Source organism: Humulus lupulus, chromosome 3, assembly GCF_963169125.1.
Source record: "Humulus lupulus chromosome 3, drHumLupu1.1, whole genome shotgun sequence".
NCBI classification, from domain to species: Eukaryota; Viridiplantae; Streptophyta; class Magnoliopsida; order Rosales; family Cannabaceae; genus Humulus; species Humulus lupulus.
The window spans coordinates 157,736,577-157,808,665 of record NC_084795.1 but is presented as its reverse complement, the minus strand read 5'-3'; the positions used below and the strand labels follow the sequence as shown (position 1 = coordinate 157,808,665).

The window sequence follows — 72,089 nt, the reverse complement described above, 5'->3', positions numbered from 1 at the left end:
GATTAATCTAAGTCAGAAAGGGATACAGGAGGAGCTAAACGATACTTAACTCACGAGCTAAGGTTGAAAAGCACTTACGAGGACGATTGAAGTAGTGGAGCTCGCAGTTTCTGAACCCCGTCAACATAAAGAATTGATCTTTGAAGTCATTGGGGTGGCTGGGCAGCTCGATGACCGCAGCCATGTTGGGGAATCGGGTTAAGTAATAAAACCCGTCGCCTCGCCCCCGCTGCTCCGGGCTGGCCTTGAGGTAGAAAAAGTACAAAATATCCGCAGGAGTGGGGACCTCCCACTCGTGTTTCAAGAATAAATATCTTAACCCCGCCAACAACCGATAAGAGTTGGGGGGGAGCTGGAATGGGGCCAACCTCACGAAATTGAGGAAGTCAGCGAAATACTGATCCAGCGGGAGGAAGGCCCCCGCCTTGAAGTGCTCGTCGCTCCAGACCGCGAATGCCTCGTCGAGCGACGCGCAGCTCCGCTCGCCCTCTACGGGAGGTCAGGCAATCACTGATGCTCTCCCCAGCCCGATGTTGTGGGAGAGGAATATTTTGTTGACCTTCATCTGGTCGGTAATCTTTGAGACGATCCTCTCCGCCTCAAAGAACGCGTCAGGAGCCACCTCGAGCTCCTGTTCCACCACAGGCCCAAAGTTGGGGATCGGGGATTCGAGCATCACCACTTTTCCTTTGTCTTGCTGGGAGGCCGAGCTTCCTGCGGTCTTCTTTGGAGCATTCTTCTTCGGTGCCATCTGGTCGCCTAGCGAACAAAAGAAAAAATTTCAGAAAAGGCGACCCAAGCATAAGGAAGAGTAAAAAAGAGTGTTCTTTGCACGAGCTGAGGTAAGCCCAGCCCGTGGAGAGTGAGACCACGCAGTTCTGTGAACACGCGCCTGTGCTCCTAACAGATCCCCGATTACTCGGAATTTGTGTGTCAGGAGGGTCAGGTTAAAATGTTGCCTTGGAGGGAAAGTTCCAATGGGCATGAAAGGCAAAACCGCCTGTGAAGCGTGTTCCCTAAGCTACCCGGTTTTGCACCCAAAATACTGAATATTTTGAACTAATATCCCAAGAATCATACCCAAAAATTTTCCCCAGAAAATGCATCCTGTAAACCATGCTCCTAAACGGCTTCCTACTACAAACAATACCCTAACCTAAAAGGCTTTCACCCTTCATTCCCACAAAACCCAGCAAACCCTTGCATGTAGCTACAGTAAATATTTACCTAAGCTACAGTAAAAAAATAATTTCGAGACGTGCATAGTCAGGAGACTTACAGAGTGTTTGGCTGGGAAGTGGATGAGAGTATCGCCTGGGTTGGAGCTTCGTCAGAGCAGTTGATTCCAAGGCTTCGAAGGAGTCTCTGCGCCTGACCTTCTTGAGCGTTAGGAATGGCGGTCGGGAAGAAAAGGGTTTTTTCTCTTGAAGATGAAGAGAGAAGAAGGGAAAAATTTCTGAAAAATTGCAAATGAACGGGTGGCCCGTGCGTAAGGTGGCCACCCCTTTTTATATGCATGAAGGGTCACATGAAGAGGGCCATTGGATTGCCCTGATGTGGGATCCAAGGCCCTCCACTCGAAAGATGAAATGACGGCTGGGCATAGGCTAGGCCATTTAATGCGGTTCTCGGAAGACGTACCGTCACCAACCACGATGTTCCACGTATTCGGCGCCTGCGTAGAACGTGGAATATGAAGAGTTCATAGGGAAGCTTAAAATCCCCTACTGTGGCCCTACACGACGTCGTGTACCATGAGCAGAGGCTTGGGGGGCAAATGTACGCCCTGATTTTCCCACGGGCTGATTAACGAGCTGAGATATGGCCTAATCATAACTACCACGTGGACCTCCCCGAAACCGGAGCTGCCATCGTAAGACCCTACCTCTTTAGCTCGAGGTAAACTAAGGGTTCACCAAGATTGCTCAAAGGACTGAGTCTGGACCCTGAAGGCCACATGTCGAGGTAAGCATCCATCTCGTGGTGCGAGCTGGATGTGGAGGCTGTGACCTTTTACGAAGTCAACCACGTAAGGTAAACATGCATATATCAGACATCACGTGTTTGATATATCATTGACTTCTTGGACACGCAGCAGGAACGTGCGTATTCAGACTCCCACGACTGGTTTGGGCTGTGCGACCCATTATCCCCTTACCTATTGATTTGATCACACTCATGTGTCAGGTTTAGGAATTAATCATGAATGTCATAGAGTTGACATGATAGGTAAGAAGGTCATGGGATGACCTTCTTACCAACTCCCAGGTGCCTTCTCCTATAAATATGGAGACCTTGGGAGTTAATAGGGTTTGGATTCTCGATTGTAAGAAATACCCTGTAATCAAATATCCAGTATATAGTAATAATACTGACTAGTGGAGTAGAAGGATTTTAACCTTTGAACCCCTCAAAAAACGTATTTTGAGTCACCATTTCATTTTCTAAGATCATATATCTGTTTCGGTTCAACTTAAGCACTAATCCCTTTCTCTTCTTTTCTTAAATTACCTGTTGGCGAAGAACCGCGTCAACAGAAACTAATGCCTTAATTCTACTAATCTCATTTCCTTGATATGCTTATCAAATGTAGCTTCTAGTAGTGTCTTTGTAAACGGATCCGCAAGATTGTCTTCAGTTGCAATCTTCATAACCTTCACATCTCCCCTGGCCACATATTCTCGAATAATGTGATACTTCCTTTCTATATGCTTACTTCTCTTGTGACTTCGAGGTTTTTTCGAGTTGGCTATCGCTCCTGTATTGTTACAAAACAACACAAGCGGTTTATCCATTTCTGGAATAACACCAAGATCCGAATAGAACTTCTTTAGCCAGACTATTTCCTTAGCTGCTTCTGACGCGGCTATGTACTCAGCCTCCATGGTGGAATCTGAGATTGCAGACTGCTTTACGCTTCTCTAAATCACAGCTCCACCCCCAAGACTAAACACCATTCCAGAAGTAGACTTCCTGTCATCGACATCAGTCTGAAAATCTGAATCGGTGTAGCCTACAGGGTTCAGAACACCACCCTTGTAGACTAACATATAATTCCTAGTCTGTCTCAAATACTTCAGGATATGCTTAAGGAAATGAGATTAGTAGAATTAAGGCATTAGTTTCAATTAGTGCAAGTGGGAGTTTGTTGGGGTTTTATGCCATAATTAAAACTCAAATTCTTTGTAATCTCATTTTATTATCAATAAAAGAATATAAATCATTTTTTGACTTGGTTAATCACTTTGCTCACATGTTTTATTTTCATGATTATTTGTTTAATATAAACTTCTATTAAATCCCGAGCATATAGTTAATCTTATTTATAGTGACGTAATTACAGTGGAATATAAATATGATTATATGTTCAAAATAAGTTAGTTGTAAGATTAGTCAGTGCACATGATTTACACTGACTTTCCAATCTACGATATGATCTACTTACACATTACAGTGTTATGTTCTTTCCAGAACATTAGCAAAGTAGATAAGAACAGATGTATTTGTTACATCGGACATGACCGATATTGACAGTTGATAAGATAAGCAAACATACCGTTATTATCTATTCTAGTCATATCATATAGCTGACCATAGGTCAATTCAATCTCAATTCTGAGTGGTTAGTATTCTAACTGATTGTATTATTTGAGTTCTTTGACTTGTTCGTTACCAGCTTACCCTACGGACTAGCCCATACTTACATCTTGGTAACTCGGTTGTATAATTGAGTGGGAGTGTTAATCATAGATATGAACATCTATAGCTTCTGATGAAGAAGTGAAACGATGGTTTCCTTTTAGTTTGGTTCAAGGTGTTAAATGATAGAGATCTCATTTCAATAATTAAATTAGTTTACTGAAATATCATTTACAAGGAACTAAGTGTTTTAAGGATAAAATATATGAGGGGTAAAACGGTATTTTAGTCCTATCTTATTGTAGACCGTCTATAGAGGATTGAGTGACAATTATGGTTGTAACAATGGATAATTAATAGCGTATCTATATTTGTTATAGAGCGTTCTATGAATTCAAGAGTGCAATTCCTAGTCTATAGTGGAGTCACGAGGAATTAATAAGTTAGTAAATTTATTTGTTAGATTTATGATAACTTATTGGAGCTTGATTTCATAGGCCCATGGTCCCCATTGTACCTTGGATAAAATCATCTAGATAGTCTCAATTAATTGATTTAATCATCAATTAGAATTATCAAAGTTGACCAGATCAATTTTGGATAGTTTCACAGAGTTGTGTAATTTTGAGAAGAAAAGAGAAATTATGGCAGATTTATTAATTAAGATAAATTGATATATAAATTAATAAATAAGTTTAAATCAAGGTTCAAATTATAAATAATTAATTTGATAAATGATTTAAATAATTATTTAATTAATTAAATCAAATGAAAATAATACAGGCTTTGATTTTAAGTCCAATGGGCTTATAATTAAATGGGAAATTTCACGGGCCTATAGCCCATGATAATTTCGATCTAGGGCTTCAAAATGGCTATTATTTTATTGATTTTTTAATTAAATTAAATTGCCTAATTGAGTCTATAAAGAGTGCTTAGAGAGAAGTCAAAACATAAGTCACAAGTTAGATTTTCTAATAGTTTTAGATTCTCTCTAAACACAAGTCATTTTCTAAGCCTCTTTGTTATTTTCTCTTCTTCTCTCTATATCTATCTCATGTGTTGAGAATTGTCCACACTAGTCTAGGTGGTTCTAAGGATACATTGGAAGATTATGAAGAAAATAGAAGATCGGTTCAGTTTCTTGATAATACTCTGCGACAGAGAGGATACAAGAGTTAGAGAAACTGAAGGAATGACTCTTTAATTCCACTGCGTATACTGTAAGTATTCTATTCTTTGTTTCTCTATTCAATTTTAGAAACATGTTTTAGACTATCTCGTATTAATTTGTTTAATATTAGATATAAATGAAAATAAATAATGATAATGTATAAGCTAATCTAACAACTGGCCTCAGAGCCTTTGGTAATCTTTATTTTCATGCATGAACATATTTACAATTGAATTATTTGATATGTTTGAATAATTGGATGGTTTTCATGTTTTTATGAAGCATGTTGATTTTATGTGAATTTTAGCAATTTTTAGGTTATTTTGTTGTGTTTTCTATGCTATTAAATTTTATATATGTTTTATTGTGTGTAAAACATGTAAAAATTAATTAGAAAATAGTTTTGGTTTGAAAAATTGCTCAAAAAAAAAAAAATTTGCACTAGCTCCCATGCGCGCGCGCACCCCAGCCTCGCGCGCACAAGCCCAGCCAGTGAACAGTAACCGTACGGACGGTACTGTTCATCAATTTTTTTTTAAAGAAAATTAAGAATTGTGAAAAATTATTATTTATAATCAAAGCCAAAAATATGAGATTTATTTTGTATTTAAAAATATTTTTTTTTAAATAAGATATTTTTGTTAGTTGAGATTAAAATAATTATATATTTTCTACAAAGATTCAAATTCAAATTTAAAAATAGACTAACAACTTAATTTTAAATCTTTTAATATATTAAAATATTAGAATTAAGATATCAGATATTTGAGATATTTTCATTTAAATTCTTGTTTTTAAAAAAATATATATAAATATCTTTTTATTCTATAGTTTTTAATATTTAAATTATTTGAAATTTGAATATTGTTAGTTAGATATTTTTATGGATATTTAAATTTGTTGAATTATTTTTAGATATTTTAGAGCTGTTATAACTGTTTATATATATATATATTTTTTAAATGGTTAAAATATTAACTGATAGTTGTAACAACACAAGATATTTTTGGAAAATAGTTAAGATATTTATTTTAAAATTTAAAATTGGTTAAATTTTGAAAAATATCATTTTTTTTCACTCAATTAATAAAATATTTTGTTAATAAATGAGATTTAAATTAACTTTGGTTAATTGTTGATAAATCCTATTTAAATTAAATTAATATTTTTTTTTTCAAATTAACCTAAAACCAAGTTGATTGTTGATAAATAAAATTTAAATTAACTATTGTTAATTGTTGATAAATTTTATTTAAATTGACTAATTTTTGTAAAAATTTAATTAATGTGAATATTTTTTGATAAATTTTAGATAATTAATTGTGGTATTTTTGCAAATGAAATAAATTATGGTATTTTTGCATAATTCATAGAATTGCTCATATAGTAACATGATTAGGCCCATCCAATTATAACATGTCTATTTGCACTATATGTGGTATTTTTACAATTGGGCTTAGATGCATATAGTGGCCCATATGTTTGTTAGATGTATGGATTTTGCCAAATAAAATATTCATAAAATGATAGGTTTTATTTGAGCCCATTAGAAAATGTAAAGTTTAAATTTCTCTTTTGTGGGTGATTCCACTTGTGAAGGCCCATTTGCTTTGCATGACTACAGCGGGCCTAATCAATTAATAACAATTAATAAAACGAATGTTTAAATTCCTGTCTTTTGGACCTTGTATGAAAGATAGGGGGTCTTTGTAGTGGGAACGACATACTGGACCCAGCCCTCCTCCATACAAGCCCAATTGTTAAGGCCCATTTACCTGAGTTGGACTTAATTGTATAGGTTCATTATATTAGTTAAACCTAAATATTGATTAGCAATAAATTAATTCTAAATTAATTGAATTTGTTTCAATGTGACACTTTAGAATTAATAAGAAATTATAGGACTTTGGTTTTAAAAAAATTAATTTGTTTAATTTTTTTTGGGAAAACCATAGTCATTAATTTTCTAAAAATAAATAATAAAAATACTATTTTTAATTTTATAATGAGCTTATTTTAAGAATTTTATTCGATCTCCACCGTTGGTTTAACATAGTCAATAGCTTAATGGGGCCTCGAGGCGCTTTGATTCGTCCCCCTACGGAAGGTGTTCATTAGTTATTTTGACAAGGTTAGATTTCGAAAGATAGATAATTATAGGTCAAATTCTACTAGACTCACCCCTACGGTGACTACTAGGACTAAATCTATGATTATTGAAACCGTGGGTCTAGCTCATAAAATAAGAGATTTTGTTTTCTTATTTTGATCGAATAGTAGGTTGTTAATAGTGGTGTCCATTATTAAATGAGTTTGCAACTCTATTTAACTAGTGGTATTTTTTACTCTCGCCAATCGGGACAAGGATATAATAGATTAGTTAAAAACCTAAAGAAATAGAGATATGATTGTTTTTGGTATTTTTTTCTCATATCTTACATATTTTTTGTATATGTTGTGCTATTTCTTGAAATTTGTGTGAATAGAAGTTTTATTGAGCAAATGTGATTGATTTCTATTTTATTGGTAATTTGTAGTTTTGAGTTATGGCTGTGTCTACTCCCATCATTTCTCAACTTTTGATGGAGAAACTCACCAGAGAAAACTTCCTTAAATGGAAGCAAAACATCAACATTGTGTTGATAGGTGACAACTCCAAGTTCGTCATGACTGAGGAGTCCCCGGAAGTTCCAACTGAAGGAGATACCAAGTCTGTGAGGGACAAGTATGAGCGTTGGCAGGTGGCTAACAATAAGGCGCGGTACGGTTGACACTCTCAAGACAAAGATGGAGAATGTCGAGACAGCCTACGAAATCATGGATCAGCTCTAAGACGGTGCCAAGTCAGTGCAAACTCGTTTTGAGGCCACCAAGAAATATGTCAATGCTCGAATGGCACCTTCTCAACATGTTCATGATCACCTGATCAAGATGACAAACTACTTTCAAGAAGCTGAACTGCACGGAGCCATAATAGATGAGGAAACTCAAGTTGGCTTAATCCTCAACAGTCTTTCTCCAGCTTTCTTTCCATTCACCACCAACTATGTGTTGAATAAACTCAACTATGATCTGACACAGCTCATGAATGAGCTTCAGAATTTTGAGTCTATCATGGGTGGACCTAGTAAGGGAGGAGAAAAGAAGACAACTACTATTGCTGCTGATCCAGCTAAGGCTGAAGCTAACCAAGCTTCGTCTTCAAAAGCTGGAAACAAGAGGAAAGGTAGGCAAAACAACAACCCCAAGCCTGCAAAGGTTGCAAAGGCGAGTGCACAACCAAGTGCACAGACGCTTAAGGGGAAAAACAAGAAAGGTAAAGGTAAATGTTTTCACTGCAAAGAGAAGGGGCATTAGAAACAAGATTGCCCCAAGTTTCTAGCAGATAAAAACAAAGGTAATGATTATAGTTCATTTATCTTGGAAACATGTGTTTTAGAGAATGATAACTCTGTTTGGATTATTGATTCTGGATCTACTAACCATGTTTGTAACTCTTTACAGCTTCTTGAATCGTGGGGGGAAGTGAACGAAGGCGGCTTAAAGCTTAGAGTTGGGAACGAAGCGTTCATTGCGGTCCAAGCTAGAGGCAGAGCTCATCTGAAGTTCGGAAATAAATTTTTAATTTTAAAAGATGTATTTTTTATTCTGGATTTTAGTAGAAATTTAATTTCAGTTTCCATGTTGCAATTAGAACAATTTGTTATGAATTTCACAAGTTTTAATATATCTATTTCTTTCAATGGATCACAATTGTGTATTGCATGTTTGGAAAACAGGCTTTATATTCTGCGACCTAATGAACCCCTCGCTCTTAATAATGATTTACTCAAAGTAGCTAAACCTAGGACCAATAAACGTCAAAAGACCGATAACAATAATATGACGTATTTATGGCACTTGAGACTAGGTCACATTAGCTATGATAGGATTCAAATATTTACAAAGGACAGACCTTTGAGGGAACTCACCTTAGGTGAATTACCTGTCTATGAATCTTGTCTAGAAGGCAAACTGACCAAGCATCCATTCTCTGCAAAGGGTGATAGGGCCAAAGAACCACTTGGTCTTGTGCATTCAGATGTTTGTGGACCTTTGAATGTACAAGCCAGGGGTGGTTTTGAGTATTTTGTCACTTTCATTGACGATTACTCCAGATACTCATGTCTTTACCTAATGCATAGGAAATCAGAAACATTTTCAAAGTTTCAAGAATTCCTAGCAATGGCTCATAACCAATTAGGTAAAATGTTAAAGATCTTGCTATCTGATAGGGGTGGAGAATATTTGGATATGCAATTCCAAGATCATTTAACTGAACTTGGGATTTTATCACAACTTACTGCCCTAGGTACTTCGCAACAAAATGGTGTAGCGGAACGCCGAAACAGAACTTTATTGGAAATGGTTAGATGCATGCTTAGTTACTCAACTCTACCAACTTCGTTCTGGGGACATGCAATTGAAACCACGAATGACATTCTCAATGTCGTGCCATCAAAATCAATCCCCAAAACACCTTTAGAATGCTGGAATGGTCGTGAACCTAGTTTACGCCATTATAGAATCTGGGGGTGTCCCGCTCACGTCCTGAGGAAAAAGGAGGAAAAGTTAGAACCGCAAACTGAAGTTTGCATGTTTGTTGGCTATCCTAAAGGTACTCGGGGTGGACTTTTCTATAGTCATTCAGAAAAGAAAGTGTTTACTTCTACAAATGCTACTTTTCTAGAAAATGACTATGTCTAGAACTTTAAACCTCGCAGCAAAGTAGTTTTAGAGGAGATGGTTAAAGAATTGACTCCAACCAATGTTCCATCGTCATCAACGCGAGTTGATGATGAAATTCCCACTCTTCACGTCCAACCGACGCAAGACGGTTTAAATGAAGAAAGTACCACTGTTCTTGAGCAAATAGTCACGGAGCCTTGTCGTAGTGGGAGGGTTTCTAGGAACCCAGTTCGCTATGGTTTGGATGGTGAAACTAATATGGTTGTTGGTGACACTAGTGATGATGATCCGTTATCTTTCAAACAGGCAATGGCTAGCCCTGAAAAGGAACTATGGCTCAAAGCCATGAAACAGGAAATGGAGTCCATGTACTCAAATTCTGTCTGGGATCTTGTGGAAGCACCTAGTGACTTTAGGGCCATTGGGTGCAAGTGGATCTACAAGAAGAAACAAGGTGTTGATGGAAATATCGAGACTTATAAAGCTCGATTAGTGGCAAAGGGTTATACCCAAAGAGAAGGCGTAGACTATGAGGAAACTTTTAGTCCGGTAGCCATGCTCAAATCCATTAGCATCCTCCTATCCATAGCAGCCGCTGTCGACTATGAGATCTGGCACATGGACGTCAAGACAGCTTTTCTTAATGGAAAGCTTGACGAAGTCATTTATATGGATCAGACAGAAGGATTTAAAGTATCTGGACAAGAAGGAAAAGTTTGCAAGTTGAATAGATCCATCTATGGACTTAAGCAAGCTTCTCGTTCCTGGAATCTTAGGTTTGATGAAATAATCAAGACCTATGGCTTTGAACAAAATATTAATGAGCCCTGTGTTTACCAACTGAAGGCAAATCAAATAGTGGTATTCTTGGTTCTTTATGTATATGATACCTTACTCATTGGAAACAATGTTAAGAAATTATCAGATGTGAAGAATTGGCTGAGCACTCAATTCCAGATGAAGGATTTGGGTGAACCAAGTTATGTTCTAGGTATCTAGATCATCAGGGATAGAAAGAACAGACTCTTAGCTCTATCTCAAGCAGCTTACATAGATAAAGTGCTTGAACGTTTCTCAATGACAAATTCCTAGAAAGGACGTCTACCGTCCCGCCATGGAATTCATCTTTCAAATAAGCAGTCTCCCCAGACTCCTAAAGAGGAAGATGCAATGAGAAAAGTTCCTTACGCATCTGCAGTTGGAAGTCTGATGTATGCCATGTTGTGTACTAGACCAGATATCTGCTATGCAGTGGGAGTAGTGAGCAGGTATCAGTCAAACCCAGGATCGGAACATTGGATAGCAGTTAAGCATATCCTGAAGTATTTGAGACGGACTAGGAATTATATGTTAGTCTACAAGGGTGGTGTTCTGAACCCTGTAGGCTACACCGATTCAGATTTTCAGACTGATGTCGATGACAGGAAGTCTACTTCTGGAATGGTGTTTACTCTTGGGGGTGGAGCTGTGATTTGGAGGAGCGTAAAGTAGTCTGCAATCTCAGATTCCACCATGGAGGCTGAGTACATAGCCGCGTCAGAAGCAGTTAAGGAAACAATCTGGCTAAAGAAGTTCTATTCGAATCTTGGTGTTATTCTAGAAATGGATAAACCGCTTGTGTTGTTTTGTGACAATACGAGAGGGATAGCCAACTCGAAAGAACCTCGAAGTCACAAGAGAAGTAAGCATATAGAAAGGAAGTATCACATTATTCGAGAATATGTGGCTAGGGGAGATGTGAAGGTTTTGAAGATTGCAACTGAAGACAATCTTGCGGATCCGTTTACAAAGACACTACTAGAAGCTACATTTGATAAGCATATCAAGGAAATGAGATTAGTAGAATTAAGACATTAGTTTCAATTAGTGCAAGTGGGAGTTTGTTAGGGTTTTATGCCCTAATTAAAACACAAATTCTTTGTAATCTCATTTTATTATCAATAAAAGAATAGAAATTATTTTTTGACTTGGTTAATCACTTTGCTCACATGTTTTATTTTCATGATTATTTTTTTAATATAAACTTCTATTAAATCCCGAGCATATAACTAATCTTATTTATAGTGACGTAATCACAGTGGAATATAAATATGATTATATGTTCAAAATAAGTTAGTCCTAAGATTAGTTAGTGCACATGATTTACACTGACTTGCCAATCTACGATATGATCAACTTACACATTATAGTGTTATGTTCTTTCCAGAACATTAGCAAAGTAGATAAGATCGGATGTATTTGTTACATCGGACATGACCGATATTGACAGTTGATAAGATAAGTAAACATACTGTTATTATCTATTCTAGTCATATCATATAGTTGACCATAGGTCAATTCAATCTCAATTCTGAGTGGTTAGTATTCTAACAGATTGTATTATTTGAGTTCTTTGCCAGCTTACCCTACGGACTAGCCCATACTTACATCTTGGGAACTCGGTAGTATAATTGAGTGGGAGTGTTAATCATAGATATGAACATCTATAGCTTCTGATGAAGAAGTGAAATGATGGTTTCCTTTTAGTTTGGTTCAAGGTGTTAAATGATAGAGATCTCATTTCAGTAATTAAATTAGTTTACTGAAATATCATTTACAAGGAACTAAGTGTTTTAAGGATAAAATACAATGTGGGGTAAAACAATATTTTAGTCCTATTTCATTGTAGACCGTCTATAGAGGATTGAGTGACAATTATGGTTGTAACAATGGATAATTAACATCGTATCTATATTTGTTATAGAGCGTTTTATGAATTCAAGAGTGCAATTCCGAGTCCATAGTGGAGTCACAAGGAATTAATAAGTTAGTAAATTTATTTGTTAGATTTATGATAACTTATTGGAGCTTAATTTCATAGGCCCATGGTCCCCACTGTACCTTAGATAAAATCATCTAGATAGTATCAATTAATTGATTTAATTATCAATTAGAATTATCAAAGTTGACCAGGTCAATTTTGGATAGTTTCATAGAGTTATGCAATTTTGAGAAGAAAAGAGAAATCATGGCAGATTTATTAATTAAGATAAATTGGTATCTAAATTAATAAATAAGTTTATATCAAGGTTCAAATTATAGATAATTAATTTGATAAAGGATTTAAATAATTATTTAATTAATTAAATCAATATAAAATAATACAGGCCTTGTGTTTTAAGTCCAATGGGCTTATAATCAAATGAGAAATTTCACGGGCCTAAAGCCCATGATAATTTAGACTTAGGGCTTCAAATTGGCTATTATTTAATTGATTTTTTAATTAAATTAAATGGCCTAATTGAGTCTATAAAATGAGTGCTTAGAGAGAAGTCAAAACATAAGTCTAATCACTGGTTTTCTGATAGTTTTAGATTCTCTCTAAACACAAGTCCTTTTCTAAGTCTCTTTGTTATTTTCTCTTCTTCTCTCTATATCTATCTCATGTGTTGAGAATTACCCACACTAGTCTAGGTGATTCTAAGAATACATTGGAAGATTGTGAAGAAAATAGAAGATCGGTTCAATTTCTTGATAATACTCTGCGACAAAGAGGATACAAGAGTTAGAGAAACTGAAGGAAGGACTCTTTCATTCTGCTGCGTATACTGTAAGTATTCTATTCTTTATTTCTCTTTGAATTCAATTTTAGAAACATGTTTTAGGCTATCTCGTATTACTTTGTTTAATATTAGATATACATGAAAATAAATAAAGATCCTGTATAAGCTAATCTAACACTAGCCTCTTAGGGGTGGTTGACCTGACATGCTTAAGAATTGTATAGGGTGGTTGGCCCACCCTATTCTTCATAGGGTGGTTGGACTAAACTCCCAAATACACTTTGCTGGATAAAGTTCACACTCGTTCAAGCTGAAATCAACAAGTTAGCACCCAAAAGATCAACAGGCCTAGCACCCAGAGGGTCATCAGGCCTAGCACCAAAGTTCTAAAGGGTCATGGGCCTAGCACCTAAGTCTTATAGACCAACCAAGACTTAGCTTTTTCCCGAAGGTTTCAATCGTGCATCGTCAACCACGATCCAGAGAAACAACGAGAATACCCACAATCTCATAATCATGGGGAGGTGGACACGTATCTCCACTCCCAATGATCGTGTACCAAACCACGATTTTAGTCTTGTTGATCATGTAACAGCCCCTGGGTACTATAAATAAAGGACCCAGGGCTTCATTTAAAAGTGACATATCTTTTTGGAGAGATTTGGAGATCGATCATTTGATTGACTTCTGGGCAAATCTGTGATGAGTGAACTCTTCAATTCATCTTTGTAATTGTCGATTGAGTGATTCAATACTAAAGAGTAAGTGAATTAGGTTATTATTGTTCATCAGAACAGGGCTGAGCCAATATAAATTTCTGTGTGTTTTGTTTAGATATTTGTATTCTATCGTATATTATCGTTCAAAATGTGTCGTATATCGTATATACGACCTTTGCCCAATTTCACAGGTCAACATATTGTATGATTATAATATGACCCCTGCCATTACTACCCAATAATTTACAATTTTCTTTCTTCTTTTTTCTTTGAGGAATATTACTTTTCTACTAGCCATGTCATCATTTTCTACTTAATTCATAAAACATTATTATTTTTAATTGTCTAATTTTTAAAATTCACCACCTCTGATGAAAAAATTGAAGCATAATCAATCAAACAAAAATTTACTCTTAAAGTTATTAGTGTATATAATTTTTTAATATTTAAATAAATAGAAGTAAAAAATATTTAATTAAAAAAATAAGTAAAATATATATACATTTTATAATTTTTAAATTATTTTTTTAATTAAATTATACAAGTAACACCTTTTTGTTAGCCATGTCATTGGAAAATGACTAAAGTTACATAATTTTTGCATAATTCGAGAAATTTTAAACAACTTGTAAAGTTCCGAGTTGGCGGAAAAAAATCCTATTTATTCAACCTAATTACACCTCAAATTTGCCTCTGAAATCAATTGAAAAGAGCATGTTCATTTTAGTTTTAGTACTCAGTGAAAGCGCCACTTCACTTTTTCTTATCAGTGGACCTCTCTCTTTCTTCTATTCTACCTTCCCAAAACATCTCCTGCTATCTAACTCTCTCTCTCTAGATACTAACCATGGAGGAAGACCAGCCACTAAACGGCAGTGGTGGAAGAACTGATTCGCTGCTTCAGGGACCCATAAGCGCCACGTTCCATCTCCCTCTGACCCGCTACCCTAGCCATCTTTTCTCTGGCGAGCACCGCCGGATTCTTTTCGGCGATTGCGGTGGCCGGAGATCGAACCTTGATGACGAAGATGACGACGGAGAACGACCCTTTTCCGGCGAGAGCTGTTCCTATTCGAAGCCAATTTTAGTCCTTGACGTGATTTGGAACTTGGCTTTCGTTCTCGTCTCGTTGGTGGTACTTTTGTCGACATTTAAAGAGAAACCCTCGACCCCCTTGAGGGCTTGGATTTGCGGGTATTCTCTTCAGTGCGTTTTGCATGTGGGTTTTGTTTACTTTGAATATCGGAGAAGGGGTTTTGCTGATCTTCTCGGTTTCGGGGGTCTTTCATTGTCTCGCAGACGCTCCTGGTAGTTTTTTCATGACCAACATTCGTTTTTTTTCCTTCTTAACTTTTTTTGTTTGTTTTAATTTGTATTAATCTTTCTATTTTTTATTTCAATTTTCTCTAATGGCTATGAACTTTTTTAGCTAAATGTGTAGTGTAGAGACAAGTGATTTTTAGAACAATAATTTGTGATGATGCATTCTAAAAATGATGAAACTTTGAGTAAATTATCAGGAATTTGTATTTCAAATATCATCGATAGTTTTGAGGGAAAGAAACTAGTAATCAACTTCAGTGGTTTTTGAAGGTCAAGTCTCATGCTTTAATGATTAAGACATGTGAAAAAGTGAAGTTTAGTTTCTCTCAAAACGACATTATCAAAGAGTTGACTTTGCGGAGATCTAACCAAATTGTCGGTTGCATGAATTAAGTTACAGATTTAGTCAACTCTTATTTTAAATAGTAATTGTCGCTGAGGTGCCATAATTATATTTGAAACTTTTTGGATCGGTCACAGAGAGAGAGGCTTCATTAAGAGGTTTCTTGTGAAACTTATCATTTTAATAATAGCAAAATAGCAAGGATTTCTTCAAATTAAGCTCTGTTAACAACAAAGGAGAGCGAGAGAAAGTCAATATGGGACTTTTTTGCCTTTATCATTCGGAGGGCGTAGTCCCACATTGTGACTTCAATGATGGGAACAACCTTCGCACTCCCAGTAGAAAGAAGTCCAATAGCAGCTAATCTTAGTATTGAGCACTTACTTTTGTTCCCAATCAGCTGAAAGGCCCCATTTCAAGCACTGATTCTATAGCTGTCTTCCATTTAGACTGAATAATCTGAATAAATCTTAGTGTGCTTAAGTGGAGACCAGTGTTGAAAGTTGTTCCATCTTCGAGGATCAGATCAGGCAAAGCCTCTACGCTTTCTTCCTTTGCTACAGCTACCAGGTATTTATTAAAAAAGAATGCATTTAACTTTCTCCCCTGGGAGGAGAACTTGAATCTAGCTAGGCTTGCAGACCTCGATTTTGGAGGAAGATAGGTAAGTGGTAAGCCACAAATGAATTCTTTTTTTTTCTATGGATTATGGAGCTGGGCTAGCAGCGGGTGGTTCGGTTGGAGTGGAGGGTAAGGGAGATCCTCTAACCAAAGATCGGTTCCAGTCCCTCCTTTCACTCTTGGCTTTGTCGTTCAGTTGTAACGAGTGGAGTGCATAAGCCCCTTTAGAGATGGGGCGAGCAGCAAGCAGCAAGCAGCCCCTTAATTAAGAAGCACTTTCCTTAAAAAAAATTGGTTGAAGCCTTGATCTTTACCTCAATGACATTGCCTCAGGGCTTGTCAGCAAGATGCTATTACTATATTGAATCCTTTCTTAAGTTCGCTTGCGGCTTTGATCCCCTTGCTGATGCACCATGTTAGTAAAATGCATGTAATTCGTTACAAATTTTCTTGTTTCTTTTAGGGGTTGCTCCGATGGTTCTTTTGAATCCAATAGGTTCAAATGATTAGCTGTGTATGCAAGCAGAACTTTTGTGAGGATTTGTTACAAGCACAGACATATCAGGAAATTAGATTGTTTTATAGTTGTTATGGAGCATAAACATGTAATTTTCCTAACAGTTAGCTCATTGTCTTTCTATCTATAACATATAGAAGAAGAACATTTAATTTGTAGCAATGTAGGACATTTATTTGTAGCATAATAACCATTTCAAATGTGAGGTAGATACACAATTGATTAGATCATAAAAGTGTGAAATATTATCTTCATTATATTGATTATGCACTATCATTTTCATAATTACTATGATTTTATGTGTTTTATTGCATGTAGATACTTGTGCTTTTTTTAAATTGAAAGAATTTTATATTTCATTTATATTCATCTTTCAGCGTCATGAAAAGGATGGAGTCTTTGAATACAATTGTGTCATCTATTTGGTGGATGTTTGGGTTCTATTGGACTGTAGTGGGGGGCCAAACACTTTTGCAAGATTCTCCACGCCTTTACTGGTAATAATTGTGACTAAAGAGTTGAAAATTCTCTTGCTTCTAATTCTAATTCCACCCATAGGTTTATTTAATGAAGTCTGGACTCATCTTTGTGGAAAAACAAGTTTTAGTTTAAATTTAGCATGTAAAATTGGCTCCCACAATATCATGTCAGGGCATGCTTGATTTCAAGATCTATGGTTAACATCTTTAAAACTGAAGTAAAATATATTTTCTTGGAACATGGTTGCTAATTAAAGAAAGATATTGTAGAAAATATTGTATATTAAGCATTTACTCAGTATCTTTCCAATAAGGAAACCACGGTGAAATATTAGAATGTTACTATAATTAGATTATTTAGTTTTAGGCTAATTGATTTACCCTAGAATATTTTCTATAAAATACCAGATTTGTTTATATTTGTACAATGCCTATTTAAAGGCCTTATTCTCTATCAATAAAGATTATCAAAGGCTAATTTTCCACGTGGTATCAGAGATTTTCCTCTTAACTAGAAACTTCGAAGCCTCCATTTTTTTAATTAGCCTTCGTCTCTTTCCTTATGGCCACTCTCAACAAAAACTCTTCTAATTGGAAGCCTCGCTCCTCTACTTTTGCCCTTTCGAAAGGACAGCCCTTCATTACCTCTATATCTGAGTTTTTCCCATTCACTCCAGCTCAGATCACCCAACTCCATCAGTTGCTTAATACCTCCAAGAATGCTACATCTGCTCCACCATCCTGTTCACATCTAGGTACCTCCGCTGTCTTCAATGTTCAAAACTCTGTCTGGATTGTGGATTCAGGGGTCTCGGATCACATGACTGGTGAGTCCCATCAATTTACCACATACACTCCTTATACAGGTACTCAAAAAATTAAGATTGTTGATGGTTCTTATAGACAGATTCATTAAGGAAATTTAATCAGAATAAAAAACAAATCATTGTATATTATTCTTTTTTATAGGATTTAGTTTATTTTGTATTTATGTCTTTTATTCTGTACAACCTATAAATGTACATTCTTCTCAAAATCAATATACAAGAATTATTCTCTCATAATATTTTTACATGGTATTAAGAGCAGATTCGACTTTCACTGCACTCCACTCTTGACCTCGATTTGTGACCTTTCCAATGTATGTCGATTCGTGTTGGATTCTATGACCATAAGGTTTTTTCTTTTTCTTTTTCATATGCTGCCTTGTTCTTCTTCACAGACAATGGCCACTAGCAATGCAGACTCCTCTCAGTCTAGTGAGCCCTTTGGCTTTCTTCAAACCTCGTATGCAATCGCAGTCCCTTTGCCTGATGCTCAGGATATCTTCTCATCTTTGTTGTCGCTGCTGCCAGAAGGACTCACCGGAGCTTGCCGTGCTAAGCAATACTCAGTTTCCATTGGCGACCCCCATCATCCGCAACCAACAATCATTGAAGGCCAACCTATTCATCGCCCCAACGACAAAGAATCTTCTTTGTCCTCATACAACCTTCTTAATCAATCACCTTCACTCTTTTGGAACAATCTAGGTTTGTGTTCTGTTGCACATTCTGGTAATCTCTATTCTGCCCTAATCTCTTTGGTAGGCTCTCAAGTACGATTGTGACAGTCAGAATCTCGTGATCCGTAAGGTGAAAGACTGGGTAAAGCTGTGCAATCCTACACCGCCTAGGGAATGTTAAGTGTGATGATTCTAAGACTGTGTAGGTATGGGATTACACAGTTGAAGATGATTTAAATGGATTGATGGGTACTACCTATATCAACAAGATGCATCTTTTTTTTGGTAGCCCATCTCTTAAGAACTCCAAAGTTAAGCGTGCTTGACCTGGAGTAATCTCAAGATGGGTGACCTCCTGGGAAGTTTTCCCAGGAAGCGTGCGAGTGTGGACAAAGCATGCTGGAAAGACTCCTGTATTCTAAGACTGTGTAGGTATGAGACTACACAGTTGAAGAGGGCTTAAATGAATTGATGGGTACTATCTATATCAACAAGATGCATTTTCTTTTCGGTAGCCCATCACTTGAGAACTCCAAAGTTAAGCGTGCTTGACATGGAGTAATCTCAAGATGGGTGACCTCCTGGGAAGTTTTTGCATGAAGTGTGTGAATGAGGACAAAGCATGCTGGAAAGACTCGTGTTGGTTTGTAAGGCCAGTCGTCATTCCAGGAAGCAGCCACAGTGACGTGGGGCGTTACAACCATGGATAATTGATTCGGTTGCTTCCGACCATATGACAAGTTTTCGTCATTTATTTGATTCCTACACTCCGTGTTTTAATAAATCTAATGTGCGTATTGCCGATGGTACTTTATCATTAGTTGTAGGCATAGGCACCATTAGATTATCTACTAGTCTTCACCTTAAATCAGTTCTTCATGTTCCCTCATTGACGTGTAATTTGATTTCTGTTAGCAAACTGACTTGATAATCATTGTGTTGCTAAGTTTGTGTCCAATTTTTGTCAATTTCAGGAACTATCACCAGAGAGTGAAAATTTGAATATTTTTCTGTGTATTATTATCTCAAAGAGAGGGAATATATATACAACCTAGAATCTGACCTAATAAATATAAATAGCTAATTCTAGAAAGTACACCATTAAAATCCCCTAATTTTAGAAAGAATAAATATACAAAATATTTGGTATTAATACCAAATTGATTCCTATATACAGCTGTGGTCAACTTCCTAATTACTGAAATAAATCCACAGAGAGGATTGATAGTGCTAGGATTCATGATGGACTTTATTTCTTTCAGACTCAATATTCTATAAGACATCAATCTCATATATCTAGTTCTGCTTCTGATTCTAATTCTTGCAAAAAAATGTTGTGGCATTAGACTCGGTCACCCAAGTTTTCCTTACTTACAATGTTTGTTTCCATCCTTATTCACCAATCAAAGTTTTGTTTCTGTTTGATGTGATTTTGTCAACTTGCTAAGCACACGCAGACCTTTTTTCCTCCAAGATTCTATACTCCCACGACTCCATTCTCCCTAATCCATAGTGACATATGGGGACCTTTCAAAGTTACTACTTCTCATGGGAAACCCTGCTTCATATACTTTTTATTGATGATCACACACGTATCACTTGATTATCTCCTTCAACACAAATCTGAGGCATTTCAAGTAAGAATTTTCACCATATGATTCAGACATAATTTCAGACTAGAATCTGTATACTACGTACAGATAATGGAACATAATATTTTAATTCCACTTTAGGTCCATACCTTTTACAAAATGGGATGCTTCATCAAAGTTCGTGTGTTGATACTCCTCAACAGAATGGTGTTGCAGAACGAAAAAATCGTCATTTGTTGGAAGTAGCATGTGTTCTTATGTTTACCATGAATGTTCCAAAGTATCTTTGGGGAGATGCTATCTTAACAGCCACATAACTTATCAATTGTCTACCTAGTCAAACACTATATTCGGCACTTAATCTTTCTTATCCTCATATTTCCACCAATACTCTTCCTGTAAAGACCTTTGGATGTGTAGCTTTTGCCCATATCCATGTCCATGATCGTAGTAAACTTGACCCTAGGGCTATTAAGACAAATTTTATTGGCTATTATTTCACTCAAAAATGTTATCGGTGTTATTGTCCTCTCACTAAAAAAATGTCTCATGCGATGTTTGTTTTTTTTAAGAAACCCTCCCCCCTCGCTTCAAGGGAGCAGACTCATCCAAAGCTTTCGTGGGACACCCTAGAGTTAGGATTACTGCTAGATCTTCCTACTCTAACTCCATCTTCTTATCGTCTCTTCCTACTCTAACTCCATCTTCTTATCGTCTGAACGTTTCAGTTGTCCCTATTTCCACTCCAACTCCTCTTCCTAATGGTTCAATCGTTCCTGGTTCTACTCTAGCTCCATCTACTCTCACTCCAAATAGTCAACCTAATCCAATCATGTAAACAAAGACAATTCTTCCTGAGTTGAATCAACAACAACCAGAGCTACGTGTCTACACTAGAAGAAGTGTCTCTCAGAAATAACCAAGTCATGAATCCTCATCACAGTCAAGAGCCAGATTCGGTGATAGATTCTCCTTCAAATGTATGAGATAATTATCATTCAAATCCTAATTCTGATCTAGATGTCCCTATTGCATTGAGAAAAGGGTCTAGGTCTTGTACCTAATGTTGTACCCTAACTTTAGTACGAGTTACTTACTCAGCTCGAGTACAGCTGGTAGGTAAATACATGGAAATATAACCAAGTAGAATATCTGGATATTAACCATGTGAGCAACTTGAGACTCGAAATTGTCAAATCAAGTATTAGGCGTCCTGGATTTATTACGAGCTTGGAGTTAAATAACTGTCAAGCTTGAGTTCGTAAGGACCCGGATATAATGCATACTAAAGAATCCCAAGAGACTCGGGGATTATACGTTCATTAATGACCAGGCTGCATCATATTTATGTTATTTATTACCCAAGATAGCAGGAACGTGTTTATTATTTTATCTGATCATATTCCAATGTAAATGAGAATAATTTGTACAACTCTCTTGAACAGATACTCCGCGAGCAGAATTCCAACGCCGACTCATTGGCACGACTTGCTACCATGAAAGAGATTGAAACATTAAATGTAGTGCCAGTGGAGTTCTTGGAGAGCCCTAGTGTAACAGGAGGAGCAATGGAGGTCGGAATGATTGACGTAAGACCGACCTTGATGACTCCTATAATAGAGTATCTCGCAATTGGAAAGTTACCTGATAATAGAAAAGACGCGAGAAAAATACTCCATCAAGCTCTAAGGTACGTAATAGTCGACGGGACCTTATATCGACGTGACCATTTGTTGCCTCTCCTGCGATGTGTTCTGCCCGAGGAAGTAAAAACCATTTTGCAAGAAATACACGAAGGTTTTTGTGGAGATCATATTGGGGGCAAAATCTGGCACTGAAGGTACTGAGGTAGGACTATTTTTGGTCCACTTTAACGAAAGATTCGATCTCGTATGTCCGCAAGTGTGACAAATGTCAGCATTTCGCCATAGTTGCCCGAGCTGTTCCAGTTGAGCTAACAATGATTACCTCCCCGTGGCCATTTGCAGTATGAGGAATTGATCTGATAGGTTCTCTACCAATGGGAAAATGACGAGTTCGATATGTGGTAGTGACAATTGATTATTTCACGAAGTGGTTAGAAGCAGAACCTCTGGCAAAAATCACTTCAAAGAAAGTCCTGAATTTTGTGGTAAAATGTATCATTTGTCGATTTAGACCCCCTAAAAAGATCGTGTTAGATAATGAGACACAGTTCGATAGTGATCTATTCACAAACTTTTGTGAAAGATATGACATAACAAAGAGTTTCTCATCGGTAGCATACTCATAAGCCAATGGGTAGGTCGAGGTTGTTAATAAGATCCGTAAGGCGAGTCTGAAGAAGAGGTTGGACGAAGCCAAAAGATTATGGCTTAAACAGCTCCTGCATCTCCTTCACGGTTGATGATAACAATGCTGCTTCCTCCTTGGCTTTAATTTCTTCTTCGAGTAGCTTCGCTTTGAGTTCACCCTTCTCGGCTTGAAGCTTTTCAGCATGGCGGTTTGCCTCTGCGACCTGAGCTTGGGAGGCGGACAATGCGGTCTTTGCGGCTTGCTCGCCTTATTGGGAGGAGATAAGAGCAGCCTTAGCAGCATGCTCATTCTTCTGAGCAATTGTCAAAGCAGCTTTGGCGGCATGCTCACTTTCCTGAGTAACATTCAGGGCGACCTTGGCAACGGCTAGCTGGGCTCGGATCTCTTCGTTTCTAGCCTTAGCACATGGTAAACAGAAAATAATCAAATGTGGGAGAATGACTCACAGTGAGTTTCATTCCCATGGCAGATTCGAGGACATTCTCCGGGCTGCGTTCCTTTATGGCCATCAGATTCCTCGCACTAGCTTTATATGCGTGGCCCACCATGTGAGTCGCTGTCTTATACACTATACCCCGAAAGGCCTCGGGGATCTTTTCCAGGTCTTGTGGCTCAACCAGTATTCGGACGATTCGGGTCTCGACTTGAATTACTTGGGGAGGTGGAGGCATGTGTGAAGGGGGAGGAGTAACTTGCCCAACGGTAATAGTAGTCACCGAATCTGGCTCTCGAGCAGAGCTCGCGTCTTTACCCTTAGAGGGGGATTTTGTAGTATCCCCCATTTTAGGGGTGGCCTTCTTCGTCACCTTGGGCCTCTTCACGACGGGGCCTGTTCCGGACCTTTTAGCTTGAATGGTAGTCCTTAGGTCGGGAGCTCCTGTCGATTTCATCTCTTCACTTGAAAAGAACAAAAAGAAGTTAATTCACAAAAGTAATGTTTCAAAGATATGGGAAATAAAGATCCTACCCTCCGGGCTGGGGCAAGAATCTATTACGACCAGTTCGGGTGTATGAACCGAGCTAAGCACGACATCCGGCTCTAGGATTAACGGAGGGGAGGGGGAGTCTAAGGCTACAATTTCTTGGATCCTAAGGGGTTCAGGTCTCTCCTCGGGGCTGAATTCATCTACATATTGCCTAAACTCAGGAGCAAATGCCCCCTGGAGCAGAGAAGGCCAAGTCCTAAGGTTGGTTCCGTTTTCCTTAAAGATAGAAGATTTAAAGTTTAGCATGTTGTCAACTACAATGGTGCCTCTGGGATAGTTGTGGTCGTAGCGTACCACAAGCGATCCATGCATTTTAAAACGTATTAACCTAAAGCTAACAGTGACCCGATATAACTCCCTAATTAGGTATGGGTTGCCTTGACCGGAGGGGCCAGCTGCTGCCCCTGACGCAGTTTCGGGAGCCCGCCTTTTTCGCATAAGAGACACCTCGTCCTCTTCCTTGTCAGTGTTCTCAGCGGCTGGCAAGGCCTCTCGAGAAGAGAGAAGTTCGAGGATAACTGGGAGTGGAGCTCAGGTCCTCAAAGCTAGTGTTTGACACTCGCTGATCAAATTACATGCCAGCATCGTGACATCATTCGCTACCTGACGATAATCTTTTTCCTCGGCTGGACAGTTTCTCATACTGACCCTGGGGGTCACAAATTTGCCAATCCTTGCAAATATAGATAAACAAGGAACAAACTCAGTCAGAGCCTAAAAAAAATAATATGTTTTAAAGGGACAAAGTTCACGTACTAGAATTACAAAGATAGAAGATTTACGAGAACGATTGAAGTACCGATTTTCGCAGTTCTTGAACCCATTCGACATAAAGAACAAGTCTTTATAACCGTTTGAATGGTTGGGGAGCTCGATGATGGAGATGGAATTCGAAAACCGCGTAAGGTAGTAGAACCCATCACCTCGCCCTTTTTGGTCGGGGCTCGCTTTAAGACAGAAGAAATATAAAATATATGCTGGAGTGGGGACGTCCCACTCATGCTTCAGAAACAAATATTTTAGCCCTGCCAGAAGTTTGTAGGAATTTGGGGGGAGCTGGAACGGATCCAACTTGACGTATTTTAAAAAATGTACGAAATATTAGTCTAGGGGAAGAAAACACCAACCTTCAGTTGCTCGTCACTCCAAACCCGTAATTGTCTTGAAAGGGGGCACAGTTCCGCTCTCCTTCAAAGGCAGGTCGTGCGAGGAGATCGCCAGTTCCTAGCTCGATATTATGACTCGGTAGAATTTTGTTTACTCTCCCCTGAGTCGTTATCTTAGAGACTATGTGTTCAGCGTTGGGATCGACGATGACCTCCCTCTCCACCACAGGACCAAAATGTGGGATAGAAGATTCGGAGGTGACTTATTTGCCTTTGTGCTTGCGCTGGGTAGATGAGCTCGCGACGGTCTTCTTTAGAGGCGCCATAGTTCAGATCGCTTGACGACAAAGCGACCTAGTTAGTAGGCTACCTAAGATGCTCTATAACTATGGTCGTGGAGATACGGAGGACGAAGAGAAGTACTTTCAACATTTGAAAGTTTATACGAGCTAAAGTTGGTCCTAACCTCATCACGTGATGCCACACGATATCCTAGGCTACGCGCTTTGGTTTCTTAAAATCCCTAGATACTTTGGGATCCATGTGTCAGAAGTGTCAGACCCACTACTTTCCTTTGGAAAGCGGTTTAGTGCAAAACCGTCTAAGGAATCGTAACCCCTAAGCTACCTGGTATTAAACTTAAGAACCCTTCGGTTTCTATACCCCAAACAAGTATTCTTTAAAATAATTTATCATTAAGGCTACCCCAGATTTACATAGAAATTTGCCCAGTTTTATGAATGTCTTATTTTCAAAATACGTTTGGGTTTGCTCATGGAGCTTAAACCAAAACCTATTCCTATTAGCACTAAGAAACAGTCTAACGATACCAAACAATGAACATTGTTAAAATAAAAAATCTCATTGGATAATAAAAAACAAGGAAAAGGAAACTTTTTCAAACCAGAGGATAAAGCACTTACAGGAAATATGTGCGATTCGAAGATGTATACACGGCCACGGGAAGTTCCTGAAAAGCTCTTGAATATCTGGGATATGATGAAAGGTTCTAGGAATTCTGGAGAAGAAGAAAGGAAACTTGAGAAGTTTGAAAAGGGGGATTTTTCTAAATACAAAGGTGGTGAGGTCTGAGGACTGATCATCCTTATACGTAAACTACAAAAATTAATTTGGGTCATTCAATTGGGTTAGCACGAGATCTAAGGACCAAGATTAAATAGACCAGATGGCGACAAAAAGTTGACAGGACAATTATTTCAGTCCTCGAAACCCGAACAGATGCCAACCATAGGAGATCACGTGTCCAATACTTGAATAGTAAGCAAACACGGTTTTGTATGACAGAAGTCTAAAAGCCCCTATTGTGTATGTCAAAAAGTGACGACATCAAACACGAGCAGGAGCTTGGGGGGCAAATGTTGTACCCTAACTTTAGCACGAGTTCACTTACTCAGCTTGGTTACAGTTGGTAGGTAAATACATGGAAAGATAACAAAGTAGAATATCTGGTTATTAACCATGTGCGTAGCTCGAGACTCGAAAAGGTCAAATCAAGTATTAGGCATCCTGGACTTATTACGAGCCCAGAGTCAGATAGCTGTCAAACTTGAGTTCGTATGAGATATTCAGCTCGTGAGGACCTGGATATAACCCATACTAAAGGATTCCAAGAGACTCGGGGATTTTTTATACGTTCATTAATGACCAGGCTGCATCATATTTATGTCATTTTTACCCAAGATAGCAGGAACGTGTTTATTATGTTATTTGATCATATCTCAATGTAAATAAGAATAATCTGTATTAATTATATACCATATGTGTAATTGCGCGTTTTGTTTACACGGTGACCCAAGCGTGTGATTAGAATTCTCCTATAAATACTAGGAATATTGGACAGGAAAGGGGACTATTATTCTGTATTACCAAAACTCTGCCAAAGAGAGAGACATAATAATAATATTGACTCATGGACTAGGTAGATTTTAACTATTGAACCGGGTAAAAGTTTGGTGCTTTTAAGTGAGTTCTTGTTATTTCATTGCAGTTTACTACTAAGCACTAATCTGCCCTTTTTACTTCTTAATTTCTCGTTGGCGAAAGACTGCGTCAACACCTAACATCCTATCGCCAAGTTTATTTGTTATTCTAATCTATCATCTTCATTCAAAGCTTTCACCTTCAGTTTGTCAAGTGTTTTTATTCTTAGTAATATTGAAGAAGCTCTTGGTGTTCCTGAATGGAAAGCAGTTGTACTGATAGGCCTATCATTAGGCAAGTCTATCATAGGTGATTTAAATAAGTTTATTCTTTTTTGGGGTTATTTTAATTAGCTGAATTTAATTCTTTATGTATGGTATTGTATTCTGTTGGGGGTCAAAGTTGTAATTACAGTTTAGCTGAGGTGGCTTTAATAAGTCTCGGCTGGGGGATTATAAATACAAGGTCAAAGGGTCATTAGAGGTAGGCAAAAGTAAGAGAAGTTGGCTCTAGTGGAGTGTTTCCAAACCTCTCGAAAGTTTGGAGTAGGGGAGTTCCAGACCTCTCGAAAGTCTGGGTTTTGTAATTCTATTCTATTATCAATAAAAGTTCAGAGGAATTTTCAGTCGAAGGAGTGCTTGGGTCTAAAAGGTTGATCCTATTCTAAGGAAAACCTATCAATTGATGCGGTGAGCTGCGGACATGGGTCCCAAGAAGGCGATCGAGAAAAGTGACCACATCGTCTATGGAGGATAAGGTGGAGAACTTGGAGATAGAGATGTTAGCAGTCAAAGACTCCATTCAAGAACTGGGGAAATTGATGGAGCAACAACTCCAGCGAATTCTTGAGGCTCAGCAACATTCAAAAGAACATCAAGAAAGCGTAGCAAAAGGGCCAGAAACACCTGCCAATTCACAAAAAACCGCGGCACAACAAGAGAGGAATACAGGAGTGGCGGCTGGAGACAATCAGAGAAAGGGCAGACAAATGGAGTGCGACCCAACAAAGAAGACGTATTCTGGGGTATCTTATCGCCATGACTAGCGACTATGGAAGCTGAAAATGCCAACTTTCGATGGTGACAACCTAGATGGGTGGATCATGCAGGTAGAAAGATATTTTGCCTGCCATCAGTATGATGAACAAGAAAAGATTGAGGCTGCCTTTATATTGTTTTTTGGGGATGCTCTATTGTGGTATCAGTACGAGAATAAGAAGAGGACGATTCTCAGCTGGGAAGAAATGAAAAGGTTGATCTTGCGACATTTTCGGAATACACAGTCGGGGTCCCTTTATGACCAATTCTTGGCAGTGCGACAAGAGGGATTGGTGGCTGAGTTTAAGAAGCAATTCATACGGCTATTGGCACCCTTGGACGACATTTCTTCAGAAGTACAACTCGACACTTTCATTATTGGCTTACAGCTGCATATTCGCTTCGAGCTTCGAGTACAACGACCACGGAACATTGACGAAGCCATGGAGATTGCCCAAGACATCGAAAAAAAAGTAAGAACGGCCACCCAACATAAATAGAGGTTGGCTATATTCCATCGTACAACCCTACAATATTCGAATGCCACCCCAGAAGTTGCTCTAACCAAGGATTCATCGTCCAAACTAGGGGCTGAAGTCAGGAGACTAACAGATGCCCAAATCCAGTACAAAAGACAAAAAGGATTGTGTTTTAAGTGCGATGATAAATGGCAGCCTGACCACCGTTGCAAGAAGGAGATTAACGTGTTAGTGGTCCCAGAAGAGATTGATGAAGCACCCTCAGAACAAGGCTCCGAGGAGTCTGATGATGACAAAGCGGAATTGGACTTGACTGAGGTTAAGAACTTAGTAGAGATATCCCTCCAATCAGTGGTTGGGTTATCCACGAATAAGACACGAAGCTAAAAGGACAGCTAGGGACATTCGAGGTGGTGATACCAATTGACCCAAGAGCCACCCATAATTTCATATCCAGTGAGTTAGTGTCAAAGCTGCAAATCCCTATTACTAGGACTAAGGGATATGGGGTGACCATGGGCAATGGGGATGCTATGAAATGTGAGGGCATATGTAAGAATTTAAACCTCAATTTCCAAGGGGTAGATGTTTGGGATGACTTTTTACCCTTACAATTGGGAAGTGCTGATATTATTTTTGGGGTTGCAATGGTTAACCACTCTAGGAATGACCCAAATCGATTGGAAACTTCAGACTATGGAATTCAAAGTGGGTTCCAAACAAATCAAAATTCAGGGGGACACTTCACTCGGCTGATCATTGGTTTCACTTAAGACCATGATAAAAACCCTCAAAACCGAGAAACAAGGAGTTTTGATAGAGTTGAACCAGATCAAGCAATTTGAAGAACCAGAGGCTGGACACATTCCTGATTTTTTGGAGATCTTAGCGATCGGCAACTTTTCACTCAACCAATGGGACTGCCACCAAAACGAGCCCATGAGCATGCAATTACACTCCAACCAGGGATTTCTCCAATAAGTGTAAGGCCTTATCATTACCCTCATTTTCAGAAAACTGAGATGGAAAAATTGATCAATGAAAATGCTCTCGGCTGGCATTATTCAACCAAGCAGTAGCCCCTTTTCTAGTCCAATACTTTTGGTCAGAAAGAAAAATGGTTCGTGGCGATTCTGCGTGGATTACAGAGCACTAAATCAAGCTATGATCCCGTATAATTACCCTATACTTGTTATTGATGAATTATTAGACGAACTAAATGGTGCACTAATTTTGTTCTAAATTGGACCTTAAATCAGGATATCACCAAATACGGATACGACAAGAAGACATTCCTAAGACTGCGTTCCGTACACATGATGGCCACTACGAGTTCCGGGTTATGCCTTTTGGGTTAACCAACGCCCCGACCACATTCCAATCTCTTATGAACGATAACTTTCGACCTTACTTACGACAATTTGTTCTAGTTTTCTTCGATGACATTCTGATTTACAGCAAACAAATGTTCACAACTACGTCCGCAGTGGCACTGTTTGCCAACAAAATAAGCTGCTTACAACTTCTTTGGCAGGACTCCTTCAACCCATTCCGATTCTAGCTCAAGTCCGGGATGAAATCACTATGGATTTCATCGAGGGCCTCCCCAAATCAGAAGGATGGGACACAATAATCGTAGTAATCGACAGACTAACAAAGTGTTGACGGTGAGAACTCGTCAACTAAGTTAAGTTGGAAAGAATTGCAAGATAAAGATTATCAATAGAAAAGCCTTAGAAATTTAAGTATCAACTCTAAGAACAATTGTAGAAGAACAATGCTCTAAGAACAATTGCAGAAGAACAATGGTGAAATCAGTTTTTTATTCACTATGGTGCACTTGCTACAGTAAATTTTCCAACCCCCTTTCTGGAGGGGTGATCATCTATTTATATTGGAGCTCTAATGGCTTCTTTGTACATAGTGGTCCCTCAGGACAAAATAGTACATGAGTACACTGTCAGGATAGCAGTACGGATGGTAGTGGTGTCGGAAGAGTGGTGGTCTTCTCTAGTACATGTCAGGGGCCTGCAAAAGTGCTCTTGTCTTGGTACCATATTATCCCCCAACTACTTGTCGGGTACTGACCTCATAAGCGTGCTGAGGGAGTCCTGGCCATGTACCATTCTTGTACTGCCACTACCAGCCTGGCGTGGACACCGTGCCATCCGTATTCTAACTCTTCGTGCTCCATGGTCACCACGTGGACACCCCTAAGGACGAGGCTGGTGTGTGAGAGGAGGCCACCACGAGGACCACGGCGTGACTGTTGTGTGTGGCATCTTGGGGGCCGCGAGACGCTTGTCTCCTGGTGGTGTCGCCAGGCGCGCGGGACGCTTGGGCTCTCTACTAGTGTCCAATGTGGAGTGGTCAATTTGAGCAGGGTCATTTTGAGTACTAATTTGAGTGTTCAAATGGACTTCAAACATGGTTGCTTTGGACCTTCCAGGGACCTTAGGCATGAGATGTGGGTTCTTTACCGATGTTGAATTTTGAGCATTCACACAAAGTATGCTCATTTCTTGAAACTTAAGCACCCATTCACTGCCTTCACAGTGGCTGACAACTTCATGAAAGAAATTGTATGGCTCCACGGGCCACCACAATCCATTATTTCTGACAGAGATCGAATTTTCTTGAGCACATTTTGGCGCCATCTTTTCAAACTGCAAGGCACCCAACTAAAGAAGAGTACGGCCTACCATCCCCAAACAGATGGCCAATCAGAAGTATTGAACAGATGTCTCGAAACCTACCTCCGGTGGTTCACAAATCAGCAACTGAAGCAATGGGCAAGGTGGCTAGCATGGGCAGAGTATTCATGCAACTCCTCTTATCACACAGCTATTAAATTTTCGCCATTTAAAGCTCTATATGGTAGAGATCCTTGATAGGCTCAACCTGTCAAAATAACACTCACAGATGCAAAGTAATAGAAACAAGATAGAAATCTGGGCAACTTTTCATTGAACTACAGGAATTTGAGAGCCTGTGTCTCTCCAAATACAAAGCCTTACTCAAACCTCCTCTCTTATTTCCCTACTGCCCGATACACCCATGCATTCCCTGCCCCTGCCCGTAGGCTACACAATTTACTTAAAGACTAATTCCCTATACTGCCCTCGGCTGACTTGGTAGCCAGTCCACTCTTTCCCTTCCTTTTAGCATACACAAAGGTAAGTGGTGGCCTATCAATACCCCTTGCCCAAAGACGAACCTTGTCCTCAAGGTTAAAATCTGGGAATTGATGTTGTATAGCTGGAAAATCTTCTCACGTTGCTTCAAATGTCGACAGGTTGGTCCATTTGATCAAGGCCTGTGGGGGTGTCTTATGTGTGCCTGGGCGCACATCCATGACTGCCTCGGGTGTTAAGGTCGATTCCCAATCCGCTGCCACCTCTGGCGGTAAGTTGGATGCTTGCTGTCGTGGTCCTAGCGAAGGTCAAAGGAGTGAGACATGAAAAACTGGGTGTATGGCGGAGTCTGGGGGCAATTGAAGACGGTACGCAGCCTGGCCAATTCGTGCCAATACTGGAAAAGGACCAAAGTAACGGGGTGCCAGCTTCTCATTGCGACGTTTAGCCACCGATCGCTGCCTATATGGGCGTAGTTTCACATAAACCAAGTCCCCAACCTCATACTGAATCTCTCTTCTTTTTCGGTCAGCTTGGGACTTCATTTTTTGTTGGGCCATGTGAAGGTTCAGTTTGAGTAACTCCAATACTTCATCCCGACTCTTCAATCTTTCCTCCACCGCTGAAACCTTAGTGCTTCTGTGTTCAAATCTCACCACCGGGGGCGGCTCTCGATGATATAGAGCTAGGAAAGGGGTCATTCCTGCGGATGAATGGTACGACGTGTTGTACCAGAATTCTGCCCATGGGAGCCACGTTACCCACTGCTTGGGTTTAGTGCCAACAAAACATCGCAAATAAGTTTCTAGGCATCTATTGACCACTTCCGTTTGGCCATCGGTCTGGGGGTGGTAAGATGTACTATGCTCGAGTTGAGTCCCTTGGAGGCGAAATAACTCATTCCAAAACAGGCTGAGAATTTTTTTGTCTCTATCTGAGACTATGGACCCCGGTATCCCATGTAAACGCACCACTTCCCGTACAAAGACAGTGGCAACTGTGGTGGCCGTGAACGGGTGACGTAGTGGTATAAAGTGGCTGTATTTGGTTAATCTGTCAACCACAACAAATATTGTATCGAAGCCATTGGACAGCGGTAAACCTTCGATGAAATCCATAGAAATGTCCTCCCAAACCTGCTCCGGTATAGGCAGTGGCTGCATTAAACCCGCTGGAGATTGGGCTAGATATTTACTTTGCTGGCAGATAGCGCATTCCGCGACATATTTCTGTACATCTTTTCGCATACCCAGCCAATATAAGTCCCTTGCAATCCGCTGAAAGGTCTTGAATACCCCCGAGTGCCCTCCTATGCAGCTGCCGTGATATTCCTGCAAGATAATAGGAATAAAGGGCGAGGATGAGGGAATGACCAAGCGTCCCTTGAATTTCAAACACCCTTGCACCATTGAGTAGCCTCCTGTGTCCTGCCCGTGATTGATAGCCTGCATTATTTGAGCTAAACCCGGATCGGACTGCATGTGAGCCTGTAAATCAGCCATGGAAATCAATGTTGGGACGGATAGGACAGCCAATGACACCTCTTGATGAATTCTGGACAGAGCATCAGCTGCCTTATTTTCCAAACCATGTTTGTATACTATCTCAAAATCATATCCCAAGAGTTTTGTTAGCCACTTTTGATGTTCGGAAGCAACTAATCTTTGTTCCAGCAAGTATTTTAGACTTCGTTGGTCGGTTCGAACCATATATTTGCGTCCCAACAAGTAAGGACGCCACTTTTGGATAGCGAGCACAATTGCCATCAATTCTCGCTCATAGACCGACTTAGTACGGGCTCTAGTAGATAAAACTTGACTATAGAAAGCTATAGGTTGCTGATTCTGCACAAGTACCGCTCCCAAGCCGCTGCTTGAAGCATCTGCCTCCAATATAAAGGGAATAGAGAAGTTAGGCAGCGCTAAAACGGGCATAGGACACATTGCGTTCTTTAATTGAGTAAAAGCCTTTTGAGCCTCGTCTGTCCACCCAAAAGCATCTTTTCTAAGTTGGTCGGTTAGTGGTCGTGCAATCTGCCCATACCCTCTCACAAACTTATGGTAATACCCCGTAAGACCCAAAAAACCCCTCAATTTGCGTAGGGTCCTCGGAATAGGCCACTCGGCCATAGCCTGAATCTTGTTTGGGTCTACCGAAACCCCCCCTTCGGATACAATGTGACCCAAATACTCTAGCTGTCTTTGCGCGAACAAGCATTTCTTGCGATTAGCGTACAATCGATGCTGCTGTAATCTCTCCAAAACCATGTTCAAGTGATGCTTATGGTCCTCCAAAGTGGCGCTGTATACTAAAATATCATCAAAGAACATAAGAACAAACTTCCTCAAAAAATCTCGAAATACCTCATTCATCAATGCTTGAAAGGTGGCGGGGGCGTTTGTAAGGCCAAATGGCATGACAAGAAACTCGTAGTGGCCCTCATGCGTTCTCAAAGCTGTCTTCTCTACATCTTTGGCAGCCACCCGAATTTGGTGATAACCGGATTTTAGGTCCAACTTTGAAAACCATTTTGCACCATGGAGCTCATCCAATAACTCATCGATGACCGGTATTGGAAACTTATTTGCCACTGTAGCTCGATTAAGGGCTCTATAATCCACACAAAATCGCCAACTCCCGTCCTTTTTCTTGACTAGCAAGACCGGGCTGGAAAATGGGCTGGTACTTGGCCTCACAATACCCGCTTGCAACATCTCCGTCATCAACCTCTCAATTTCATCTTTCTGGGCTTGAGCATATCGGTAGGGACGTACACTAATCAGGCCCTGCCCCTCTTGTAATGAGATGGTATGCTCGCGTGCTCGGGGTGGTGGCAGCCCTTGCGGCATATCGAAGACAGCCTTGAAACTATCGAGGATCTTCCCCACCGATGATGGAATTGGGCTGTCCTTCGTTCCGTCTTTTGTTGTGATTGCACCCAACTCAACCCAAAAGCCCTCACCCTCTTGTTGTACCGTGTATATCATTGCCTTGAGAGAGATTTGCGATTTGCACAAGCTGGGGTCTCCTTGCAGCGAAACCCATGAACTGCCCACCTCAAATTTCATCAGCATAGTGCGCCAGTTGACCTGCATATTGCCCAAAGTTTCCAGCCACTTAATGCCTAGAATCACATCAGCCCTGCCTAGTTCTAGTGGTATGAAATCGGTGACCACCCGAATAGACCCTAAATCCAACTGTACCGAGCTGCAAACCCCATCCGTGCGCACCTTTCCACCCGTGCCCGATAACACCCCGTAACATGATGTTGCTGTAATGGGAATGTTCGCTGCCTTCACTGTGTCCGTCGAAATGAAGTTATGCGTTGCACCGCTGTCAATAAGGACCGTAACTTTCTGCTGTCCATTTTGGCCTGCCAACTTCATTGTGTTAACGGAAGTGATACCCACCAAGGAGTTCAATGACAGTGTGGCCAAAGTTTCATCGGTAACCATGTCTTCCATTGGTTCAGGCGTCTGTGGAGGAGATTCAACCGGTGTGCTGCCTTCTTCATCATCTAAAACCAGAATCATTTGCAGGGATCTTCAAGTCACATTCATGTCCACGATGCCATTTCTTCTCACACTTAAAACAAACACCCCGAGCTTTGCGATCTTGGTACTCAGCCTTGGATATCCTTCGAACCTGCGTGTTTCTTGCTGCCAGAACCGTGTTGGTGGCCGCCAGAGTTGGGGCCGGAGCTGACGAGGACGACGATGCTCCACTGTACGACGATGGCGGCGGCGGCGGCGGTTTGGGTGTCCAGGCAGAGATGGATGACCTTGCTGGAAAAATAGGGTTGAGATGTTGCTTTAGAGTGGCCGCCCGATGGTTAGGGATTGGGCCGCCCAGTAGCTGGTGCCCTTCTTCAATCCACTGGGCCATATCCATGACTTGGGCCAGGCCCAAGGGTCTCAGAATATGGATGGCTCCCCTAATTTCATCCTTCAGCCCTTTAACAAAGCTACCCTCTAGAATGTGTTCTGGGGTATCAGGTACCCGAGAAGCCAAGGCCTCCCATCTGAGTCGATATTCCTTGACTGTAGACTCCTGCCGGACTGAAAGGAACTCCTCGGACAGAGACCCAACTGGTTGAGCTCGGAACCGCGCTAGGAGCAGGGTTTTGAGAGTCGCCCATGATGTTATCCTCCTCCTTTGGTTTTCCCATTGAAACCAAGTCAGTGCGTCTCCTTCTAAGCCGATTATGGCTGTTTCCAACATGTGAGCTTCAGTTAATCTTGCTAATAAAAAATACCTCTCAGCCCCGTAAACCCATCCCTCTGGGTTCTCCCCCGAAAATAAGGGCAATTCCATCCTCGTAGGACGAAAGTCACGGCCAAACACTGAATCGGCAGCGTCTGGTGAAATTGCGAAGCCGGCGGAACCTGCTCCGATCGAATCTCTGGCGAGCCCGCGGGTTGGCTACCCTTGATCGTCTCTCTGTCGAAAGCTTTGCAAGCCTGGTCAGCGCTCACAGCCGACGATTCTCCAATGTCTCTCGGCCCTGAATGCTGCAATTGTGCCGCTATCAACTGCAAAGCCTTCTCAATTGCAGGTAAGCGAGCTACATCGTCTTTCAGCGAGCCCAAGTCCAGTTTCATCGCACTCATTTTTGACTGAACTTCCTGTTGAAGTTCTGAAAACTTGCCTTCTAACCCCTCGACTACTGCTTCCAGCTTCTTTGCCATGGAGGACCGATTGGCTCTGATGCCAATTGATAGGCTCTGATGCCAATTGATAGGCTCAACCTGTCAAAATAACACTCACAGATGCAAAGTAATAGAAACAAGATAGAAATCTGGGCAACTTTTCATTGAACTACAGGAATTTGAGAGCCTGTGTCTCTCCAAATACAAAGCCTTACTCAAATCATCGATACCCCTAATGACTCACCTCCTCTCTCTTATTTCCCTACTGCTCGATACACCCATGCATTCCCTGTCTCTGCCCGTAGGCTACACAATTTACTTAAAGACTAATTCCCTATACTGCCCTCGGCTGACTTGGCAGCCAGTCCACTCCTTCCCTTCCTTCTAGCATACACAAAGGTAAGTGGTGGCCTATCAATCCTCCTACTCTTCTTCCATACAAACAAGGCTCCGCCGTCGTGTCTACAGTGGGGGAATTGCTAGAAGCTTGTGACAGGATGTTAGATGAATTGCGCATGCATCTCCTTCGGGCTCAACACCGCATGAAGGCACAAGCTGATACCAAACGGCGTCAGGATGAGTTTAGCGTGGGAGACCAAGTTTTTTTAAAGCTGAGACCCTACAAGCAGCGGCCATTGGCCAGACGTTCCAATGAAAAGTTGTCCCCTCGCTACTACGGACCATTCACTATCATCCAAAGAATTGGACCAGTAGCCTATATAAACTCCAACTGCCGCCAAATCATGCCAAAATCCACCCCGTTTTCCATATTTCGCAGTTTCGAAGAGCCATTGGGGATCAGCAGTCGTCACCCACTTTTCCTTCCAATTTGACACCAGAATTAGAGTTGCAAGTAGAACCGGAGGTTGTCTTACAGCAACGATTCCCTACTCCTGGTGATCAAAATTACTCCGAGGTTTTAATCAAATGGAAATCACTACCCGAATTTGAAGCAACCTGGGAACCATTCACCACCATCAGGGAGCAATTTCCTTCGTTCCACCTTGAGGACAAGGTGAAGGTCGTTGGGGGGGGGGTATTGATAGGCCTATCATTAGGCAAGTCTATCATAGGCGATTTAAATAAGTTTATTCTTTTTTGGGGTATTTTTAATTAGCTGAATTTAATTCTTTATGTATGTTATTGTATTCTGTTGGGGGTCAAAGTTGTAATTACAGTTTGGCTGGGGTGGCTTTAATAAGTCTTGGCTGGGGGGATTTATATATACAAGGTCAAAGGGTCATTAGAGGTAGGCAGGAGTAAGAGAAGTTGGCTCTAGTGGAGTGCTTCCAAACCCCTAGAAGTTTGGAGTAGGAGAGTTCTAGACTTTTCGAATGTCTGGGTTTTGTAATTCTTTTCTATTATCTCAATAAAAGTTCAGAGGAATTTTCAGTTAAGGGGTGCTTGGGTCTAAAAGGTTGATCCTATTCTAAGGAAAACCTATCATGTACTTGAAGAGATGAAAGTACTGAAACAAAATAACACTTGAAGCCTAATGGAATTGCCATCCGATCAAAATATTGTAGGGTGCGAATGGGTGTTTACTATCAAGTATAAAGCCGATGGTTCTATCGAGCGATACAAAGTACGTTTGGTGGCTAAAGAATTTACACAGACTTAAGGAATTGATTACACTGAAACCTTTGTTCCAGTTGCCAGGCTCAACACCATCAGAGTCCTACTCTTACTAGCAATAAACTTTGACTGGGAATTACATTAGCTTGATGTAAAAAATGCGTTTCTAAATGGTGATCTAGAAGAAGAGGTCTACATGAGTCAAGTTTTGAAGAAACTGTCAATAAGAAGACTGTCTACAGACTCAATAAGTCACTATATGGCTTAAAGCAATCCCCTCGAGCTTGGTTTGATCGTTTTTCAAAGGTGGTCAAGAATCTTGGGTACATTCAAAGACAAACTGATCATACTCTGTTTATTAAGCACTCAGAGAAAGGGAAAGTAACTATCTTTATAGTTTATGTTGATGATATTATTGTTATTGGTGATGATATTGCAGAAATGAATCTTATCAAGAAAACGATGGCAAAGGAATTTGAAGTTAAGGACCTTGGTGCATTAAAATATTTTCTGGGTATGGAATTTGCAAGGAGCAAAAAAAATATTTCCATGTCTCAAAGGATATACACTTTTGACCTCTTAAAAGAAACAGGAATGCTAGGAAGCAAGCCTAGTAAAACTCCTATTGAACTTGGGAACAATACAAAAATGTTCGAAGGAGATCCGGTTGACAAAGGAAGATACCAACAACTGGTTGGCAAGCTTATCTATCTCTCATACACTCGACTAGACATTGCCTTCGCTGTTAGTCTCGTAAGTCAGTATATGCATAGTCCTTGTCAAGGACATCTGAATGATGTCTATAGAATTTTGAGATACTTAAAGCAAACACTAGAATAAGGGCTTTCTTTCAAAAAAAGAGTGATAAAAAAGTTGAAGTTTTCACTGATGCTGATTGGGCTTGATCAATAGACGACAGAAAATCCACATCTGGTTATTGTACTCTCCTATGGGGTAACTTGGTAACATGGCAAAGTAAAAAATAGTCTGTTGTTGCAAGGAGCAGTGCAGAAGCAGAGTACAGGGCTATGACCCATGGAGTGTGTGAAGTCATTTGGATAAAAAGACTTTGAAGAGTTGAAGATGAAGAGTTGAACATCCCATTCGACTCTATTGTGACAATAAATCCACCATTGACAGAACAAAACATGTAGAAGTAGATCGTCACTTCACTAAAGAGAAGATCGTTGGAGGGATTATCAGTATCAAGTATGTGCTTACTAATCAACAGTTGGCTGACATACTTACAAAGGGATTGACAGAGCAAGTGTTTGATTTCCTATTAGACAAGCTTGGACTCATCAGCATCTACTGTCAAGCTTGAGGGGTAGTGTAGACAAATTTATTAAGGAAATCAAATCAGAATAAAAATCAAATCATTATGATTTGATTACTGCTCTAGGATCTTCATATACATGTATACTTTCCTTTTTTTATAGGATCTAGTTTATTTTGTATTTATGTCTTTTATTCTGTACAGCCTATAAATGTACACTATTCTTCCCAAAAGCAATATACAAGAATTATTCTCTCATAATATTTTTTACAGTTGCCTCTCCTCTGTGGCTGGTAAAGGGTCTATATATTTATCCCCTCTATTACTCTTTATGATGTCCTTCATGTCCCAAATCCATCGTGTAATCTTCTCTCTGTCTGTAAAGTCACCCTAGTTTTTCCTATTTAAAATATTTCTTTCCTAAGTTGTTTCAAAATAAAAATTTGAGCTCCTTTAAGTGTGACATTTGTCAGTTTGCTAGACATACATGTGCTATTTTTCATTCCGTACGTTACAAATCAACTCAACCATTTACTCTTATTCATAGTGATACATGGAGACCATCTAGAATAACTAATGTCACATATACTAGATGGTTCATCACCTTCATTGATGACCACACACGTGTTAGCTGGGTTTTTCTACTTAAACAGAAATCTGATGATGCTGTCATGACATTTAGAAACTTCCATTCTATGATAAAAAATTAGTTCAATGCTAATCTTCAAGTGTTGCACTAAAGATAATGACACTGAATATTTTAACTTCATCTTAGGTGATTATCTTCTATCTCATGACATCATTCATAAGAGTTCATATGTAGGCACATCCCAGCAAAATGGGATTGTCGAATGCAAAAATAGACATCTGTTGGAGGTTGCTAGGGCCTTAATGTTTACCACATCTGTCCCTTAGTATTTTTGGGGTGAGGCTATCCTTAACGCTGTCTACCTCATCAATTGTATGCCCTCTCGAGTGTTGAACTTTCACACTCCACTCTCTATCATTCTTAAAACATATCCACATGCTCATCTTGTTTCTAAATCTCTAGGGATGTAAATGGGGCGGGTTTGCCCCGCCCCGCCCCGCCCCGATTAGTTTCTTGGAGCGGGGCAAGTCGCCCCGCGCCGGCTTAATCGGGGCGGGTCTGCCACGCCCCATTTGCCCTATTTAATTTTTTTTTTTTTTTTAAGAAACATTAAATTATAATTTTAGAATTTTCCCCAAGCCTAAATATTATTTTTTATTGTAATCTTTATATTTTACACTTGGTATCAACTACACCATCAAATATTATATTTTGTTTTTTTATTTTAAAATTTACAAAATAAATACAAGAATAAGGATGAATTATATAAAACATATTTTTCAATATTTATAATTCTTTCTATTTTATATAGAATTAAAAATATTCTAAACCACATATAAAATGTCAATTTTATGTACTACGTATATAAGTAGCATGAGAGAATTGAGTTAGAGTGAAATCAATCAACTGGCATACCTTTGTTTGGGCATACCTCGAATCTAGCCTGCAATCCTATCTATCTTTTCTTAGGAAATTGATAGAAAAAGAGATTCCTGATTCAATGGAAAGTGGTACTTTTGATTGAATTCAACCAAACCAGGAAGGAACTTCTTCTCTGACATCCACTATTATAATAAGATAAGTGACGAAAAGCTATTATTACATGCCATTCGAGGGAGTATACAAAAAAAAAAAATTGAGGCGGGGCGGTCCCGCCCCGCTTAAATTCATTCCGGCCCGCCCCGCCCTGTTTTTACCGGGGCAAAGATGCCTCGTCGGGTCGGGGCCCCGCCCCGCCGCCCCATTTTGCCATGCCTACTAATCTCCCTTTAAAAACGTTTGGTTGTACTTATGTCCATGTTCTAGGTCCAAATCAATTCAAATTTGATCCACGTGCTTTAGGTGTGTTTTTTTGAACTACTCTTCTACCAAAAAAGGGTATAAATGCTATAATCCTTCTACTCGACGTATGTATGTCTCCTTAGACATCACATTCAATGAAAAACAACCTTTTCATCCCAACATTCCAATTCAGGGAGAGGCAGTGAGTGAAGTTTCTGGTTGGAATACTTGCCTACCTAAAGCTATCCCAAAAATTGATCAAACTATTCACATCAATCTCTCTTCTCCTTCTCTATATGACATAGGAACATTTGAGCAACAATCTCAGCCCCAAACTAAAGAACTTTTAGTTTACTCTTGGCGACCAAATGACCATCAGGTAATACAACCAACTACTGCTCCCCATGGACTGTTCCTAATGTAAGTGATCCTTCTCTCAATCCCATCTTGCCTAATGATGTCTCTAATGTTGAGTCTTCTAATATGGTGGAACTTGAATCTGAGTTACCTATTGTCAAGAGGAATGGAGTCTGAAGTTGTATTCTACATCCAATATCCAGATGTGTCTACTATAATAGACTAACTTTGAAGTATAAAGTTTTCCTAGCAAAATTCGAACAAGTGGTAGTTCCTAAGGATATAACTGAAGCCCTCTCAAAGAAAGAATGGAAGAATCAGTCTACGAGGAAATTGGGGCACTTCTACCAACACAACGTAGACAATAGTCAATCAACCTTGAGATAAACATGTGGTTGGATGTAAGTGTGTATTTACGGTTAAACACAAAGCTGATGGAACGATAGACCGATACAAAGCGAGATTAGTTGCAAAAAGATTCACCCAAACATATGGAGTGGACTACTACGAGACGTTTGCACCCGTTGCCAAGTTAAACACAGTCAAGGTTCTGCTATTAGTTGCTGCAAATCTCAATTGGCCCTTACAACACAGCTAGACATCAAAAATGACTTCCTCAATGGGCATTTGGAAGAGGAAGTTTTCATGAGAATCCCTCCAGGCTTAGGAAAGATATGGAAAAGAAAATGTTGGTCATTTGAAAAAAATCTCTCTACGACGAAATGGTTTGAAAGATTTAATTGGGTGGTATAACGGTATGGGTATAAACAAGCTCAATCGGATCACACCTTGTTCTTCAAACACTGGCGAAAGGGTAAGGTAACTATTCTCATTGTCTATGTTGATGACATGATACTCACTGGTGATGATTATGGAGAGCAAGAAAGACTTCAAGGTTTGCTAGCCCAAGAGTTTGAGGTAAAAGATCTTGGACCAATGAAGTATTTTCTAAGAATGGAGGTTGCAATAACAAAAAAATGAATTGTTGTCTCAAGGGAAATATGTCCTAGATCTACTCAAGGAATCATGAATAAGTGGTTGTAAACTTGTGACAACACCAGTTGAACCAAAAAACAAGTATAAACCAACAAAAGAGAAGCCAATTGACAAAGAAATGTATGAGTGGTTAGTGGGAAAATTGATCTACCTATCCCACACAAGGCCTGAAATTGCATTAGTTGTGAGCTTAGTTAGCCAATACATGCACAATCTATTCGAAGAACACTCGGAAGTTGTATATAGAATTTTACACTTTTTGAAGAGAACACTAGGAAATGGGTTGTTATTAAAAAAGAATGAGGAAAGAGGTGTTGAGGCTGCCACAGATGCAGATTGGGCAGAGTCAGTTGAAGATAGAAGATCAACAACTGGATATTTTATTAAAATATGGGGGAACTTAGTTACTTGGAGGAGTAAGAAGCAACTAGTGATAGCCCGAAGTAGTGCCGAAGCAGAACTTAGAGCTCTTGCTCAAGGAGTATGCGAATTAATTTGGATCAAACACAAACTTGAAGAATTATAACTTCAAAGGACTGAGGCTTTAAAGTTGTGTAGCGACAGCAAGTCAGCAATCGACATAACACAATCTAGTCCATCACGACAGAACCAAGCATGTTGAAGTGAGTAGACACTTCATTAAAGAAATTGATGGAAAAGAACTGTGTTGTATATATTCCTAGCAAGCAACAACAGGCTGACTTACTAACTAAAGGTCTATCAACAGAAATTTGCAACGAGTTAGTTTGCAAGCTGGGCATGTGGATCTTTATGCACCAGCTTGAGGGAGGGTGTAAAAAATATTGTATATTAAGCATTTACTCAGTATCAATATTGTATATTAAGCATTTAATTAGTATCTTTCCATTGAGGAAACCAAGCTGAATTATTAGATAGTTACTATATTTAGATTATTTAGTTTTAGGCTAATTGATTTACCTTAGAATATCTGTAATTAATCTAGAATATTTGGTATTAAATACCAGATTTGTTTATACCTGTACAGTGCCTATTTAAATGCCTTATTCTCTATCAATAAAGATTATCAAAGGCTAATTTCCATAGATATGTATTTCTGTAAATTCCCAAGAAAAATCACTGTTTGATTGTGCTCATTTGGTTCTGTAGTCTATTGTATACCACAACACATCTATTTTATTTTCGTACGCGTACACATACTCTGTTATTTGAGTTGGTCATCATGTTCTTCACTCACTCAGAGGTGCTTTTTTTTTGGTGGTCCAATATCAGGAGGAAACAGATTTTTATCGCTACACCTAGTATTTAATGATTTATGAAATCATGTGATGATAATGAATATGGTGTTTCAGTATAGTATGCATAGAGACCTCACTGATAAGATCCTGTTTGTCAAATGCAGGTTAACAGTGGTCTTCCTCGCCTTTGATGTGTTCTTTATTATCTTTTGCATCGGCGTGGCATTTGTCATTTTTTTGGCTCTCTGCTGTTGTATTCCTGTTTTAGCATTTGCCTATTCTATGGCAATTAGAAATGGTGCCTCAGAAGATGATATTAGGAGTCTTCCGAAGTACAGGTTTTGCCAGGGAAGTCCATTCATGAATGATGACAATGAAAAGAAGCTAGAAATTGTTAGAGTGGAGTTAGAGTCAGGCAGCAATAACCACATCAATGAGCTTGAGCTCAACCCAGAAGATTCTGTGAGTACCAATCTTATCATATTTTGTTTCTTCATCTCCTGTATTTATTTTTATTTGCATCAAATACTTCAAACCTTGTCAAGTTAAAATTGTCACAATCACAAAGATCCCGTTTTTCATCTCTTAATATGTGTATTACTACTAGTACTGATGTTTGAATTAATAAATATGATAGGAACCATTCATAAATAACATTGTTCATTTTTCCTAAATTAAGCATTTGATGTTACGTGTGTAGAACTTGTTAAATGTTTATTCACATCAATTTTATGATTGCTTGTAAGATAACAAAATATGGACAACAAACTATCTTGTTTGTATGGAGTTTCTTGCTTGCATTTGTGTTCCCTCGATGTTCATTTAGAAAAAAATTATTTTTATTTTGTGAGTTCTTTTTTTCTTTTTAAATACCCCTAAATTTTAAAAAAAATAGTATTAAAATCCCTCGTTAAGCATTAAAATTTTAACAAAATCTTCTCAATAATTTCTCAGCTTCCGTCCTTGTGTGCAACACACTAGCACACACCATGATGTGTCAAATAATGTTTCTATGATCTTATAGAACTTCTGCAAGATAAAAAATAAGTAATCTGTATCTCATAAAAATATGTACTCCCAATATTTGTTTACTCAAACTTCTGTGTTTGCAAGATATCAAAGAAAAAATGGGACGCATGAAATCTTACTTGCTTTTGTTTTTTTTCTTCTTTTGGTTAGGAATGTTGCATTTGTTTGTCTCTATATGTCGAAGGAGTGGAGCTGTATACTCTTCCATGTAGCCACCATTTTCACTGTGGATGCATAAGCAAGTGGCTCCGAATAAATGCAACCTGTCCACTTTGCAAATTCAATATTCTCAGGAATGATACATTGGTTTGATAGCATCACGGAGAATGAAAATCCTTTAAGCACCATTTTATGGAGGAAAATTAGAAAGATATAAAAGTAGACAATGATCATCTGCTGAACTGATGGTAGAGGGAGGGAAAATATAGGGAAAAGAAAGAAATATTTTCTTTCATTCATGGCTTCCATTCCCTATCATCATTCATGGAAATTATTTTCTTTCTCTTTTTTTAAAAACCTTATTTGTATATAGGATATTGAACTTAGTTTAGGGTGAGTGTATATTATGTAGATGTGTTGAGAGAAGAATGGCCATTTTTATGTACTAGTACTATTACATCAATTTATCCCCACCCTTCATAATTTCAAGTATCGCTGCAAGATTCATGGTAAGTATAGTGGTTAGCAATAAGCATTTTGTTTAAAGGAAGAAAAAAAAAAGAAAAGAAAAGTGTGCAGCGTAGGATATTTATATATATATATATATATATCGTGCTAGTCAACATAGCATATTGTATTTTGAAAAATATTGAGAAATCTTACTTCTCGATTTTTTTGTTTTTCTGAGTAGTAAAATGATACATTTTGGTTGATTACAATGCTGATAAGATACTGATTGATAATTTATTTTTACAAAAAAATTTATTTTTAGATCATATTATTTCAGATATGAACTCCTACAGGTACCTTGAATCGGCTAGACACTGATGTTTCCAAGGGTGGCCACCCCCCGAGGTCTGTCCTCAAGGGATGGATGTCTCCAAGTGAGGCCATGCCTCAAGGACCTTTTAGAGGTCCTTGCGCCTTCTTCAGTCAGCTGTCCACCAGGTCTAGGATTTTGTCCTCGGGGTATAGTTGAGCTGCCAAGTGTCAGTCACTGCGTATATGAGCCACCAGGAGATCGTTTGACAATCTTTTGGAAGAGTCTTGAGTAGTGGTGTAGAGTCGTACACTCGACAAGCAACATTCCCACTATGCTGCCTGACATGGAGAAACGTGTGGCCACACCTTGACACTGTCAAAGGCATGTTCCCCCATAAAGTTGATAACAATTTTATGCAATGGGTCCCGTGCAATCTGCTAGTGCCGTAGCCTCTATTTAGTGTAGTCCTTTTTGTATTAATTCAACATTAATACTCCAATAAGGGGGAAATTTGTAATGCATGATTGACATTAATGACCCCAACTTCTATAAATAGGGTTGGGGTATCTCTTTGTAAGGGGGCCAAATTTTATAGAGAGAAACTCTGTAACTCAGTGCAATATATACTTTACTAATAAACTAGCTGCTCCAATAAGCTTCGAGCTCACTAAATACCAGTCTTGTGGACTAGGGATCTTTTATAGCTCGGACCACGTAAAATCTGTGTTATTTTCTATTATTTTCTTTAAACTCTCAGATTAGGTTGATAGCGAAAAATGTAGTCAACATTTTGGTGTTTTCGTTGAGAGCTTGAAGAACATAGTCATGGTGACCACTCGGAGAAATGCACCAGACGATGTAGCTCCTTCCGCTGGAGTTGAGGGAGGAGAAACCAGTTGTCCATCTTCGGAGGACCTCCCTGAAATGGTGGAAGACTACGACGAAAATGCCGAATACGACGGTGTAGATGACGGAGGCGAAGACGAGTATTATGAGGAGTATCCTTAGCCCATGGACGTGGAGGAGACCCTAGAAGTGGTGGCGCTTCGCGACCAGGTGGCCACTCAAAAGCTGAAAAACGACATCCAAGAGGGTAATATCGCGCGCCCTACAAGAGATGGTTAACGCCATGAAGGCTACTCGGCAGCCCAAGGGCTGAGAGTGGACCCCAAGGCGAAGTACCAGCTAGGTAGCCAGCTGGTGTGCCACCTGTGCACCCAGTTGGAGTGTCACTTGTCGTCCCAGCTAGTGTGCCTCCTGAGCACCCGACTGATGTGGCACGAGATCCGCCAGCTGGTGTGCCCCTGTGCGCCCAGCTGGAGTTGGAGCCCCACTTGTGCCACAAGATCGTGGCAAATGTAAGGTCGACAAAAATCCTACTCCCAAGCAAAAGAAGGCTCGTTGTGCCCTTGAAGACAACTAGGCCCCCAGGCCAACTAGTAGGGATAAAGGCCTAGGTGCCCGATGACATCGCCAGGTTGTCAGCGCTCATGGAGCCTAGGGCGTTCTGCCCAAGCACGCCAATACGGATTGCACGAGGCCTGGAGGTGGTGTCCCCCCAGCACCTTGCCATCACCATAGGAATAACAGCCAAGGAGCCAACATGCAAAGCATATCTGTTAATCGAGAATGTGACATCAACATCTTGGTTAACAATGAAAATATTGAGTCTGGCCAGGAAATATAAGTAGCATACCCCGAGGGCATTGATGCATTCCGAGGTCAAACTGACCAACGAGGGGGCTTGAATGCTTGTAGGTGAAAACTCGAGAGGCCTTCAGGCGCGAACCCGAGAGGAAGGACCAATCAGACCTCCGGGACATTCTCAACACCCGAAAGAGGGATAACCCGGTAAAAAGTGCCAACCAAGGTCACGACCCCCTCCGCGCGGTGTTAGAGGGCTTGAAGAGGATAATGTTCAGAATGGCTCGGCGGCAAGACCATGACTCTGATTCGGAGGATGAGGATGGGGAGCCATGCTCCTCACATTATGGAACCCTCTTTATCGCAAGGCTTTTAAGATGTCTGCCATCATGTCCTATGATAGTAGTACGGATCCCACCAACCACCTTTCGAAGTTCAATAGGTTGATGTCGGTGCATCGCGTCTCCGATGTCGCCAAGTGATGGGACCAACTGATGAGTGGTTTAAGAAACACAGGCCAGGATCCATTCATTCGTGGCATCACCTGTCGTCTTCATTCTGAAGACAATCATAGCTACTCGGAAGGTGAGCTTTGAGGTCAATGCTTTGGCCAACATAAAGCAGGGACCCTTCGAGACCCTCAAAGCTTACATCAAATGCTTAAAGGAAGAAGCTGCGAGGACCAAGAGGGTCGACGACGACCAGTAGCTGATGGTCTTACAGGTCAGCATTCGCGTAGGGACCCCGTTATGGGATGACCTCCAGTGGAGAGGATGTTGAGGGCTCGACGACTTCATTCGTCGAGCACAAGGATATATTAGCTGGAAGATGCCTAGATCAGAGCATTTGGTGGGCCCGTCACCTTTCCCACTCCGACAACACCTAGCCCCGTGGCTTCGGGGACCCAATATCCACCCTACACTCTTGTCCAACCAAATGTGGCGGGAGCTCAGTCTAGTCCAATTGTCCTGCCTGCTTGCTTTAGTGCTATGCCACTTGTTGGTTTCAGTGTCGCTCCAACGGAATATGGAGCAACGTCCATTGGATACAGTGCTTATCAGCCTGCATTCAGTGCTGGAGTTGCTGCTCCATCCCAGTCAATCACACCCAGTCGGACCCCCAGCAGCGGTAGACACGGGGGGTAAAGGCAAGGGCAGAAAGCCCAAAGGAGATGGAACAATGCATACAGGACATGGAGCTGCCCCCAACGAGAAGTATGTCTCACAGTACATCGAGTACACTGACTTGGTGGACTCTCGAGAGAACATCTATGTGGCAACGGAACAACACATCCATTACCGGAAGCCACAACCCATTCGGAGAGACCGAGAAAGGCGAGATCCCAACAAATTTTGGCCTTTTCATAATGATGTGGGACACCACACCAATGAGTGCCGCCAACTCAAGGATGAGATCGAAAACCTCACCAAGATGGGACACCTCCACCAATATGATCGGGATGGAGCATGCGGGGCTTAGGCCCTGGTCGCGGGAGCACTCGCACAACCTGGAGCTCCCAGGCTTTGGGTACAGTGTCCGCAGCTCCACAACAACAGATAGTCCACAGACCTCCCCTAGTGAATGGGTGATTGGGGACTATCTCTGGAGGACCCCACTTAAGGGGAACCTCCAGAGGCTCACATAATAGGTATGCGCGTGCCTTAAACCATGACGATGAGGTGTTGGCATTAGCTCAATTGCCAGCCCAGATGCCAAGGATGACAGACTAAGTCATCACGTTTTCTGAGGACGATGCTCAGAGAGTACACTTTCCACACCACGTTCCTTTGGTGATCGAGAGCAAAGTTTCCAATATGATGGTGGCTCGGATCCAGGTGGACAACGGGAGTTCAGTGAACATCCTATTCAAGTCGGCCTACGAAAAGATTGGGTTGACCACAAACGGTGGTCCCCGTGCACCTTGACTCTATATGGGTTCTCGGGGGAAGGTCTCATACCGATGGGCCAGATCAAGCTGCTCGTGATGTTAGGGTTTTATGCCCTAATTAAAACTCAATTTCTTTGTAATCTCATTTTATTATCAACAAAAGAATAGAAATCTTTTTTTTGACTTGGTCAATCACTTTTCTCACATATTTTATTTTCATGATTATTTGTTTAATATAAACTTCTATTAAATCCCAAGCACATAGCTAATCGTATTTATAGTGACGTAATCACGGTGGAATATAAATATGATTATATGTTCAAATATAAGTTAGTCCTAAGATTAGTCAGTGCACAAGATTTACATTGATTTGCCAATCTACGATATGATCTACTTACACATTGTAGTGTTATGTTCTTTCCAGAACATTAGCAAAGTAGATAAGATCGGATGTATTTGTTACATCGGACTGGACTGATATTGACAGTAGATAGGATAAGTAACATACCGTTATGATTTATTCTAGTCATATCATATAGTTTACCATATGTCAATTCAATCTCAATTTTGAGTGGTTAGTATTCTAACTGATTGTATTATTTGAGTTCGTTGACTTGTTCGTTACCAGCTTATCCTACGGACTAGCCCATACTTACATCTTGGGAACTCGGTAGTTTAATTGAGTGGGGATGTTAATCATAGATATGAACATTTATAGCTTTTGATGAAGAAGTGAAACAATTGTTTCCTTTTAGTTTGGTTCAAGGTACTAAATGATAGAAATCTCATTTCAGTATTTAATATTAATTTACTGAAATATCATTTACAAGGAACTAAGTGTTTTAAAGATAAAATACAATGAGGGGTAAAACAGTATTTTAGTCCCATCTCATTGTAGACCATGTATAGAAGATTGAGTGACAATTATGGTTGTAATAATAGATAATTAATAATGTATCTATATTTGTTATAGAGCATATATAGAGCGTTCTATGAATTCAAGAGTACAATTCTGAGTCTTTAGTGAATTCACGAGGAATTAATAAGTTAGTAAATTTATTTGTTAGATTTATGATAATATTGGAGTTTGATTTCATATATGCCCATCGTCCCCACTGTACAATTTACAATCATCTAGATAGTCTCAATTAATTGATTTAATTATCAATTAGAATTATCAAAGTTGACCAAGTCAATTTTGGATAGTTTTAGAGAGTTATACAATTTAGAGAAGAAAAGAGAAATTATGGCTGATTTATTAATTAAGATAAATTTGTGTCTAAATTAATAAATATGTTTAAATCATGGTTCAAATTATAAATAATTAATTTGATAAATGATTTAAATAATTATTTAATTAAATTAATCAATAGAAAATAATACAGGTCTTGATTTTAAGTCCAATGGGCTTATAATTAAATAGGAAATTTCACGGGTCTAAAGCCATGATAATTTCGACCTAGGGCTGATATTATTTATTATTGTATTGATTTTTTAATTAAATTAAATGACCTAATTGAGTCAATAAAAGGAATGCTAGGTGAGAGTTGAAATTAGATTTTTGAAACTCAAGCATCTGAGAAGATAAGAAGATCTATTAGGTTTTAGATTCTCTCTACTGCATAAGTCCTTTTTTAAGTCTCAATTTTTCTCTTCTATTCTTCTTTTTTAAGGCATGTGTTAAGAATTGCCCACTCTAGTCTAGGTGATTCTAAGGATACTTTGGAGGGCTGTGAAGTAAATTGAAGAACGATTCAGTTTCTTGGTAATACTCTGTAACAGAAATGATACAAGGGTTAGAGAAACTGAAGGAATGACTCTATCATTCCGCTGCGTATAATGTAAGTGTTCTTATCATTATTTCTGTTTGAATTCAATTTTAAAAACATGTTTTAGGTTTTCTTATATTAATTTGTTTAATATAAGATCTGAATGGAAATAAACAAGATCCTGTATAAGTTTCCCAACATCACCTCCATTCTAAACCTGTGCATGAAGTTCCACACGGAGTCGGGGATTGGCACAGTCTGAGGAGACCAAAAAGAGGCGTGGCAATAATACAATGTGTCCCTCAAGCAGCCAGTAATGGTAGTTGATGTGTTGGCCCCCGAACATCCTCTTCTTGAGGAGGTGGAGGTGCAGGCTATTCGAGTTGATGAAACCAACGAGTTGGACCCGCGAGTTCAAGAAGAGAGGGCTATCGAGGCTATGGAGGAGGTCGAGGAAGTGGCCCTTGACACCTCTGTAACGCCCTACTACCTTAGAGCCGTTACTAAGTGAGTTTTTAAACGTGCATTTAACTCGCTAATCGAGGTTTTTAGGTCAAAAAGTGTAATTAAATCATAAACAGTGAAATAAACTTTGAAAATAATTCCATTTACTACAAATCGTTGAGTGTTTGACACTTGGGATCCCAAGATACTGTTTATAAATATTTACAACATATAATTTACAAGTTTGAGTCGACTAGACGACAAAATCTAAGTTTTAATACAACCATCTCTCAAAACCACTGGCCGTGACAACCAGGCAGGCCAAACATGTACACGCCGCTTCACGCTCTCCATACTCATGGTTGGTTGACTTTCCTCTTGCCCTTACCTGCACCATAGAGCACCCGTGAGCCGAAGCCCAGCAAGAAAACCATCACAAGCAGATAACATATACACAACAGACACTTAGCATATAATCAGGCCACCAATAGGCTAAACACATACGGCCATGCCGTCCTAGGCGCTTTACCAGGCAACGTGAGGATATCCCAGGTATCCTTTAGGGTCTCACCCTGGCAACTCGCACTCCACGTGCTCAACGTTGCTCCCGGCCCCTTGCCGTACTCGGCCTTGCACTCAACGTGCCGAACGCTGTTCCCGGCCCCTGTCGACCTCGGCCTGCGCCGTTCCCGGCTCTCGCCGAACATTCACATAATCGTATTCATAGCATAACAAACATATACTGAATACTAACAAATTCAATCAAAGGGCTACGCTCTGCAATTCAAACATATTGGGCTCAGCCCTGCATACAAGCTCTGTGGGAACAGTGGTTTTCTTACCTGTATCCCGAGCTTCCGATGCCCCAAGGCTGCGAGCACGGTCCCCTAACCCGAGCCTCTCCAAAGACCTCAATCAAGAGTTCAACTTTGAGCTGCTCTTCCCAATCAAGTCCCAAGCTCAAACCATAACCCCCTGCTGAACCTCAATTCACTGAGTAATCCTCCAAGTTCCCTTAGCTTAAGTTCTATTCTTGATCCCAAGAGGTTTGCCCTTAGTTTTCTCCCTTTCTCCTCTAGGTTTCCTTTCAATTTCAGCAAGAACAAGTTAATGCCTAAGTGTAAAACGTGGATGACTCTTTTCCCTCAGCTAAAGGTTCTTTACCTTGCCAAATTACTATCCTATCCTCCCATAGTTATCCTCTCCTAACTAAACCTCAAGGGCACTCTTGTCCTTTCACTTATATTGCAATTCTACCATTTCTTCCACCTAAACTGGTTACTCCCAGCAGTTACTAATGGTTACCCAGGTTACTCAATCGCCAATAACCATTAACCACAAACTCACAACCCAATTCATGAAATTCCCCAAAGTACCCCTAGGCTCCTCCCGAGCCAGGTGCGAAATCCCGTTGTGACTTTTGAGTTATCTAGCTCTCTAGGACCGTCTCGGTGCGTGCATCACATTATTATCACCACACTCACGTGGTACAAATCACATAATACAATTATCACATTTATGCCCTCAACTGGCTAAAATTACCAATTTACCCCTATCATGCAAACGGGGCCCACATGCATATTTATACCAAATGAACATGCATTCTAATCACATATTTATTTAAATTCACATATATTAGCATATTAATTCACTTATTGCCCTCCAGGCACGCTTATCAAGGTCCTAAACCTTATTAGCAACTTGGGGTGTTACAACCTCCGTCCCTGAAAGGAAGACAAAGGTCGAAAAGAATCTAAAGGCAGAAATCCGAGAAGCACTGGTGGACTTTCTCTGGGAAAATCAGAACGTTTTTGCATGGTCTCACTCTGACATGACTGACATTGACCCAAATATCATTTTTCATGCATTGAATGTCGATCTAAACGTCACTTCGATTCAGCAGAAGCGGAGAACGTTTGACCTGACCAGGGCGGAAGCCTTAAAGGCAGAGGTGGACAAGCTGCTCGCAAACGGATTCATTCAGGACGCCCAAACCCCAAGTGGGTATCCAATTCGGTCCTCGTGCCCAAGCCAAATGGCACCTGGATGACCTGCATAGACTTCTCCGAGCTTAACAAGGCTTTCCCTAAAGACTGTTTCCCGCTGCCAAAAATAGATCAGATGGTCGACGCCACCTCCGGGTACGAGCTCTTGTCCTTCATGGACGCGTACTCAGGGTATAACCAAATTTCCATGCATGTTGCAGATCAGGAACACACCAGCTTCTGAATTGATTAAGGAGTTTACTGCTATATAGTGACGCCCTTCGGGGTGAAGAATGCTAGGGCCACCTACCAGAGGCTCATGAACCATATGTTCAAGGAACAATTGGGAGGAAACATGGAAGTTTATGTAGACGACATGCTGATCAAGTCTAGAACAACCCCCGACCACGTAAAGGATCTAGCGGAAGTGTTTTTAGTACTTCACAGGTTTAGGATGAAAATGAATCCCTAGAAGCACACTTTTGGAGTTGCCTTCGGGAAGTTCCTGGGCTTTATTGTTAGTGCTCGAGGGATAAAGGTAAGCCCCGAGAAGATCAAAACCCTGGTTGATATGCCATCTCTCCGAAAGCATAAGGATGTTCAAAGTCTCACTGGGAGGATAGCTGCCCTGAGTCGCTTTATTTCCAAGGCAACTGACAAGTGCATCTCGTTCTTCAACATACTCCGAGGAGGTCAGAGGTTTGGATGGACGGAGGAGTGTGAGCAGGCGTTCCAACAGGTTGAAGGCGCAGATGGAAAACTAATTAGTGCTCAAAAATATCATTTTATTAGTTTTAAAGTTTAAAATTAATTAAGTTTTAATTAATATTTTCATGGATTTATTGTAATATATTTTATATTTGAAAATATTCATTGTAATTTAATTTGTATTTTATTTTCAAGAAATAAAATGTATTTTGACACAAAGAAAAAGAAGAAGAACAAAAGAATATATAATTGAAGAAGGATTGAAAAAATGACATTTTTGACAAAAATTGTGTAATTTTGGGGAGTTCTACAAAAGAACATTTGCGTAGTTTTGGAAATCAGTAAAAACCAAACTTGTTCTGTCTTAGAAAAATTGGTTCTTAAATAAGGTCTGTGTTAGCGTTACCCTCCAACCTTTTCTAAGAACCTCAGGGAGTTCTATAAGAGAGGTGCATGCTTTGCGAGGCCTTTGGCGCAAGGTGCAAGGCCGGTCTTGGCTATTTTTATTCCAAGCCTTTATTCTGAGGGTCACGAGGCGGGGCTTTGTGCAACTAAAATTATGATATCCTCAATTACTCAACTCTTAGAGAAAGGGAGGAAGCCTTTCAATAATATTCTTACTACAAGAACAATAATCTTAGCTGGAAAAACCCCATGCTTCAAGTTGGAAGTCTAAGTACAACTACCGTGCATCGATTGGTTGAGAATTGGCACCATCTAGTAGGAATGTTGAGTATGATTTTTCTAATTCTTACCATTAACCTCCACATAATGTCTGGACTAATACGGATTCCTTAGAAGAAACATTATACACATTTAAGGAGGAACAAATAAACTTTACCGAACACATAAGAAATATTACTAAACACATTATGGAGGAACTTAGAGAAATTCGAACTCAATTTTCAGAATTGACTGACAAAGTTAATTCACATTATTTCAGCCAATTCCAATTAGATGAGGAAACAATGACACCAATCTCTAATCCTATTTCCTAAAAATTTGATGAGGATGATGCCATTACTATTTGGAGTGAAAATATTTCTCATGCTAAAATTCTTTCAAAAACTCCGAATGAAAACAAGTGTTATCATACTGATGTGATAAACCTTATTGTGGAGGAAATTTGCAAACTTTTCTCCAAGAATCAATCACACTATTTCCTCCATGATACTAAAAATGAACATTTTGTTTATCCTGAGAATGTTACTAATACTTCCATTTTTGAGACACATGATAAAAGAAAATTCATTTTTGATACTGGATAGTCAAGAATATTGAGTTGGTGAACCAACCTAAGGAGACTTTTCTCCAGTTTGCCAAGACTAATCACGTTCTATCTTTCCTTACTTTCTTTATTTCCAATATATTTTATTTTTGTCATTTATTTTGTTTTTCCTTTTTGTTATTATGATAGTTTGTCTTGTCATTTATTTTTCTTTTTCTAAGAATCAATATCATATCATTTTGCATTAGATCACTCTCTACGTGTTCTCATTTCACACTTCTCGTGTATATATTTTTAAACAATCAGGACATTGTCTGATTTTGGTTGGGGGTGGTGAGCATATTTATGCACGTTCATGTTGATTTTTGTCATATTAATGTTTTCACGGTCAATTTTTTTTTTAAAAATTACTTATTTATTCTTGCACAATGTTACTTTTGAGTCAATTTTGGTTATCTTTATTACTAAGAGTTTCTCTAGAGTTACCTAATGCACATGCCAAACATTGTGGTAAGATGGTTCTTAACACATATTTGCTTAGAAATTTGCCATGTTTAAGTAATTCATTCTTTTTTGTTAGAGGTGAGACTTGAGAAAACAACTTTTAAATTTTGATTGATTCTTAGAAATTGTTATAATTATTTGGAGAAGGTATTGTGGTATGAATGGATGCTGTTTTATGGATAATATTTTCTATAATATTATGTTCTTCATGAAAAAAAAAGAGACGAAAAAAATAAAATAAAAAAAAGGACACAAGAGCAATAGTTCTATCATTTTCAATTATGATTGTCTTTTGTGTCCAAGAAAAAAAAATGTGTTTATTAATTTCATGTTTTATTTTATAGCTCTTAGAATAAAAGTAAAAATTGTCTATTTAAAATTCCCAAAAATAGTTTTTTGGTACTCTTTATGGTGGTAGTCCAAAATAATTTATTTCCTATCTTGGTTTCAATGATTGTTTAAAAGTTTGTCCAACATATATACCCATTTGATGAGTGCTTACTTCTTTATTTCCAACTCCATGAGGGAAACTCTTAACTTTAAATATTTTCAATTACATGAGAGGTTAATGGAGTTGGGGCTTTTACTTGTCGTAATTTCGAAGGCTCTATGTGCTATGGTTTGCGGTAAAAAAGGTACAAGTTTGATGCACACACTCACAACTCTATATTTATTCGAAGTAATTTTGATAACTCTTGTTGACTTGTTACTAACATTTTGTGTTAATACTTAAGTTCTTTTATAATTTTTGACCTGAAGTATATCATGTTGACATTTATTATTTCGCTTGAATGGCTAGAGACTAGCAATAAGTTGGTTGGGGGTTGTGATTAGTGCTAAAAAATATAATTTTATTAGTTTTAAAGTTTAAAATTAATTAAGTTTTAATTAATATTTTTATGGATTTGTTGTAATATATTTATATTTGAAAATATTAATTTTAATTAAATTTGTGTTTGATTTTCAAGAAATAAAATATATTTTGACACAAAGAAAAAGAAAGAAGAACAAAAGAGTATATAATTGAAGAAGGATTGAAAAAATGACATTTTTGACAAAAGCAGGCCCAAAAACTGAGCCCAGCCCAAGCCTTCAGTAAAAACCGAGCCAGACCAAGCTGGCAGCAGTCGAACCATGCCTGAAGCAAGTCGCCTGCCACCTGAGGCCGAGCTATCCCATCCGCCTGACCACCTGACACCATGATCCCACACTGCCTGGCGAGCCAGTCAAAAAGCGCCAAGCGACCTTTTGTCCCCCTCTCGCAGCAGCTACTGCCCACGCACCCGACCACTGCCTGCCGAAGCCTCCAGATGCTGACACGTGCCCATGTTGTCCCACCAGCGCCTGCCACCTTTTCCAAAGCTAATCCTGCTCTGCCACGTGTCCCACTTTCCCCATTTTGCATCAAATTTTGAAGCCACTTTATCCACTTTCTAATGCACGAAAATACACATTTTGGGTCCTATTTTCACATTAAATAGAGAGCCAGATGTAGGGAAAAAATCATAAGATTTTAGAGTGAAAAAAATAAACTTTGTTATTTTGTTGCTTTTCTTATTTCTAGCTTAGTTTTGCTTGTTTTCGGTGACAAAATTGACTGAACTATTTTAGAAATATTGGTGAGATTAAAGTGTAGTTTTTGTACTTCTCATTCCTAATATTGATATTGATTTTTCTTATGCTTCATTTCCATATCTCATTAATTATTTTGTTTCTCATCTTCTAATTTATTTTCTAAAATTATTTAGCATATTTTACATAAGTTCAGTCAGACTTTTCTTATGTAACTTAGATTGTTAATTTATTTTAGTATATTTGTTATATTGTATGTCTTTTACTGCATTCTGCCAGTGGTATTTTGTCGCTCTTGGATATATAATAATATGATATGATATGAAATTAGGAGTTAGATTCAATTTAATTTAGATTAATTAATTCATGCTTTTAACATGTAGATCTTCCAGTTGCAATTAATGGTGTAGAATTGCAACTGTGTTTTGAATTAATATCAATATTAGAATAGGATTTACACACTGCATCTCTACCTTGCCATGCTCTTTATCTCATTACTTTCTCTAATCTATCATTTTAATTTCAAAAAATCAATCTCTTCAATTCTACTTTATTTTTATCTTTAACTTTACTAATCTAATCTTTAGTTGTGTTTGCCTCTTTGTGGATACGACATAGCCTGATTACTACTGCGATCACTTAGGAGTTTATTGGGCGATATCACAAACCCACCTATCTTGTCAAAGGCCGTAGACGAAGAGCCCCTCTTGCTCTACATGGTTGTCTTAGAGAATGCCATTAGGGCCGCCATAGTAGACGAGGAAGGCCGTTGTAGAGTCCAAGAACTTTACTTAGCTAAGTTAGATAGTAGTATAATAGTAATAATAGCATTATCTTTATGACTGTGGATTTTTGGTTCAGACCGGGATTTATTTGGACACTCATAGTAGTACTTATAGATTTTCTAAGTTTAACCTATAGTTTAGTATTAATTTTAACCTAAGGTTTGATTAATATGACTGATATTGAGGATAATATTTAGTATAATATAAGGTTTAAATAAGAACCAATAGGATAATAGCACATGTTATGTATGGGTTTATTAATGATTAAGTATTTTGAGGATTAAATTTATTAATGTTAAAATTTGAATACTCTAAGGTCAGTCAGCAGCTTTGAAAACGTTAGAAGGCTTAGTCAAGGCTGTTTACTCAATTTAAATTAAGCTAAAAATGTGTAATTTCGTGTTTAAATATTCAGCGTATGCCGATATATCGCAGCTATAGGGGGCGATATATCGCAGCACGAAGATACGAAAAACACGAAACATTGCACGATTGCCTCAGGCATACTGGCCCAGGCGATATATCGCCTACAGGGGGCGATATATCGCCTCTCTCAGCATATTTTGAAAGTTTTCAAAAACGTTCTCCATTCAAACCTTCAACCTCTTGATAAGTCCAGCATCTTTTTGAACGAGTCTTCAGCCTCTGCTGAACGATAATTCAAATTATTTTCACTTAAAAAGCCATTATTTTTATTCAAGTTAAATGAAGATCTTTTCATTCCTAAACTCTATAAATAGGACCTAGTACCCAGCCATTTATTCATCTATTACTCTAAGTTCAGAGGCTGCAAGTTGCTAGGTGAGTGTGAGAGTGTAAACACTTGGGTTGGGAATTATAAGCTTGATCATTATAAGCTTATCAAACACTTGGGGAAGTACGGTTTATTCAAATTTCGGTTCAAGGTTTAGATTGGTCATATAAGTCTTCAAGGTATTTCCACACTCTAGTTCAATTGATATTATTTTATTTAAGTTCTCATAGTCTTCTACTCAGCCTTCTATCCTTATTATTTATTTTGGTTAGGAAATCTAAGAACTTGCACATAAGTTTTTGGTAAGTATATTCTCAATGGTATAGTCCTTCCATTCTTTTCATCCCTTTTCTTCAATTTACTCACCCTGTTATAAATGGTTTTTAGGAGTGTTCCAAAGTCCCAACTCTGTCCTCATATCTCGGTATTTTGGTAAGGAAAATAGGATAGAATTTATATGTTATATGCTTTTTATATGTTATCTTATGGTTTTTATGTTATGAAGTATGTTATGTTAAGTATGTTTGTAGGCTTGGGCATATGACCTATATGACTAACAAGCCCCAAATAGATTATGGGCATATGACTTGCTTAGCTAGCAAGACCCCACTAATCTATTGGGCATATGACTTGTTTAGTCTATGGGACCCTAAGTAATAATGGCCATTATAGTATGTATGTGATATAAGTGTTATGTTATGTTTTTATGAAATTTATGTATATGGACTATGTGTTAGATTTTTCCTTGCTGGGCATTAGGCTCACTCCTTTTTGTTTATATGTACAGGAAAATAGTCTTAGTGGCGGGAAAGGTTCTTGGAAGCTTGGAGAATGTGTATTGAGGCGGAATGGATTCAAGAGCCGAGCGTTTCGATTCGAGGATGTAGTTTTGTTTCTTATGGTTTTTACATGTATTTTTCCGCATTTTATTATGTAAATCTCTTTTTAATTATGTCATGTTTTGATTTTAAAACAATGGGATCCCATATCCTTAACTTAAATTTTATGTAAGTTTAACTTTTATTTTTACAAGTTTCTTAATAAAGTTATGGTATTTTCACTTGTAAGTTTTATTAAGGATTAGTGTTTATGTATAGTTTTTCGTTAATGGTCCAAAAGTCTAGAGTAGTTGGGTCGTTACAGCCGTGTCCAACACCCCGTGTACTATGTAAGCAAAAGACTCATCGGAGTGGAGTTTAGATATCTGCTCATGGAGAAGTTGACCTTTTGCCTAATGGTAGCTTCTCGGAAGCTAGCTCCTGAAGTGGTCGGTTCAACTTAGTTAGTTTGACATCACTTATAACCCGAGGAGTGCCCTAAAAGGACAGACACTGAAAGATTTCATCGCGAGTGCATGAGAAACAATGAGACACTTGGGGACACCCCAGTGGTTTGGCCTGCGTGGAAGCTATATGTAGACGGATTGTCGAATGAAAATGGTGTCGGAGTAGGCCTCAATTTAGTATCCCTCGAGGGGTACAGGGTTCATAGCGCTCTGAGATTTGTAGTTGACGCCTCAAACAATGAAGCAGAGTATGAGGCGCTTATTGCTAGGCTCCGAGTAGCACTTGAGCTCAAGGTCGAGAGCCTCAAGATTTTCAGTGACTTGCAGCTTGTAGTTAATCAGGTACTCGGGGAGTACAAGGCCCAGGTAACTTAACCGCACCTTTAACTGAAGTAGTTAATAGAACATTATCTACTTTGTTGCGTGCCATAATACAAAAGAACTTGAAAACATAGGAAGAATGCTTGCCATATGTAGAGTTTGCATATAATAGGAGAGTGCATTTTGCATCTAAGTTTTCAACATTTGAAATTGTGTATGGTTTTAATCCATTAACTCCCTTGGATTTAACTCCATTGCCTTTGATTGAGCGTGTTAACTTGGATGGCAAAAAGAAAGATTATTTTGTAAAACAGATTCATGAGAAGGTTCGATAAAACATTGAGAGGAGGACTGAACAATATGTCCTATTCAAAGACGATCTAAACTTCTTCCAAGGGGTGATAGGCCATTTCAAGTGCTTAAAAGGATCAATAAAAATGCCTATAAGTTAGACCTTCTAGGTGAGTATAATGTGAGTGCAAGTTTAATGTTTTTGATTTGTCTCCTTTTGATGTAGGTGAAGATTTGAGGACAAATCCTTTTCAAGATGGGGACAATGATGAGAATGAAGGAGCAACACTAGAAGAGCCATTGCAAGTTCCAATTGGGACAATTACAAGGGCAAGAGCTAGAAGGTTCAAAGAAGCACTTAATGGACTAATCCAAGAAATATGAGCTGAATATGAAAAGATAAAGTCCAAAATTAGTCAAAATAGAGATCAATGCCTACTCACTGTTATTAAGGCAATTTAAAGTGGTTGGTTATCTTCCAAAAACATGGCTATTGAGTTTAGATGGTTTATGGGCATATACTTATGTTTTATTTAAGACATTTAGTTATATTAAGGTTAGACCTTTTGTATTCAGCCATTTGACTACTTTCTAGAAGACTAATAGTATACAATTGAAGGGTTTTTGTCTATATTGATGCATGTATCGGTTTAATGCTTTAAATGTGGCTTTTCTTATTCTTGGAGGGATGTTCCATGTATAAATAGGGGGAGATACGAGATTTCTATGTAGATTATTGGAATCAATATATTTTGGAGAGTGTTTTCTCTTTTGTTCTTCAAAGAACTTCTTAGAACTTATCAAGATATTTCTTGTGGCGTTCGTTTCTTGACTTATCACTCACAAATCCTTCTTATTTCTTGAGTGTGGCGTCTACTGTCCTTCTTATACATTTGGTTCTTATCTCTTTATAGACAAAGAGTCAAGGCTCTTTGTTTTTATTTTTGAGAATTTGATTTTAGAAATCCAAGACATCCTTGTTTTAAATTGATTTTTGGGTCTCATTATTTATATTGGGGTTCAAATAATTTAGAATCACATCATTTGGTATCAGAGCATAAGGCTTATAAATCAGGTTGTTATCTATCCTTGTTTTTAGTTTTTAGTTGTTCATTTCATCTATTCCATCTCATTTAAATTTTATCAAAAATAGCTTTCTTTTCTTGGAAAAAATACTAAGTTGATTGTTTTTATTACCTATTGATATCGTTCAAGTTCTGTTATACTCTATCATTTCATCATTAAAAAATAGAGAAAAAAAAAAGAAGAGAAAAAAGGAAATAAAATCAGATTAGAAGTTACGTTTGGAATATTGCTCAAATTCAAGATTTCATTTGCGTAAGTGTATTCTACCGATTTCAATATCTCAAAGTGTGTATCTATCTTATCTTTGAATTTTCTTTCGTTATTGAAATTTCTCATTTCCTTTCGCTCTTTGAAATTCTCATTCTTGCAAGTTGCTTTGTTTCATTGTTACAAGAATTTTTTTTGTTTGGGTTCATCAAGTTCAATAAAGAACTAAAATAAGGAACTAAAGAGTAGAAAAAGGCAAGAGAGTGTGAGATCATAAGAGGGTAAGATCCAAATTTGAGTAAACACGAGTGTGAGTGATATCATAGTAGAGTGAAACACGTGAGAAAGTGTGGTGAGAAACTACTCGATTTTCTTTCCAACTTTTGTTTGCAATAATCATGTCCCAAAATCAAGAAGAAGATCAAAAGCAGGCTGTTCCAAATTTACAAATTCAAGCATTAATGTGGGAGATAAGACTGATGATGAGGGCTGAATTTGAACATCTACATGAAAGGATGGATAAGGTAGAAGATAGATCACAAAGGGGGCAGCCATCTATAGCTCCTAACATGCAACGAAGAGACATGAATCAACATAGATATGATTATGAGGGTTATTATGTAGATGATGAGGATGAAGATGATTGTGCCTCTGATGTTAACATGGGAAGATTTGGGCGTGGAAATGGAGGTAGACGAGTTAGAGATCGATTTGATAAAAATTTGGGAAACATTAAAATGAAGATTCCATCCTTCCAAGGTAGAAATGATCCTGAAGCTTATTTTGAGTGGGAGAAGAAGATTGAGTTTGTGTTTGATTGTCACAACTATTCTGAGTTGAAAAAGGTAAAACTCGCTGCCATTGAATTCTCTGACTATGCTATTGTTTGGTGGGATCAATTGACTTTGAGTAGAAGAAGAAATGGTGAAAGACCTATTGAGACATGAGGGGAAATGAAAGCTGTCTTGAGAAGAAGATTCATTCCAAGTCACTACTACAGGGACTTATTTCAAAAGCTACAAACCCTCAATAAAGGGAATAGAAGTGTTGAAGAGTACCACAAGGAGATGGAGATAACCATGATTAGGACTAACGTGGAGGAGAATCGAGAAGCTACTATGGCCAGGTTCTCAGCTGGCTTAAACTGTGACATTGCAAACATGGTGGAACTACAACATCATGTTGAGTTGAATGACATATTGCATATGGCCATAAAGGTGGAGATGTGGTGTTGCAAAGAGTGTTCTTTCGGTGATCCCCGAGCTCCCCTCCTCTCAAGAGGCCTTGCCAGCCACTGAGGACGATGAGGAGGAAGAGGATGAGGTGCCTCTCGTGCGAAAAAGGCGAGCCCCTGAAGCAGACTAGAGACTTGATCCTGACCGAGATGCTTCTGAGGCAGCAGCTGGCCCTTCCGGCCAAGGTAACCCATGCCTTTTTATGGAATTAGATCGGGCTGTTGCTGACTTTAGGTTAATTCGTTATAACCCGAATCAGCTCGTTAGTCGACATCCTTCCAACCCGGATCTAAATGTAACCCTTCTCCAGTGCATAAACCACCTGGTGGTACGCTACGGCAATAGCTACCCTAGGGGCACAATAGTAATTGATAACACCTTAAACTTTAGATCCCCCATTTTGGAGGAATATGGGACAAACCGTAGGACCTGGCCTTCTTTGCTCTAGGGTGCATTTGCCCCTGAGTTCAGACAATACGTAGATGAATCCAGCCTCGAGGAAGGACCGAACCCCCTAGGATCTAAGAAATAGACTCCCCTTCTTCTCCATTAAATCGAGGGCCAGAGGTCGTTCCTATCCCGGTCAAAACACCCGAGCTGGTGATAATAGACTCCTCCCCCAGCCCGAAGGGTAGGATCTTTGTTTTCTCTTTCTTTATAAATGTTTTTGACACAACTTTTTGTGAACTAACTCCCCTTGTTCTTTATAGGTGAAGAGATGGAACAACCAGAAGCTCCCAACCTGCGGACTGCCTTTCAAGCCAAGAAAACCGGCACGGGCCCTGTTGTGAAGAGGCCCCGGGTGGCGAAGAAGGCCACCCCTTCAATGGGGAATACCTCAAAATCCCTCACCAAGGGTAAGGACACAGGCTCAACTCGGAAACCAGCTCTAGTGACTTCTATCACTGTTGGGCAGGTTCCCCCTCCCCCACCTCGATTCATGCCTCCTCAAGTAAAACAAACTGAGGCCCCCACTGTCAGAATACCAGTCGATCCTCAAGACTTGGAAAAGATCCCTGAAGCTTTAAGAGGTATCATATATGAGACCGCGACTCATATGGTGGGTCATCCTTATAAAGCCAGCGTGAGGGACCTGAGGACCATTGAAGAGTGCAGTCTCGAGAACGTCTTTGAGTCCTCCATGGGGATGAATCTCACTGTGAGTTCCTTTCCCATACTTGGTGGTGAAATTGTTTTGTTGTTTTTTTTACTGTGCTCACCTTATATTTTTGACTTGTTCTATTATTTTGTAGTCTGTCCTAGCCCAATACCGCAGCATAGCTCGTGCTAGGGACAAAAATGAAGAGCTCCGGGCCAAGCTAGATGCTGCCAAGGAAGGTGAGCAGGCTGCCAAAGCTTCCTTGACAAATGCTCAGAAGAGTGAGCAGGCTGCCCAGGCTGCTCTTACCTTTTCCCAAGAAAGCGAGCAGGCTGCGAAGACCACGCTATCTGCCTCCCAAGCTTAAATTTCTGAGGCAAATCATCTCGTTGAATGTCTTCAGGTCGAGATTGGTGAGCTCAAGGAAAAATTACTCGAGGACGAAGCTAAAGCCAAGGAGGAAAAGGTGGCGTCTTCATCAACCATGGAGGAGATGTTATACCATTGCTGGGCCTTCAACCAGGATGGGAACTTATTTTTATGGAGCCTGGGTTGTGGAATCTGTACCTTGCTAATTCAAGGCTCGACTCTTGCAAGAACCGTCAGAGACTGGTGAGGCGTCCAGAGTGGTGGAGGGAGATGGCGAGGAGGTCACTTCTGCGAGGCGAGTTGATGGAGCCCAATGATCTCTTTTTTAGTTTTCTTTGTAATTGTCTAGCAGTTTTTTGATATTAAACAATTGCCTTTGGGCTTAGTTCAAGGTTTTTTTCTCCTCGACGTGATAATATATTTGTTTGTCTTATATTAATTTATATATCTAACTTTTGATCCATTCGTCTTTCCTTTATTAACTTCTCATGCTTATGAATCCTTAGACTCTTGTACATTCGAGATTTTAGGAATCGACTTTTAGATCAAGATAGATTTTATCGAACTTGGTTATGTCCAAGTTTTGTTTGCTTATTTGTATCATACCTGTTTAAGAATCAGGCATCGAACCTGGTTATATCTAGGATTTTTAATAATTTAAACTTAGTTCGCGCTAGGTTTATTGATAACTCGAGCTTTAAAATGCCTTTTAATCAATTTTCCCAAACTTCTAAGTTTCAGACCTGGTTATTTTCAGGGTTTTAAATTATTTAAACTTAGTTCGCACTAGGTTTATTGAACCCTCGGGCTTTAAAAAGTCGTTGAATAATCAATTTTTCCAAGCCTCTAAGTTTCAGACCTGGTTATGTCCAGGGTTTTAAATGATTTAAAGTTAGTTCGCGCTAGGTTTATTGAAAACTCGAGCTTCTAAAAAGCCGTAAATAAACAATTTTTCCAAGATTCTAAGTTTTTTAATCTTATCGAGCAGGCTTAATTTTTCCAACCTCCGGTTATGTGCCCCCCCAAGTAACCAGAATGTATAAACGTTCTTGGTTGCTTCTACAAATATGAGAACATGAGCTAATACAACATTAAAAAATATAGTTATTTAACAATCCATCTATTATTTAATCATATGGCTTTTATAAATAAGCCTTACATTGATGGTGGTACTACTGATAATACTTTTTCAAATGTAGGGCATTCCAGGTTTGCGGAACTACTTCCCCATTCAGTCGAGCTATCTTGAAGGTTCCTTCAAGCAAAACCTCAATGACCTGATATGGTCCCTCCTAGTTCGGGCCTAATACACCATCCTTGGGGTCCTTATTCGCCAAAAAGACCCTTCGAAGAACTAGGTCACCCTGTCCAAGTCTGCGCCTCTTAACTTTAGAATTAAAATAGCGAGTGATTTTTTGTTGATAATGGATGAGCCGTAACTACGACTCTTCTCGTTTTTCTTCTATCAGATCGAGAGATGCGTTAAGTAGTTCATCATTCTGTTCTTAATTAAATGACCTTTGCCTGTGAGTGGCTACCATGGCTTCGATTGGAAGCATGGCCTCGCTTCCAAAAGTTAAGGAAAAAGGATTATGCTCCATGGAGGTTCTGTGAGAAGTTCGTCAGGCCCAAAGTACTTGCGGGAGCTGCTCGGGCCATAATCCTTTGTCTTCATCTAACCTCTTCTTTAGGCTTGCCTTAAGGGTTTTGTTTACAGCCTCGACCTGTCCATTGGCTGCGGATATGCTACTGAGGAGAAACTCTTAGTGATGCCATATTTTTCACAGAAGTCAGTGAAGAGATCGTTGTCGAATTGTGTCTCGTTGTCTGACACGATCTTTTTAGGAAGCCCGAACCGACATATAATACTCTTCACTACAAAGTCCAGTACTTTTTTTTGAAGTGATGGTTTCCAGAGGCTCGACTTTTGCCCACTTCGTGAAATAATCGATCGCCACCACCGTGTAATGAACTCCCCCCTTCCCAGAGCCAGGGAACCTATTAGGTCGATTCCCCATACCGCAAATGGCCATGGGGATGAAATCATCTTTAGCTCGACTGGCGCAGCTTGGGCAACTATGGCAAAACATTGGTATTTGTCGCACTTCTAAACATATGAGATTGAGTCTTTCGTTAAAGTGGCCCAAAAATAGCCCTACCTCAGTATCTTCAGTGCTAGGTTTTGCCCCCACCATGATTTCCAAAAAATCCTTCATGTATTTCTCATAAAATGGTTTTGGCTTCCTCGGGTAGAAAACATTGTAGGAGAGGCAACGAATGACCACGTCGATACAAGGATCCATCTACTATTACGTACCGCGGAGCTTGATAAAGTATTTTTCTTGTGTCTTAATAGTCGTCAGGTAACTTTCCTATTGCGAGGTATTCCAATATGGGAGTCATCCAGGTCGGTCTTATGTCGATCATTTTGACCTCTATCATTTCTTCTATCACACTCAGACTCTCCAGGAACTCCATTGGCACTACATTCAACGTTTCAGCTTTAATTGTGGTGGCAAGTCGTGCCAAAGCGTCAGCATTAGAATTCTGCTCGCGGAGTATCTGTTCAACAGAACTGTACTCAAATTCAGAAAGTTCTCCCTTTACCTTGGCTAGGTAGGCCGCCATCTTGGTACCACGAGCTGAGAATCACAATAGCATTGGATGGGTTTCGCCTTGAGCTCCCTTGCCACTCTCAGCCTGTTAGGAGTGTGTCCTAAAAGCATGTAAAGACTTTTGTTTTTCTGTGAATAAATAAATACAATGGTTCATTATTATTGTTATATTTAGATTGTTAAATTATTGTTTGAATAATTTTGTAAATATCAGAAAAATTCCATATTCATTATTGAGGATGTGATCTTGTATTAGTACGAGAGAATTAAGATCACATGAATGAATAAAAATAGTCAACAACAACAAATTAAAGTTATGGAATTCTTTAATTGGAGTAGTAAGTACGGTTTACTGAGTATCATAATGATACAACTAATCTAGATTCAGATTATTGATGTGGAAAGACATCTCGGTAAATGTGCTTTATATAATATGATTAAATATGACATGGGCCGATATGAATTAAAGTCTTTATCCAAAAATCATTTAACAATAAAGACTTGTAATTCATATCATAACTGATGATCATTTATAGATCAACCTAAATCCTGAGTGTTCATGAACTCCTGTTCATGTTTATTAAATCTTTTGATTCATTCGTTAAGGTCTCTTCAAAGAATGAGGCTAATGACTTTTGTTTTGGAGATTTAATATCATGGATGGCTGGGAACATGTATCAACAATATGGAATCTAATCTTTCCTAACGGATCGTATATTAGTTCCCTTAAGGGTTAATTCTGGAACTGAATGATTTTGAGCTCAAATCTATAATTAGATTATAGATTAATTATTCACTAGTGAATTAATGGTACTTAAGGAATAAGAAGTAAATTAGAAAGGTAAAATGGTAATTCTTCCTTTCTAATTTATGAACTAATTAATTAGAGGGTTGAACTATTGTAAGATGGTTATATCAATGGACGACTTAAGAAAAGATTTCTGTAAAAGTATATCTATAACATAAAGAGTGCAATTATGAATTTATAGTGGAGTAATATCAGAATTAATAAATTAACTATTATAATTAAAGAGTTTAATTATTTAGTTTATTTATTGGAGCTTAATGTTATAGGTCTATGGTCCCCGAAATGGCTAAAACAAACACTGACAAAGGTAAACACAAAAATGGGCAAAAATGACTTATTTGATAAGTAAAATATTTTTCTATGTATCAAACATAATTATTGCTTAATTATGTGTAATTAATTAATAAATTATTTGATTTAACAAAAATATAATTAATTTTGAATTAATTTATTTTTAGGATTTTTGGTATTTAAATAATAATAAAAATTGGGAAAAATCACATGCCATCACTGGCATGTAGTACACGTGTAGCACAGTGCACAGTCACTGTGCTACACGCATAAGAGACTGTGATCAGTTTCTTGGTTCCACAATTTTAGTTATTTAAATATTAAATAAATAATGAGATATTTTAATATGATTAAAATATTATGATTTAAACAAAAATCTGATAACTGATCAGTTATTTTAAATTGTTTAAAATAACAAATATTTTAATATATTGGATATATTAAATATAGGATATCAGTTTTACAGAACGTAACTTTTCAGGGATGGAAAAATATCTAGAAATCTCTCTCAGAGAAAGAGAACAGTGACACAAACAAAAGTCACTATTCTTCACAAAACCTAGGTCCAAACTTTATCAGATCTCATGTGTTGAGAACATCTGATAAATAGTTTTTTGCCTATTGTTTGTATAGCGAGCCCACACTCGTTCTTTGTGTGCTGAGAACATTTTGGAAGATCTTGGTGTGAGATCTCAAGGATTTAGCCATACAAAAAGATAGCAGCAAGGAAGGACCTGAGGTAATTTTTCTATTCTTGTCTTTGATTCAATATATATATGAATGTGAAGAAGTAGATCTAGAAATATTTTGGGATTAAAATGACAATTTGATTGTTGTTCCGATGCGTATAATCTCTGATTTGATCAATAAAAACCAACAAATGGTACCAGAGCCATCTTCACATATATATATGTATTGAATCTGTGTGGGTTTACTTTTATGCATTTATTTATTTTGATGAATGAATGGATGGCTTAATGTGATTGAATGCATGGGAATGTTGAATCGTTAATTGTATGATGTTTTTGGGTTAGGATTTGTTTATGATTAGATCATTGAGTAAGCCATTAAAGGGCATAGGATTTATGTAATTTTATTTGGTTTTTGACACCATAAAATTGTAATTCTAATCACACAAAAGTCAGAACGGAGCCCGAGATTCAGAATTCAGCCACCGATCCTCCGAGGCCGACCTCTGAGCCGCTACCGGAAAGTCGTACGGACGGGTCCGTACAATCCAGCCCCGGCAGCCCCGTTTGACGCCACGTGTCCCCGCCTGACTGGTCCAGAATTTTTTTTTATTTTTTCTGAAATTAATCTGTTATTTTTTTAAATTTGAAAATGTTTAAATATCCTAATTTTAAATAATGAGATATTTTTGTTATCTTAACAAACTTTTTTGAATATCTTATTTAAATTTTATTTCTTTTTCAAAATAACAAATTTTAATTTAAATTCATTTCAGTTTTAATTAAAAGTTATTTTAATTAAAAATAAAAATAAAAATAATGATTATTTGAAAGTTTGTTTTAATTAATCATAAATAATTAGAAAATTGTTTTCTTATTATTAGTCTGGACCAACAGTGACGCATATCCTACCGACAGTAAAGTAAAGAAGCCCGATGGAGATCAAGGCGGTTTTATTTTATTTTTTAATTTTATAAAGTGGTTGTAAAATTAGAAATACCCAAAAGCACCTGGTTAAACATTTATTATTTATTTATTTATTTAAATAATTTTTTTCATGTGGTTAATGTGATTGATAACATGTTCATGCATTGTATGCCATACATAAAAACCCACACAGTCATAATCATGCATCTCATTAGTAGAAACATGATTATTAGGATTATCCTATATGTTTATATGAATTATTTTGTGAAATCAATTGCATGTAAATTACTTAGTTTTATTTTGAAAACTTGGTAATATATCACACCAAATTTTAAGTCTTTATGACTTAATTTCTTTAAACCAACTTTATTTTAAAAGTGTTTTTTTAGTAAAGTTTAGATGAACATGATTGGTAATTTAAAATTGGATATGGACCTAGAAACTCGCTTTCTTTCCAATTTTAATTATGTTCATAAGGTCTTAAAGATGTTATAATTAATTTGGAATTAATTAGGTTAAAAACACTTATTTCAAAATAGTGAGTGGGAGAGGGTTGATATCTCAAACATAACCCATGGTCTCCATTATTAATATAACACCGTGAGATATGAATAGCGCCCCGCGACGGCTTTGTTCTCATCCCCCTAAGGAAGGTGTTTAGACATATCAATAACAAGGTTGTATTTCTTACATAGATAGGAACTAATGATGTATTTTTGGCTTGACCGACCCTAAGGCGGCATGTCCTAAGTTAAGTCATGAACTCCGAAATAATGGGTTACACTCACAAAGTTATGATTAAGCTTTTGCAGTGGATAATCATAACTTGACCAAACTAAGCGGTACTTTAATGTTTAAAAGAGAAAATAAAGAGTTATTTTAAGTATTAAACAATAAAGATAAGAATGTCTTATAAATTCTCTAAAATTAATTTGACTGACCCTAAGGCGACACTTTAATTGTTAGAAAATTTTATTGTGAAAATTATTCTTTATTTTATGTGTTTTAATTGTGCTCATGCATCACGTTTAATTTCCGAAACTTTGATATTTATTTTTCTAAATATAATAAAAATATTTGTATATATTTATTTATTGCCAAAAAAAATGTGTATTGGTGAATTACACACCGATGCCTTTCTCAAATCCTTGGTTTTTGAACCTAAAAATATGCAACACTGGTTTCGAGGCATGTTGACTATTTTTTCTTATAAGAAGATGTCAACTGTCTGTGAAAAACCTCCAACAGAACCACCTCTGGCTACTAGCTATGAAGCAGAAGAAAAATATGCAAATTGGATGAAATCCGATCGGTTGGCACGTTATTGCATGCTTTCAACCATGCCTGACGAAACAAAGGAAAAATATATACACTATGACTCAGCACATGAGATGTGGCGAGCAATGATAGAGGAAGTCTATGCTGAGTGTCATCGTTTATATCAAACGAAAAAGGTAAATAAGATTTACATATATTTTTCAACTATGAATAGTAGATTAAAAAATACATGCCACTGATCTATTTTTCTTTTGTATTTCCTTTTGCGAAATCAGAACCCTGAAAAGGAGGAAGAGACTGATGAGGATTTTGGTAGCAAGTAAGGAGCTGGAGAAGTTGGAGAGCAGTAGTTTTTATTTAGTAATTTTATTGTTAGTTGAACAATTTAAATTTCTTTATTTTGTTTTAGAAATTTTAGATTTCTTTGAACAAAGAAAACTACAGTCTAGAAATTTAGTTTATTGTTAGTAATCTTGATTATTAATGTTTGGAAACTTATTTCTATTTTTGCATAACATTTATTTCTTTTATTAATAAAGTAGTTATTATTTAAAGAAATTATCTATTTACTTGTTATGCAAATGCTTTGGGATAAACAAAGTTTACATACTTATAATGAATGACAATTTTTTTTATAATTCTGAATTATTTAACACAACTAATCCTAGATCTATTTAACTGATTCCAATAGTGAGACATATCTGTGGCACTTGAGATTGGACCATATTGGTCTAGACAGAATAAATAGGCTTGTAAAGGATAGTCCTTTAAGAGAACTATCTATTGGATCTCTCCCTGTTTGTAAATCCTGTCTAGAAAACAAAATGACCAAGAGACCTTTCTCTGATAAAGGTTCAAGAGCCACAGAACCACTTCAGCTAGTACATATGGATGTTGCAATCCACTTGATGTACAAGCAAGAGGAGGTTGATATTTCGTCACTTTAATTGACGATTATTCAAGATATGGTTACCTATACTTAATGCAAAGAAAATTTGAAACTTTTGGAAAGTTCAAAGAATTTCAAGCAGAGGCTAAAAAGCAATTAGGTAAATCACTTAAAAACACTTCGATCTGATCGAGGAAGAGAGTACTTGGACTGTGAATTCAAGAACCATCAACGCGAGCATGGCATTCAATTCCAACTCACTACACCTGAAACATCACAGTAAAATGATGTTTCAGATAGTCGGAATAGAACGTTATTAGATATGGTTAGATGAATGATGGGTTTCTCATCATTACCACTGTCATTCA

General features: G+C 38.6%; 1 protein-coding gene across 1 annotated transcript; it reads left to right on the top strand.

The window, feature by feature from the left end:
- Nucleotides 1-14,493: 14,493 nt before the first annotated feature.
- On the top strand, nucleotides 14,494-44,776 carry LOC133823244 (E3 ubiquitin-protein ligase At4g11680-like). The gene is made up of 4 exons (XM_062255905.1): nucleotides 14,494-15,110; nucleotides 16,984-17,103; nucleotides 43,264-43,561; nucleotides 44,279-44,776. Exons 1-4 carry the CDS (start codon nucleotides 14,650-14,652, stop codon nucleotides 44,438-44,440), a joined length of 1,041 nt encoding a protein of 346 aa, XP_062111889.1. The 5' UTR covers nucleotides 14,494-14,649; the 3' UTR covers nucleotides 44,441-44,776.
- Nucleotides 44,777-72,089: the final 27,313 nt, after the last annotated feature.

What these genes read in the sequence shown, in the direction of transcription:
- LOC133823244 (XM_062255905.1), top strand. Translation starts at nt 14,650, where the DNA reads ATGGAGGAAGACCAGCCACTAAACGGCAGTGGTGGAAGAACTGATTCG. An exon ending in GATTCTCCACGCCTTTACTG is followed by an intron (nt 17,104 to 43,263) that starts GTAATAATTGTG and finishes TGTCAAATGCAG; the next exon opens with GTTAACAGTGGTCTTCCTCG. An exon ending in AGCTCAACCCAGAAGATTCT is followed by an intron (nt 43,562 to 44,278) that starts GTGAGTACCAAT and finishes TCTTTTGGTTAG; the next exon opens with GAATGTTGCATTTGTTTGTC.